The 71,571-nt window shown below is 44.8% G+C and overlaps 2 protein-coding genes across 2 annotated transcripts; both read left to right on the top strand.

The window, feature by feature from the left end:
* The first annotated feature begins 19,026 nt into the window (after positions 1-19,026).
* On the top strand, positions 19,027-22,407 carry RTP2 (receptor transporter protein 2). Its single transcript, XM_047876543.1, has 2 exons — positions 19,027-19,208; positions 21,891-22,407. The coding sequence occupies exons 1-2, from the start codon at positions 19,042-19,044 to the stop codon at positions 22,405-22,407; spliced, it is 684 nt and encodes a 227-aa protein (XP_047732499.1). The 5' UTR covers positions 19,027-19,041.
* A 19,976-nt stretch (positions 22,408-42,383) lies between these two features.
* Positions 42,384-43,762, top strand: SST (somatostatin). Its single transcript, XM_047876554.1, has 2 exons — positions 42,384-42,575; positions 43,465-43,762. Exons 1-2 carry the CDS (start codon positions 42,438-42,440, stop codon positions 43,675-43,677), a joined length of 351 nt encoding a protein of 116 aa, XP_047732510.1. The 5' UTR covers positions 42,384-42,437; the 3' UTR covers positions 43,678-43,762.
* The last annotated feature ends 27,809 nt before the right edge of the window (positions 43,763-71,571 follow it).

Below are 71,571 nucleotides of genomic sequence, written 5' to 3'. Positions count from 1 at the left end.
GCTCTCAGTGCATAGCCTGCTGCAGATCTTCTGTACCCCCCTCTCTCTCTGTCCCTCCCCAGCTTGCACTCTGTCTCTCAAAAATAAGTAAAGCATTACAAAAATTAGATTAAATTTAAAAAATAAACTGATTTTGACCATGGGAAGATATTGGAAGGTTTTGGAAGTACGGGTCTGCTATGACTCTCAAGAAAGAAGGGCATAATTACACAAGTCTGGGACCACTTTGTGCATGTAGGTGGGACAGCTCGTGTAGCCCTGAACTGAGCCACATTCCGGGGGGGGGGGGGGGGGGGGGGGCTTGGGCACACCCTGGCTTTGGGTGTCACACACATCATTTCCTGATAGTGGAACTGTGCCTCATCTGTCACTATTCCGCCCTCTCTTTCGGTCACATGGAGAAATGTGTGATTTCCCAGACATACCAGGCTTCGGTTTTTGTATGCACCATGCCCTTCATTGAGCGTGTCTTTTTCCTAACTTCTATTCTCGCCACCCTCACCCCCCACCCAGGGAATTCCTTCAGGACCAGCCACCCATGAATTTCCTCAGCCTAAAAAAAAGTCACGTGCACCTGTCCGGGTTTGTTAAATGATGGAGTGGGAGAGTGAGGTGTGATTAAGGGTTCCAGTTGGCTTTATAGCTCTTCCAGGGCCTGCATTTCTGAAGCAGTCTAGCGGACAGCCACCAGGTGGCAGAGTACGCCAAGCAGTGACGGCCACAGGTGCCACTTTCTCCGGCTCCCAGGGAGGTGGGAGTGTGTAAACGGGGTTAGAGCTATTTTTTCTACTTGGCTTCCTGTGCTTTGTACCTGCTCCCTTCCTATAACCCTCTTCTTCATCTCTGCAAAGCCATCCAATGGAATTGGCTTGTGGCCCGGGGGATGTGATTTGAGGTCCTCTGGCCCCCAGATCTCTCTTTCAGAGACCTATTTGGGGGTGTGAATTTCCACTCTGAGAGCCATTCCTTTGTTTCGGGTTTGCAGCTCTCCTTGGACGGAAAGAGGTCATGTCTCAGTCCTCAGGCAAAAGCAGGCCATCCCTTACAGAACCCTGGAGGGAGGCAGGGGCTCATGAGATGACACTAACAACACATATAATTGCATTGGCAGGTCCCTGGGGGCTTTCATTTCCAAGAGCTCACTGAACCCTTACCACAATCTTGTCACTTAAGGAAGAAAAAAATCCCCATCTGGCGGATGAAGAAACTGAGGTTCAGGGAGGATGGCGAGTAAGTGGCAAGGCAGAGGATGGAACATTCGCCTTCTGACTAGCGCCGATGGAACTAGTGTGCCGGCTGTTGAATTAACAAAAAGGTGCCCCTTTCTTCATGCACCCTAGTGTGTGGCTTTTCCAACTGCACAACATAGTCTAAGGAGAGGGTGTAGATGCTTAGAACTGGAAACTCTGAATGTTAGAGAGGAGGCCACCAGGGCATGTCATGTAGCTCAATATCTGTGTCACAGTGTTGTGACAGTGTCCTGGGCTCTGGATGCCTGATACTGATACAGATCGGCCATACCCTGAGCACCTGGTCACTGCCCTTTAGTGCCGAGGGGCTGGGGCTTGCCTCTTCAGCTTTCCTCTCCCCATCATACTCAGTGACCATCCGTACATAAGAGGGGAAGGGCATCGTCCAATCCCTGCTGGCCTGGGCCCCCAGCAGTGAGATCTGAGGCAAGCAGCTCTGGCCTTGATTCAAGGTCACTTGCTTGGTCAGTCAGCCCCTTCTCCCTGGCCCTTGGTTCCTGACGGTAAATGAAAACACTGCACAGGATAATCTCCAAGGCTCCTTCTGGAAACCCTGACCCTGACTTGTCCAGCCTAAGGTACACTGGGAGATAGACATTGCTCTTGCTGGGGGTGGCCTGGGAATAGAAATCACTCATGGAGATCATAGAGTTCTAGTTGCCGGAGGCCAGCCCTTTCTCATCCATTGTTCCCAGTGTTTCTGCATTCACTAGACCTGAATTCACAGATCCTGGATTTGGGGCTTCCCTATACGTGCTTTCTGGCATTTTCACAATTCAAAAGGGGCTTTTGAAGGTTGGGGTTGTCATAAAGGCCAACCTACTTAACACTTCACAAGGGGCTCAAAGTTCCTCTGTACTTAACAATTTATCCCTTTGCCAAGGCAAAAATGTTTTCTTTGTAAAAATCGCATTTAATTTCAAAATTAATGTACGTTAAATGCATAAAAACTTGAAAAACTGCTATGACAAAATTAATAACACGAAATAGCATTTCTTGAACATCACGATGTTCCAGGATGTTTAAAAAATATATTTTTTTATTTTTACATTATAAATTCACAAGAAGTTACAAAAGTAGTACAGAGAAGTCTTATGGACCCTTCTCCCAGTCTCCCCCAGTGGTAACACCTTACATAACCACAACACAGTATCAAAGCCGACAAGTTGACGTAGTGGGTACAATCTACAGATCTTAATCAGATTTCATCGGTTTTACATGGACTCGTGTATATATGTGTAGTTCTATGTGATTTTATCTCGTGTGTACATTCATGGATCCGTGCTACCCCTTCACCTCCGTTCTCTTCCCCTCCATGCACCCCCTACCTCTTGGCAACCACTGTGCTTCATCTGTATAATTTTGTCATTTAAGAATGTTCTGGGGCGCCTGAGTGGCTCAGTTAGTTAAGCGTCCGACTTCAGCTCAGGTCATGATCTCGTGGTTTGTGAGTTTGAGCCCCGCGTCGGGCTCTGTGCCGACAGCTTGGAGCCTGGAGCCTGTTTCAGATTCTGTGACTCTCTCTCTCTTTCTCTCTTTCTCACTCTCTCTTCCTCCCCTGCTCACACTCTGTCTCTCTCTTTCTCACAAATAAAGATTAGGGGAGCCTGGGTGGCGCAGTCGGTTAAGCGTCCGACTTCAGCCAGGTCACGATCTCGCGGTCCGTGAGTTCGAGCCCCGCGTCAGGCTCTGGGCTGATGGCTCGGAACCTGGAGCCTGTTTCAGATTCTGTGTCTCCCTCTCTCTCTGTCCCTCCCCCATTCATGCTCTGTCTCTCTCTGTCCCAAAAATAAATAAAAAACGTTGAAAAAAAATTTTTTTTAAATAAAAAAAAATAATAAAGATTAAAAAAGTTTTTTCAAAGGAAGTTGTACACATGGCATATGATAATAGCAATATAATATGGTGGCATAATAATAACAAACAACATGTATTGAGTGTCCAGTATATGTTGGGAATTATTTCTAGCTCTGTACAACTGGGAGCTCATTGGTTCCCCTCAAAAACCCATTACAATGATCTCTATTATTACCCCTCTTCACAGATGTGGAGACTGAGATAATCGCCTAATTTTATTCAGATAGTAACTGGCAGAGCTGAGATTAAAATCTGTATCTTGCTCACGAGTACGAACCTTTATTTATAATATTATGCTATCCTTCTAAATAAGTTCAATATATTTTTTTCAAAACTAAACGCAGAAAACCATCATTCAACGGTAGCTTCAGAAAATGTCCCATGATTCCTACCATATACACCCCATTTTCTCAAGACAATGCAATTAAGGGAAAAATTAATAATAAAAAGGAGCTGGAAAATGTGATTTGTCTGTAAATTACAAACATGATTTTACCTCTAAACAACTTGCGGGTCAGGGAAGAAGAGGACAGGAGTTGACTCTAGCAAGGGAGCAAGGGTTCATGGTCAGGACGTCGGGAGATGCAGGGGCAAATGTCTCAGGGCTGTGAACAAAGGAGATACTGTGCTGCCCCGGACTGAGCCCAGAAGGGCAGGCACAGTGTTTCCGTCATCCCACTAGCCTCAGAGCCTCACCTGACACTCTGCGCTAACAGAGTCAATAACTGTTTAGTAATGGACTAAGATAGACCCCATAGTGGATACTGCGTCCCTTTTCCCAGATCCCAAGTAAAAAACTCGGCAATGTTTACAAAGGCTTTCTGGTTTTTACTGGAGTCACACTGAGAGATCATGACGGGTTGCCGAGCTATGGCCTTGCATCACAAATTAACTGCTTTTCCCATTTTTAAAAGTTTCCGCCTTCTGATGAAGGATGGCTTTCCTGCAGAGGGCGTATTGTGGCGATGTCATCAGGCACTGTCTTGCAGGAGCACAGGTGAGCCCGGATGTGAGGCAGCTGGTGACTTGTGGGGCTGGCCTCAGCTCGGTGCCCAGTACTCACACAGGCTCGCAGTAAGGCTCTGGGGCCCATTCGTCACCATGTACTGAACTGGAAAAGATAGCGATGCGAGGTAGCACTTAAAATGATGCACACCAGGGGTGCCTGAGTGGCTCAGTCGGTTAAGCGACCAACTTCGGCTCAGGTCAGGATCTCGCGGTTTGTGAGTTTGAGCCCTGCATCGGGCGGGCTCTGTGCCCAACAGCTCAAAGCCTGGAGCTGCTTCGGATTCTGCGTCTCCCTATCTCTCTGCCCCTCGCCTGCTCCTCACGTTCTGTCTGTCTCTTAATAACAAATAAACGTTAAAATTTTTTTTTTAAATCAAAATGATACACACCAAAACATTATGATCCATTTTTAATGAAATATGTTCTGTAATCAAACCGATTCTAACTTCTTATCCATAATAACTTGACACAAAAATGAAAGGCAGGGAGAAGTGGGGAAAAGAGAATGTGGAACTTTTGTTTGTTAATATATTTTTTTATCACTTGAAATTTTACAATGAGTTTATTACTTTAAATTTTTTAAAATGTTTGTTTATTTTTGAGAGAGAGAGAGAGAGACAGAGTGTGAGTGGGGGAGGGGCAGAGAGAGAGGGCGACACAGAATCCGAAGCAGGCTCCAGGCTCTGAGCTGTCAGCACAGACCCCGATGCGGGGCTCGAACCCACAAACCTTGAGATCGTACCTGAGCTGAAGTCGGATGCTTAACCGACTGAGTCACCCAGGAGTCCCTCTACTGGGTAACTTTGAACAATATACCCTCTGTGCCTTAGTTTCCTCATCCATAAATTGGGGATTTTATTACTTTTAAAACTGGATATAGGGAAAAGCTTAATGGGTAAATGCATGTAGTCAGTGAGCCACATTGTTTGGGTCCAAATCCAGGCACTGTCACTTAGTAACTATGTGACCACCAGTAAATGACTTAGCCTTTCTGTGTCTCAGTTTCCTGTGAAGGGATAGGAATTACAGTATGGACCTCATAGAGTTCTTGTGTGCATTAATATAGGTAAAGTACTTAGAAATATTTACGAGGCAAAGGCAGCATTCTATCACTATTCACTTTGATTATAAGAAAGCTTTACTACGATTTTCTTCCCAGTTAATTTTTAGGATGAGGAAGTAATCTGCTGTTTCTTTGCCCAGTTTCTGCGGCCTCAAGAAGTGGGTTGTAGCTTCTGCTATTTCTTGCATCATATCGCCTCTGGGAAGAATGGCCTGCACTCCCATGTGGAAACTGCAGCTACCCGTGAGCTTCGTGTTGGACTCTGATCAGTTTCCATCAGTAAGTCCTCTTGGACATTGAAACCACTCTGGACTGAATCTCAGAGTTCCATTGCCCTCTTGGATTTTGCTTAATTGCCTTTGCAAAGAGCAACACAGGTTAAGTAACTGTTATGTCTCTTGCAACTGCATTTTCTACTGTATCATAGAATGTACTCTCTAGTATATCATGTAGTAAGTTCTTTTTAAACTTCCTCTTTCTCCCATCTACTGGCATAAATTCACAGGAAGAGTTTCCTGTCCCTCTGTATCATCTTTTTAAAACTAGGTAGGAGATTCAAGACAATTTGATGGTTATATCCTGAGGGTGTCCCGTGTCCATTTGACAAATACAGACTATTCATTGCTTGTTCATATCAACTTCATTGGGGGAAAATGGTCCATAGAAGCTTTACTGATAATATAAACTCATTAAAAAACATTTAATATTCAAATTCTGAGTATTAGTTGCTTCCTAATATAAGCACTATAAACTACTTATTTCTCCATTTGCTCAACACTTAATCCAGTAGGTCTCAATTAGTTGTACACAACAGAACGCTCTATGGAGTTGTTTTGTGTGATAGAATGAAGGTTCTTCCCATCTTCCTACAGAGAGGTCTGGGTTTGCAAGAAGCTTAGTAGATCAGAACCACCCAAGGCTAGAATGTTAAGAGAACAGCATTGGAAACACTAGCCAGTTTATGGGGAAAAGGGAGCGAGAACATTGGCTTTAAATGGCCCATTACCAATATGCTAATCTGATCACATACCTCAGTCTTAAAACAATTCAGTGATTCCACATCTCCTCTAAGACAAAATCTCAAGTCTTGAATGGTGTTTAAGGATCTTTCCACTAACTGGAAAAGATATCTGCATCCCTATGTTTATAGCAACATTACTTACAATAGCTAAGGCATGGAAATAACCTGTGTTTATCAATGGATGAATGGATAAAGAAGTTGTGAGATAGATATATATATATATATATATATATATATACACATGTATATATATACATATGATACATATGTGTATGTATATGTATATACATGTGTATATGTATATATGTATATGTACATATGTATATATGTATGTGTATATGTACATATGTATATATACATATGTGTGTATACATACACATATATATGTGTGTGTGTATATATATATATATATATATATGGAAATTGTCCCATTTACAACAACTTGGATGGACCTTGAGAGGATTATGCTAAGTGAGGTAAGTCAGACAGAGAAAGACAAATATTGTACGATCTCGCTTATATGTGGATCCCCCAAAAATAAAACAAAAAATCCCCCAACAAATACAACTAATACAGAAAAACAAAGTCGTAGAAAAAGGTATCAGATTTGTGGCTACCAGAGGCAGGGGGTCGGGGGAGGGGGAACTAGGAGGAAAAGGGTCAACAGGTACAAATTTGCAGTGAGAAGATAAACAAGGACTAAGGAGGGAATGTAAAAACTTGACAACTATAGCTAACGCTGCTGTATGATATATAGAAAAGTTGTTAGGAGTGAATCTTAAGGGTTCTCATCACAAGGAAAAAAATGGTCTTTTCTTTTTTTGCTCTCTTTTTTTGTGGTGTCTCCATGAGATGATGGCTGCCAAGTGCAATGACACCAGTAATCATTTCACAATATATGTGAGCCAGATGGTCACACTGCACACCTGGACTTAAACCTGAAAAAAAACTGAGAAACAAATAAAAATAATAAAAATAATAAAATAATAAAAAAAATCCTTCGTAATCCAGCTCCCACATATCTCTCTGGCCTCTTTATCACTGCTCCCTGTGATGCTCATATACTAAATGATACAGAGTTTCCAAAATGATGCTAGATTATTTTGTCCTTGAAATATTTGTTGCTCGTTCCCCCTGCTTACAATACACTTATCCCCCTGATTTGGTTAGCCAGTCAATTGCCGATTCATCAAAGGTCATGCATGCGTCACCCCTTCTGGAAGCCTCTTTTAAATATGTGTGGTACACATATTCATCCGAATACACTCTGTGCTCAGAGGGAAAACTTGGTAGTGCCGCAAAGGAGAAGAGATCAATGTAAAAGCTTTCATATTAAGGCAAGATGAAAAAGGATTTCATAAATCTGAGGTTGAGTTGCATACATCCAAAAAGGGGTGTTTCGAGAACATATATGTCTTGCATTTTAACATTGAGGTCAGTGGGTAGTTTGCCCCAAATTTAAAACCAAGAGCTCTGGGTGCTACATCTGCAAGATTTTCTTATTTTTTAATTTTTTTTAACGTTTATTTATTTTTGAGACAGAGAGAGACAAAGCATGAATGAGGGAGGATCAGAGAGAGAGGGAGACACAGAATCTGAAACAGGCTCCAGGCTCTGAGCTGTCAGCACAGAGCCCGACGCGGGGCTCGAACTCCCGGACCGCGAGATCATGCCCTGAGCCGAAGTTGGACACCCAACCGACTGAGCAACCCAGGTGCCCCCATCTGCAAGATTTTCAATGGCAATACCCGAAATTCTAGGTCCACTATGTACAATGAACCAGGTGGGGTTGATCTAGTAAGGACTCTCATAGATAAAGCTTGGACATGTCAACGTACATCGAGTCACTGCAGACAAGGAGTGTAAAAGGCTCGTACATCACTATGCGGATGGACTGCCTGTATTTTCTAAGCATCTTTCCTTACCCTCCAGTAACCGAATGCTGAATTCTTACTGAGTAAGAAGCAATAACTAGAAGCTGTTGCCATGTAAGAATTACAAGTTAAAATTGTGCAGCTTTTATAGTACAATAACTTAGACAATTAAACTACATGTGGATATCAACTTGACATTTCAGCTTGGATTTCTCAGATTTTAACATCTTCCACACTGTGCTGCTGATCTCCCCACCAGCCTCCTCCTCCTTTTTCTTACCTCTCTGATGGCCACCAAGGTGCTCAGGTCAAACACCCAGGGGGTGCTTTATACTTTTCTGTCTCACACATACTCCACATTCAACTTTTTGGTACATCCTGTCAAAATATGTCTAGCATGGGGGCGCCTGGGTGGCTCAGTGTGTTAAGTGTTAGACTTTCTCTCAGGTCAGGATCTTGTGGTTCGTGGGTTCGAGCCCCACGTCGGGCTCTGACAGCATGGAGCCTGCTTGGGATTCTCTCTCTCCCTGTCTGCCCCTCCCCAACTTGCATTCTCTCTCTCTCTCTCTCTCTCTCTCTCTCAAAATAAACTTTTAAAAAAAATGTATGTATAGAATCTCTGGCCACATCACCAGAGTCTGACCCCATCTGTCTGTCATCTTGCAGTGACACAATCTTCTCTTATGTTGGCAAACCATCCTAACTTCTCCCCTTGCATCCTTGCTTGTCTCCCACAGTGTACTCCTAAATTGGCACGTGAGTGATTCTATTCGAGTTTAAGTTACAGCATGATGCTCTGCTGATCGAAATCTTCTTACCAGCTCACGTGAATGGACGAGCAGACCGTGTGCAGTCTGGCTCTCGTGCAGTGTTCCATCTCCTTTAGTCCTACGCTGGCTTGGGAGAAGCCACTCTGCCATGCTGGCCGGCTCACTATTCCCTGGACACGCAGGTGCACTCCCACTGGAGGGGTTGGGCTGGGCTGAATCATGGCCCCCAAAGATAGTCACATCCTACCCTTGGAACCTGGGAATGTTACCACGCGTAGCAAAAAGGTCTTTGCAGATGTCGTTAAGAACCTTGAAATGGGGAGGTTTTCCTGGATTATCTGGGTGGGCCCTAAATGCAATCACATATATAAGAGGGAGGCAGAAAGAAATTCTACCACACGCAGAGAAGACAATGAATGGGAAGACAGACCAGAGGGAGACCCCAGGATGCTGGCCTTGAAGATCGGAATGATGAGGTCACAGGCCAAGGATTGATTCTTGTCTGGGGCTTCCGGACAGAGTGTGGCCTTGCACTTTGGTTTTGGCTCAGTGATACTGATTTTAGACTTTTGGCCTCCAGAACTGTGTGAGAATACATTTCTGTTATTTTCAGCCACCAAGTCTGCAGTAATTTGTTCCGGTGACCTCAGGAAATGAGCACAGGGACTTTGCACTTGCTGTTTGCCCCACCTGGAATGCTGGTGCTCCCATTGGCAGGACGCCCCTCCTCGTCTCTTTCATGCTTTTCTCAAATATCACTTTCATTTGAGAACTCTTCTCCCCACACTGTCTAAACTGTGACCCTCCCTAACCCTTTCCATCCATCCATTCTCTATCTCCCTCTTCTGTTGATTTAAAACAATACAATACAAAACAAAACTAAACAAAAACCTATGTCCTATTAGCATCCACCACAGCATTATTTTGTTGTTTATCTCTCTCAGTAGAATGTAGCACCATGAAGGAAGGGATTTTTAACTTATTTGCACTATGCTATTCCCAGCACCTCGAAAAGAACCAGACATAACAAGAACTCGAGACATATTTATTGAATGTTGAATGAATAAATACAACTAAAGGATACAATATGTCATATAGGTGATTAAGTCATCAAGGCATCAGTAATGTATTACTCTTCACTTGAAATAAACTAATTTGAGTGTGCATATCCAATGGGACGTACAAAAAATTAATGATTTAATCTAATTATTAATTGTCTAGTGCTTTGACAGGGCTAACAGTAGTATTGTCATTTTGAACTTTGGGATGACAGACAAAACAATTATTGATATTAGTTTAATTCATTTATAACATCATTTTATATGAAGAAAGGCTGAAATTACTGGAGTAAAAATACAGTTGCAATAATGTTAAAGCTCCATTGGAAAATATCAGCATGGACTTATGACTTAATGAAATATGTCTCTTCAGGCTTATCTGCTTAAGCGGTTTATGAATAGCATCACCCCCAGCACACGACTGGTCTGCAGCCCTAGCATACAGATTATGGTCTCTGATATTTCTTAAAATGGTGACCAACGTGTCTGATATGTCCGAGTGAAGTAAGAAGTCTATTTAAAAATTAGGTATTGGGGCGCCTGGGTGGCGCAGTCGGTTAAGCGTCCGACTTCAGCCAGGTCACGATCTCGCGGTCCGTGAGTTCGAGCCCCGCGTCGGGCTCTGGGCTGATGGCTCAGAGCCTGGAGCCTGATTCCGATTCTGTGTCTCCCTCTCTCTCTGCCCCTCCCCCGTTCATGCTCTGTCTCTCTCTGCCCCCAAAATAAATAAACGTTGAAAAAAAAAATTAGGTATCCTCCTTGAGGGTAGGTAGATTTAGGGTCCCCCCCTACTTTTGGATAAATGGCATTGTTAAGATTATAGTGCCAGGAAAAATGATATTCTAGACCTATAACTACAAAAGTCATTCCAAGAAGCTATGAGTATTCGAATTCCCCTTCAATCCCAGCGTTTGAGGGGTACCTTCACGGGCAGGTCATGTATGTATGTGTCCCTCTCTGCACTACTGTTCATCCAAGCACGTCTTGGATATTACATGAGTCTTTGTTGCTATGAACTGAATGAAATTCACACCTATTGTACTTCTATAATGGGCAAATCTATACATGATGGGGTCTGTGGAGATTTATTATATGGTTCTTGTCTTACTGGAATCCACAGTAAGTCTAAATTGTAAAGGATACACACAGTAAAGCCTCGCCGCTATTCATTCATTAAACAAGATAATACTCAGCGCCTACTATGAGTTTGAGGTTTTGTTACTCACTGGAGAAAACATAAAAGATGAAGAAGACAGTCTTGCGGAGGGAATGTAATGACAGCATGGCAGGTGCTATAGAAGATGTGTGTCCAAGGTCCTAGAACATTTACCAAGAGCTTAATATTGCCAGACACTGTCTCCCATACTTTTCTTCCTTCACCTTCTTTGCTCATCTGCCTAATACCTTTCTCAGGGTAGGGGCATGATGGTTTCTCTAGGCTTCTTTCAGTTTATGATCTATGACCATCTTAATGAAAATGTTCAAAAGGCCTATTGCTAGATTTGGTACTTTGGGACAATCTAAGCAATGGGGAAAGGCAGGGATTATACCCATTTTGTTTTACATTGTGTAATAGATCATACACACAGAAGAGTACAGAAAACATACATATACAATTTAAAGAATTATGCAATGCAATGGAAACCTGCATAACACATACCCAGTCAGAAAAATCTTTGCCAGCCCTCCTATCCATAATATGTAATAATCTCCTATCACCTCTCCCCCCTCCCCACAGAGATAACTACTATCTTGACATTAGGACAATCATTTTCTTGGTTTTTAAAAAATATATGTCATGGAGCGCCTGGGTGGTTCAGTCAGTTGGGCAGCCGAGACTCTTGATTTCGGCTCAGGTCGTGATCTCAAGGTCATGAGATTGAGCCCCACAGGGGGCTCTGCACTGACAGCAGTCAGTCTGCTCCCTCTGTCTCTGCCTCTCCTTCTCCCCCACTCGCTCTTTCTCTCTATAAACAAACAAAATATATGTCATATATATAACTACCCTGTACCATAGAAGCTGTTCAGCTCCATTGTTCCAGGCAGTGCCCATTCATTGTCCAGGTGGGTGCTGTGATGGATTTTATTGTTGTTTATAAGAGTCAGTTGTGGGGGATAAGCTTAGGAATCCCCCAGGCTTACACCAATGGGTTAATAAAGCATAAAGAAACACAAAGTCATAAAATGCTCACACCCGAGTTTGGGTAACCAGATTGGCACTCCAAGAATAAGAAGGCACAAAGGTGCCAAGAATAGGGAGGTGCAAAGGCACCCCAAAATAGGGATGGGGTGCTGAAACCCCCAAAATAGAGAGAAGCAAAGGCCTGAAATCAAATTGGCACAAAGGTGCCATATACATAGGAATAACAAGATTAGATATTCAGGGTGAAAGCACCCCAAGTTTAGTACTACAGCAGAAAGCTGCTCTCATAGGAGAATAGGGCCAGGTCAGGTAAATTGGTGAATTGGACATTAGACTGCTGAGCTGCAGGCAAAGCAGCCCGGAGAGGAGATGGTTAACAAAAGAAAAGGTGTCCTGTCAACACTGTGGTTATTCCCCCATCTGTCTCATCCCCTAGGCTGGCAAAGATAAACAGGCACAGCACCTCCTATCTGCCGTTAACGACCATCTACCCATCTGCCCAGTGCCTGGATTTTGTTTTATATTGACCCAAACCCCAAACACTGTATATCTTCAAAACCCCCTTTTCCCCTCTCACATCCACAAGTTAATGTCGCTAGTTTCTTTGTCTCTTTGTACACGCCCATCACGTTTACAAGCCTTCTGATCTGAATAAATACGGGGCAAGGACCCTTATTCGGGGCTCTTGTCTTTTTCCTGGACATTAGCCATCTCTCTTTTTAATCCTGCATCCGCTCTTTTGCTAGACAAAAGAGAACTTTAGACTTAGAGTCTACGACAGTCAGTGCCACTCCCTAAAATGCCCTCCACACTCCACCTTTGCCAAGATATATTTCCCTGCGCCATTGCAGACTTGGCTGTATGATTTGCTTTGGCCAATGGAACGTGAAGGAAAGTGGTGAATGTCATTTTAGAATGGAAGCTTTAAGAGCTGGCATGAGCTCCTCATGCTTCCTTATCACTATGTTGTGATGCATGGGATTGTCCCAGAGAGGAGCTATGGCTGTGTGTGTGTGTGTGTGTGTGTGTGTGTGTGTGTGTGTGTATTGAGCCTCAGCTCATCAGAAACTGCCAGGTTCTCTGAGTATAGCTAAGGAACATTGACAGAGGCCCTCATCTTAGACAGAAGTCAGCATAGGCTTCATCTGCTGAAAGTTATCTCCAGACGCTCTGAATTTGACTGTCTCCTTTCAGCAGAGAATTCTATAGTCTTTCTTCCTGAGCCACTAACTTGCTTACTCAACCCCTATTATCTTTTCTTTTCCTAGCAGGGAGCACTCTCTGCTCCCACCCTACTCTTTTTATGTATGTACTTGACATACATAGTGTGACAATTGTGCATGAAATTCTTGCCTCGGAGAATAAGGCCCTGAAAACAGTGACCGTAGATATGGCCGCCCTTAATACAGACTTTGGGGTGCCTGAAGCTTAGAAGCTGGACCCTTGAATTCCAGCAGGAAAAGGAGCTGGCTTGCCTGCAGTTGTTCTGCATATAAAAGCAGCATGAAATAGTCCCTGGAAGTAGCTTCACTGTATCCCCTGAGAGCTGTGTACCATTCTGACCATGGGAACACCCCCAGACTCAGAGTCAGCCCCCACTCAGAGCGTGGAGTTTGGGCCGTGCTGCCTCCAAGTGCTGCATCCTGGGGATGGGGAGACCTTGCTAACCACTCTTGAAGAAGATTCCCTGGGAACCTTGGATTTGTTCTCTAGCACCTTCCATGGATCTTTGAATTGTGGAGGGATAGGGGAAGACAGGACATAGCTTGCATTTCCTCTGGATTTGTTGCTTAGTTAAGACATATCCTGAACTGCGAACTCGGTTTTATTTAACCTTCTTTTTTTTTCTTTGGCCCTCAAACGCCTCTGGAACATTTTCCCATCAGTAATAATGTCTGGCAATGACAAGGGCTTTTCCTGGGCCTAGAGTGGGTAGAGGGGGTATATCCCCCCCTCAAGACTGTATAGAAATCTCTGGGATGAGGGTTACTTATAGTTAGTTTCCAAAAACCCGCGAGTGAGGTCTACTCCAGGGCAAGCTGAGGGCAAGCTGAGGGCAAGCTGAGGGCAGGCCCAAGCTAGCACAGCCCCCTCCCCCAAGGTGGGTTGGGGTATGTGTGACATTCCTCAGGCACTCCTGGCTGCCCAAGAACAAAGGAAAGGAAAGAAAACAAATGACTAACTGACAGAGATCACAGTCATGCAGGACAGGAGTTTCCATCAGTTTCCAAGGCTTTAGTAAATTACAAGTAAAAGGCAATCTTATCAATAGCCTAATCTCCAGAAGCTCAGTTTCCTGGAGCGCCTCATATCACCCTCTCCTCCATCGTGATGTGGGGAACAAAGGCAAGATGAAAATGGCAGGTAAAATTCAATTTCTTTACAATCTGCAGCCCCTTGACAAATATTTGAGAGTAGAACATTTCTCCAGGAACCCCCTACCGTCCTACTGTTAATGCCTTACTAGAGGGAAGACAACCTTAGCTTGACAACAGCAAAGCCTCAAGTATCTTAGGAGTCCTCTTTAGCATATCAAAGTCCTTCTGGATGCCTCCCTTTTGACTTTACCTCCCCAACTCCAAAATATATAACCTGTCAGTCTTCACAACCCCAGTGCAGCTCTTTCTGCCTGAGGGTCCTATTCCCGTGCTTAATAAAATCACCTTTTCCACCAAAGAGGTCTTCAAGAATTCTTTCTTGGCCGTTGACTCCGGACTCCCACCACTCTAAAACCCCACCATACTCACCTCCCCAACTCTTTATTACTTTTTTTTTTTTTTAACGTTTTTATTTTTGAGACAGAGAGAGACAGAGCATGAATGGGGGAGGGGCAGAGAGAGAGGGAGACACAGAATCGGAAACAGGCTCCAGGCTCTGAGCCATCAGCCCAGAGCCCGACGCGGGGCTCGAACTCACAGACCGTGAGATCGTGACCTGAGCTGAAGTCGGCCGCTTAACCGACTGAGCCACCCAGGCGCCCCTCTTTATTACTTTTATATTTTAGACTCTGCACTGTCATCCCCTGTGTTATTCACATAAGTAACATTTCAGTAATGGACATTTTGCAAAAAGTATTTTTTTTAAGAATTTTTTAAATGTTTATTTACTCTTGAGAGTGAGAGACAGAGTGAAAGTGGGGGAGGAGCAGAGAGAGAGCAAGACACAGAATCCGAAGCAGGCTTCAGGCTCCGAGCTGTCAGCACAGAGCCCAGTGTGGGGCTCGAACTCACGTACCGTGTGATCATGACCTGAGCCGAAGTCAGATGCTCAACCAACTGAGCCACCCAGGCACCTTGCAAAAAGTATTTGTTAATATGTATTGACTCACATTCCAAGTTGAAGAGGAGACTGGTTCTTCTATCCCTCTCCCCTTGGCCAATTTTGTTTGCAGAATACAGGTGCATAGTAATTTATTTTATAAAGGAATAAAAATTCCTTTATAAAACTTATTCTCTAAATTAAAAATACAGCAGTAACGTATAATGAAACTGCCAGTGCGTGATGTGGCCACAGCTGTACACATTTTTACATTAGTGAGCTCTTAATTTGTGGCTTCTGGAGCAAACCAGAGCCATTTGCAGAAAATTGAGGTAATATCTGTGTTCATTGGTTGTATCTCAAGCACGTTTTTTTTTTTTTCTTGAGAGAAAACAGGGCTGTTGTATAGAAAGATGAATTACATTGGTCTCTGCCTAGAGGGCTCCCATTCTAAATTAAACCTGATGCTAGGCCTAAGGGGATTGCATCATTTGGGTAAAAACAAACAGATGAACCCGGACAAGTCTCACCCTCTATCTTTTTGGTTTTCCTTCTTTGTCATTTGTTCTGGCAACAATGGCACAATATTTTTCAGATTCATTCCTGGCAGGTGGCTCCAGGCTGGGCCATAAGCTCCTCAGTTCATTCAATTCCTAGGAACTCACCGGTCCTCTGACCTGTCTCACCTCCGCTGGCAGCTGGTCCTGAGGAGGTGTGAGCGGCCCTACTAAATTTCCCAGGTCATTTCCCATTTCTGAGCTTCAGATGTCTTACTTCAATGTCAAGAGATAAAGAGCTAAATGAAGAAATCAGATTTTTAAGAATAGTCCCTTTGAGGGGTGTGTGGGTGGCTCAGTTGGTTAAGCAGCTGACTTCAGCTCAGGTCATGATATCCCAGTTCATGGATTCGAGCCCCACCTCGGGTTCTGTGCTGACAGCTCGGAGCTTGGAGCCTGCTTTGGATTCTGTGTGTGTGTGTCTCTCTGCCCCTCCCTCACTCATGCTCGCGCATGCGCGCACGCGCTCTCTCTCTCTCAAAAATAAATAAACATTAAAAAAAAAAAAAAAAGAATAGTCTCTTTTAGAGCTCCTGGTCAAGTAATTTTGCCCTTTGTGAGATCTCTGGCACAAAGCTGGTAGAGGGACACTTTCCCATTCCAAGATATGACCCAAGGGTATTGTCCCAGACCTCATCCAATGCAAAAACCGCTTGGAGACAAGTGTCAAGACTGGAACTCAGCACTGAAAAGTCTCTTCCAGTTCCCAGAAATGTTTACAATGCTGTATTCCCGGTCTGTGCCTCTAATGAGGTTTTGGGGTGATGGCGGGGTCCAGAGCCGATGGCCAAGAAGGAATTCTTGAAGACCTCTTTGGTGGAAAATAGGTGCTTTAATAAAAGCACGGGAACAGGACCCTGAGGCAGAAAGAGCTGCACTGGGCTTGTGAAGACTGACAGGTTATATACTTTGGAGTTGGGGAGGTAAAGTCAAAAGGGAGGCTTCCAATAGGACTTTGATATGCAAAAGATACTTGAGGCCTTGCTATTGTCAAGCTAAGGTTGTTTTCCCTCTAGTAAGGCGTTGACAGTAGGACAGTAGGTTCCTAGAGAAATGTTCTACTCTGTATTTGCCTCAAGTGTTTGTCAGCAGGCTGCAGGTTATAAGGAAATTTAATTTCACTTGCCATTGCCTTCTTGCCTTTGTTCCCCGTATCACCATAGAGGCGTGATGTTGGGGTTCCAGGAAACTGAGTCTATGGGTTTCCGGAGATTAGGCTATTGATAAGTTTGTCTTTTTCTTGTAATTTACTAAGACATTTGTAAATTGATGGAGACTCTATGATCCCTATGAGTTAAACATTTGTTTTCTTTCCTTTCTTTGCTTTTGGGCAGCCAGGAGTGCCTGAGGAATATCACACACATCCCACCTGGGGCGGAGGGTGTGTGCTAACTTGCACTTTGTCCTCAGCCTGCCTTCTGCTCTCTCATCACCTCCACATTCCCAGGGATCCGATTTCCAGGTTAAAGAATCATGATGGGGTGCCTGGGTGGCTCAGTAGTCGGTTGAGCATCCGATTTCAGCTCAGGTCATGATCTCACAGTCTGTGAGTTTGAGCCCCGCATCGGGCTCTGTGCTGACAGCTCAGAGCCCGGACCCTGCTTTGGAATCTGTGTCTCCCTCTCTCTCTGCCCCTCCCCAACTCATGCTCTGTCTGTCTCTCTCTCTCTCTCTCTCTCTCTCTGTCAAAAATAAATAAACATTAAAAAAAAAAATCATGAGCTGGGGCACCTGGGTGGCTCAGTTCGTTGAGCGTCTGACCCTTAATTTCAGCTCAGGTCATGATCTCACAGTTGGTGAGTTCGAGCCCCACATCGGGCTCTGTCTGTGCTGATGGCACAGAGACTGCTTGGGATTCTCCGTCTCCCTTTCTCTCTGCCTCTACCCTGCTCGCTCTCTCTCTCTCTCTCTCTCTCTCCCCTCCAAATAAATAAATAAACTTAAACAAATTAAAAATAAAAAGAATGAGCTGATTACTTCTGGAAGAGGCCCTAGATGCTATCTAGCCGGCCTCTCCTGTGCAGGTGGGTAGACAGAAGTCCATTGAGGGAAACTCTTGGATTCTGAGGCCGAGCAGACACAAGGCAGAGCCAGGACAAGCTGCCCAACCACCTGGTCTTTTCCCCGCCAGGGCTGCTTCCCCAGGTGTCTGTGTCTTCATCTGGATTATGCAAATTTGGAGTCAAGTTCCCTCCTAGTCTCTGAAGTGCTTAAATTGGGCCTGAGGGAGCTGTGGGTACCCTATTGCCTGGCCTCTTTCAGTAGCAGCTGATGCAGCAGCAGCTTGCAGCACAGAACAACCTTTTTCCTCCAGAAGCTTCTTAGTGCAGCTTGGGACCGGGAGCCAAATATGTGCTTTAACAATTCTATGACTCTACGCATCTGGACTGTTATTCTTGTGTTTTTTTACGGCGTGCTAAACTGCATTCTATCTCACAGCTGGCTTGAGATCTTTCTGAGCAAAGGGCATCCTACTTCTGTCCCCACCCCTATGCGTCAGGAGCTCAAGAGTACTGCATTGAGCAGTATGCATTTGAGCAAATGAGCTTGGCGTTGGAAAGCCTGGATGTGAACGTAGAATGAGGCCGCTGGGAGCCGTGTAAACCTCGGTTTCTTGATCTGGATGAAGGGGGAACGAATTCCCACCTTGGCCAGCACACAGGTCAAGCAGTTGGTGCTTGGCGCACGGTGAATGATGGTTCCCACACATCAGGGGTGTACGACCTGCAGGCTTTGCACCACCCCATCCCTTGTTTCTCTTTGGCTCCCTAGGGGGTCACAGTTACCATAGCACACGCTGTGCAGAATGCCTGGGAGAGCAGTAGGTGAAGCAGGAGGGTGGAGATCCTGGAAGGCCTGGATAGGTCTGACCCGGGCCTGAGCCTCCCAGCCTGCTCCTTCCACTCGGTGTCACTACCCAGCCCTGCCTCCCAAGCCCAGCTCAGGGCCCTGGAACTCTCTTTTGGGACTTCCCTCCTCCCCAGCCCTGGCTCTTGGCTCCCTGCCCAGCTGCCATGGTAACCGCTTCCAGGGTGACAAAGGAGGTTGCTGGGTCCTGTTTCCTCTGGTCCGGTTGATGAGGATTTTCAGACGGCAGAGACGGAACTGCTCTGCACCTACCTGGGCTCCTTCTGTGTTCTCGCGCAGGCTGAACGGAAACTTCCATCCCTGCCAACAAGACCATGTGTACCACCAGCCTGACCACTTGCGAGTGGAAGAAAGTCTTCTATGAGAAGATGGAGGTGGCCAAGCCGGCCGACAGCTGGGAACTCATCATGGATCCCAACCTCAAGCTCAACGAGCTGGCCCCTGGCTGGAAGCAGTACCTGGAACAGCATGCCTCGGGCAGGTGAGCGGCCCAGGGAGGAGGGGCCTGTAGGCAGCCCTGGGGGCACCTTCCAAGTGGAGATGGAGAGATCAAATGGAGCCTGGTCCTGGGGTCAGCTCAGGTGAGGGGGCAGAGAAGGACTTCCAGGTGGGTCAGAGAGGACTGGGTTCTAATTCCAGCTGTATCATTCCCTCCCTGGGTGACCTTAACAAGTTGTGTTCTGTCTTTGGATTTTGGTTTTCTATAATAAACGAAGAGCTACAATGGCCCTGCAATCTTTGACATTTTAGATGTTTGCACATTTCATAGTCTCTTACAGAATGGTGGGGACTGAGAGAGGAGGCCATGAGGTCCGCTGAGAAAACTTTAGCTTAGGATTGGGGCCTGTGCTCCGGTCCTAAGTCTAGTTAGTCAACTCAGTCCAATTTGATCTGAATACCGGAAGTTGGCCAATCAAGACCTTTCCAGCTCTCTTGTCTATGGGCCAGCAGCCAAAGGACTTAGCTTTGGGCATGATTTCCCTTAAGACCTTAGAGCCCAGCGTCCTATGCTTTATAGGACCCTCATGACTTCCACAGTGCAAGGAGTTCCATAGGCTCAGGGGACATGTCCATCTGAAACGCACATGCCTCTCCTTCTAGGGTGTGATTTGGAATCAGGACCACAGAATGCCCTGCCCAAGCTGCCTCAAGCTCATCTTCAGGGTCTGTGCAGGCCTCTTCCCTGGGTCCACCGATTCAAGGACAGATAATGCCCCTAGACCCCCAGGGAGGCCGACAAGGGGCTGTATTTTGGGGGTGTGGACACACACACCGGGTTGTTCATGCAAGTTTGTATGTGTAACGCCTCAGGTGCAGCATGCCGGTGAAGGTGGAATCAGGAGGCAGGCTGTGGGTAGGGAGCTGTCCGTGGGGAGCTAAGACCTGTAAATATGAGACCAGGTCCTGACTCTGTCTCTGACTAGCTGTGTGCACATGGATGGCTCCCTTTCTCTCTGCTTCTGTTTTCATCTCAATAAAATGAAAGGTTGACTAGATGATCCTTATGGTCCCCTTGCGCTAGGTCTGATATTTTGAAATTTAATGTCTGAGGTGAAGCTTGAGGGAGAGGAAACAGCTCTGGATTGGTTTGATTAACAAGGTAGAGAAGGAGGAGACGGAAAACATGAAGCTCCTGAGGTGGCCGTTGGGAGGAGTGCAAAGGCGTGGAAACTTGGGTCACAGGCCCAGGGGATTAGGGGCTGAGCTGTATGGGCCTGTGGCTCCTCCTTGCCTCAGGTCTCAACTGGTCCTATCCTGGCTGGTGACCTGTGGCTCCCATGTGGCCTCAGGCAGGCCTTCAGAACTGACACTCCTGTGCTTATTATGTGCACAGGCTCACTCTCCCTTAAGCTTTGAGATGCATTAATCCTGGTGCCCCACAACTCTGGCCCAGCAGGATGGGGACCCCCTTCTGGGGGTCAGGCTGCTCTGTGGGCCAATCCTGCCTTGAGCTATGCTGGGTACTATTCTGTGCTTGTGTTGTTGGTGGGCTCCAGGCCTCGGGGGCAGGCTTGGCCTCATCTCTACCCCCCGGCCTGGACTATGTGATGCTTGGCATAAAGTAGGGGCTAGGTGGTATCTGTTGGACTGAATTTGAGTTCCTTGTCAGAGGTCCTTCAGAGCCATTGTACAGGGGACCCAGAGAGGGTCAGCAGTAAGGACAGTCAGGGGTCCATGGGACCCCTGACTACGGGGGTCCACGGGACCCCTGACTACAAAGCTGATGTAACAGGGTCCTCCTGGAAGAGGTTCATCTCAAGGTTGAAAGAAACTGTCCTGGAGGTAATGAGTGTTCCATTACTGAAGGTGTGCAAGCACTGGGTGGGGGCTGAGGGAGTGGGGCTCGGCTAGATGAGTCCCAGACCACTTCCTCCCACAATCTCTGAGGCTGGGACTCTAGGGGGTCCAAGTTTGACGGAGTGGCCTGAATGTAAATGTGCATGTGTGTAGAGGGGGATGCCGACTACAGCCCACTTTTCCAGTGTCTGTTGCAGGGCTGGAGCAGGGTCTAGGGGTTACTCGTCAAGGCGTAAGAGAATGTTCTTTGTGACGGTACAGGGACCAAAGTCTCTCAGTCCTCCCCTGCTGCCCCATCACCCGTCCAGCAGTCCATCTGCTGGATTCTTGGTGGTTTTTCTCCAAAGTATTCTTGGTGGTCTATGGTCGGTAGTTAGAAGCATCTCCTTTTCTCTCCACAGCAGGCGAGAGGCATGAGCGAGACATCTCCGAGTCAGGGGACGTCTGAATGAAAAGAGCCTTATTGGACACCATTACTCTGCAATGCACGCATGAAAAATAAGGCCCAGATTGGGGGGGGGGGGGGGGTGGGTCGGGGTGAGCCCTGTGCAGCGCACAGGTGCATGTCCAGAGTGCACTGGGTTACGCGGAGCTGAGGCCACAGAAGGGCGTGCAGGAGGCAGGCAGGAGAGCCCGCTGGAAGCCAGACAGCTCCAGTGCCAGATTTCTGAAGACACTGCTCCAGGCCCAGCGGGGTTCAGTGGGAAGAGGCAGAGCCTGCCTAGCGCTAAGGAGCCCAGGGGGCAGTGAACAAGCCGCCTCTATCTCTAGGCACAGGCACACAGGGCCCTTCCATTCCGGGCTCCTCCAGGCTGTCACCGGGAGGGAGGCCCACCTTCTGCAACCTTCCCTCCCCTCCCCGCAGGTTCCACTGCTCCTGGTGCTGGCACACCTGGCAGTCGACCCACGTGGTCATCCTCTTCCACATGTACCTGGACCGCGAGCAGCGGGCGGGCTCGGTGCGCATGCGCGTCTTCAAGCAGCTGTGCCACGAGTGCGGCACGGCGCGGCTGGACGAGTCGAGCATGCTGGAGGAGAACATCGAGAGCCTGGTGGACAACCTCATCACCAGCCTGCGCGAGCAGTGCTACGAGGAAGACGGCGGCCAGTACCGCATCCACGTGGCCAGCCGCCCGGACGCGGGTCCGCACCGCCCCGAGTTCTGCGAGGCCTGCCAGGAGGGCGTCGTGCACTGGAAGCCCAGCGAGAAGCTGCTGGAGGAGGAGGCCACCACCTGCACCTTCTCAGGGGCCTCCAAGCCAAGCGCCCAGGAGGGTTCCGGCTACAGCTTCTTCTCCCTTCGCTGGTGCCTCTTCGGGGCCGCCCTCTGCCTGCTCATTGTCTCCCTGCAGTTCTCCTTCCGCAGCTCTGCCTTCCTTTAGTGGAGCTGCGCCCGTGGGGTGGGAAGGTTCTGACTGCAGTTCTTCTGCAGAGTCAACAGGACTCTGGACAGCTCGCCCCGGGCCTCAGTTTATTCCTCCATGGAATGGGAGGTTTGCTCTGGGAGATACTTAATGGTCCTGCCATTAAAATGTATAGCGACGGGGGAGGGGGAGAGGGTCTGGGGAGGATTTAGGCCTGGTGGTAGTAAATAAACCCACAGGGAGGTATCTTCTCCCTCCACTTCCTCCACATCCATCCCGACCCCTCATTTTTTGCTTCATTTCCATATCCCACATCCCATTAGGACCCCATTAGGTCCTGTCTTGCCCGGGCTTCATCTCAAGGCCGTCTTCAGCTGCCTCTGACCATCCTGCCACGGTTCTCCTTGGAGAGGGCAGTGATCCCACCCTATGCGCGAATATTCAGTGCATTTTCATTCAGTCCCTCTCCTGGACAGTCTGCTCCCACTCTTCTGAAAGTTTCAGATTGTTACTTTGGTGCTCGAGCCTGCTTGGCTGGAATCATTTAGAGCTGCACTGTCCAATATGGTGGCCAATATGTGGCTATTTGAATTTAAATGAATTAAGATGAAATGAAATTCAAAATTCAGTTCCTCAGTTGCACCAGCCACGTAGCAAGTGCCCAGTAGCCATATGTGGCTAGTGGCTACCATACTGTGCCGTGCAGATGTAGCACATCATCATAAAAATTTCTAGACTAGAGCTTGAAGTTACTAGTTAAACGTATGTGGACTCATAAAAATAAGACAGGGACACAGGTTTAAAGGTGCAGCAGGAAGCCTTCGGGGGGCAGGGACAGGTAGGCGTGTGGTGTGTTAGAGATACACAAATAAATCTGTAACCTCTGTGTTGCTGTCAGTTGATTGTAATTTGTGGGTCCCGGTGTTGTCTAAGCTTATTTCCTGGGAGGGAGGACCTGTTGAAATTCACTGCAAGGTGATGGGACGCTCTCTTGGTCTCTCTTGCTCTTGCTGTGTGTGTGTGTGTGTGTGTGTGTGTGTGTGTGTGTGTGTCAGTTTGGGGCTTCAAGAATACATTTTTGTGTTTTGAAGGAACGTGTGAGCTATGGCACCAGTAATTACCCATAATGGAGGGAGATGTTCCTCTGTCATCCTGAATGAAAATACCTTTGTAGGCAATTCTATGGTTCTCCCAGTTACTGTGGATGGGGAGAGAAGGGGTGTATTAGGCAGATCTGTGGATGTAGATCATTCAGGTGTTGGTGGGGCTGTGTGTCTCCATTCAGGGGAGGTGACAAGCAAGGGGAAGCATGAGCAGTGGAGGCAGACAGTACCTGCACGGTTATTGGTTGGCAGCCTGCGGACTCCCTGATGAAGAATACAGTAAGATGTGCAAAGGAATGCTATGCCAAGACTTGAGATCTGGGTACCAGTTCGAAGATACAGTGGAATGAGTCAGTAAAAACCCATTACCACCCCTGGGGGAAAAATGGCATGAAGTATATTCTATGGTTAAAAGCTGTATTCTGTCCATTTGCATCCATAAGTCAACATTCATTTACTCTAGCCTATTTGATTAGCCTGTCCTAAGTTCCAGGATCACAAATGTAATCAGGCACAATGCCTGACCTGCAGGGCCCGTGTTGCGTGCTAGTCAATGCTGTGCTAGAAAGGGGACAACCTAATCATACCTCAGGAGTGGTTTCTTGGAAGAGGAGTCGTTCACCCATGATGTCTTGAAGGATATATGGAAGTGGTCGGGAGGTCAAGGTTAGGGCTGGCAGGCAGCTCAGTTCATCCCAGTTGGAGTGAAAATGGAAGTCCCCAGATGCAAAGCTCATTTCACGTTCAGGAAGCAGGAAGCGACCAAGTACCAGAAGCAGCCAGGAGGATGGAGCACGAGAGGAACCTGGGAGCAGGGGCCAGGAATAGGTGGAAAAGCAAAGTAGGCTGGACTTGGGTGAAGGTGGTTTTCTCGGCTCAGGTAAGGAGTGGGGCAGGAGCATTTTGACTTATGGCGAATATTTTATTGTCAGTGTCAAAACTTGTCTTTGAAAGAGAGCAAAAAGGTAATGCTGAACAGCAATCCTACTCCTAGTGCCTTCTAGAAACCTTTGAATGCCTGCAGATGTTGTAGCTCGCAACACCTGTGTAGCAGAGGAAGCGTTCAGTCTTCCCTCACTCTAGTGTTCATCCAGCCTTCTCTCTTGCCTCAGCAGCTGAGAATAGTCTCAGCTTTCACTTCAGGGATCAGAATGGATGATCTCTTCAAGTGTTCCGCGGGCCATGAGAATCTGGGCTGCAAATCACAAAACTATTAACTTCAGTCAAGGAACACAGAAAGCTTTGTTTATTCAATACCGAAATAAGGTCAACTAACTATTTTAATAATCCCTGAAAGTGGGCAACCTGTTTCTGGTCCCAATTGTTCACGTATGTTGAATTCAACTGAGGGCAGTTACAGTGCAAATGATTTTCCTTTTTTGCTTTTTTTTCCTTTTTATTTCTGCAATCAAATACATCACTTCCTTAAAGATTTAAATATACATCTGTCCATATCCATTACATATCGTAGATGCATGAAGTAAGAATAAATGCATCAAATAGAATAAAATACGTAAAACTTTTCATGGTGCGTGTGTGTTCATATATCAAAGTGCTTATATAAAGGATGAGAAAGAGAAGAGCAGTCACGGACATCTGAGGGCTGGTCTGGCTGCCACGGTTACGTTGTGGTGGTCAATTCACATACCAACCTCAGACCAGACCCCTCTGGGACGATGCTGGACCCAGGCAAGCACAGGACCACTCCATAATCGTCTCCGACTACAAATGGAAGCATGAACATTGTCCAAACCACACAACATCACCAAACTGGCCCCTATTGTGACCAATATGAGTGGTTGCTACTTCTTTGCCAGTCATACCTTCTGTCCTTCCAGATAAGACTAAAGGCACTCCATCATAGAATTATCCCCACTTTCTGATAATATCCACTCCAGAGCACAGCCCATTTACGTGAACCTTCCCCTCCCCGCCCTCCCGCGCCCACCCCCCTCCCCGCACATGTCCCAATGCTATAGTGTGTCTTTTCTAATACCCTCTTCCTGAGATTCCTCAGGGTTCCTAAGTGCATCCTCCTTCTTTGCAATGAGTCTAAACACCTAACTTTGTTCAGTAACACGAGTGTTCCCCGTGGTCTTTGGCTGAAGGAAACTGACAAGGAGGTTATATAGCCCGTCTTCCAGTGTCCATGAGGCTTCCAGATGTCTCAGTGAACTACAAAGAAAGAAAGAAAGAAAGAAAGAAAGAAAGAAAGAAAGATTTTCTCTGATTGTGAGATATTTAACTGAGAAAACCAAACAGTTGACCAAGTAAAATAAAAGTCAAGAATTAAGAAATTTTAAAAGGGTGTTTCTAAATCTGAGGATAGAAATGAAATAAACATATTTGCATTTATTTGCAAATTAAGGAATGCAACCCCACGTAAAAATTATTTGTGTTTTAATGCTTTTTAATCCTTTAACGATTTATTTGATAGTATTGCTAGGTTTTTAAAAATCACTTTCCCATGAAAAGTTAAACAACAAATGTCTATTCTAGTACTCATTATCTTTGCGGTTTTAGAAAATATATTTTTACCCATATTCTTACATCTATTTCAGGGAAGTTACATAAGCCATTAATTCCTTTGGTAGAATGGGGAGAAATTTCACATACCCTCTTCCCTGCCAACTTGGATTTTCAGTTTTGTTAGAATGAGCTAGTATTTTATAACTAAATTAAGAAAATGCTTTATGGCTTACATGGTTTCTTTAGAGAATTATATTAGACACATGCATTATGTTTCATAATATTAATTTAGGAATTGACTTTTACATTTTACAAATTTATTTCTCCCACCATCTCCATACCAGCCCACTCCACTTTAGAGGTCTTTATTTTGGTTTATTTTCTTCCTTTCATTTGAAGTGCTTTTGTGAGTAATATTTTCAGAGAAGGTCTGTGCTTGGTTTGGCTGTCTGAGATTTCTGTTGTTCTTATTTCCCTAAAATAGCTTGGCCAAATACTGTATTCTGTGATCACAATCCTTTTATTTTATTTTATTTTATTTTATTTTATTTTATTTTATTTCCCCTCTCAAAACTTGGTAGGCATTACTGCAATGTCTTCTGGAATTTATTGAGACAAAAAAAAATTGTTATCAGCCTAATATTTCTTTTCTTTTAAATTTTGCCTGATATAATGTAAATGTGTATGTGTGTATATAGGCACAATAGTTTCACAATTCTGGTAAAAATACAATCTAGAGAGTTTCTAAGGTTTTGCTTGTTCCATTTTGTCTACTTTTTAAAAAAAATTTAAACATTTTTATTTATTTTTGAAAGACAGAGACAGAGCACAAGTGGGGGAGGGGCAGAGAGAGAGGGAGACACAGAATCCGAAGCAGGCTCCAGGCTCCGAGCTGTCAGCACAGAGCCCGATGTGGGGCTCGAACCCAGAAACTGTGAGATCATGACCTGAGCTGAAGTCAGACGCTCAACCGACTGAGCCGCCCAGGTACCCCCATTTTGTCTACTTTTTTTTACAAAAATGTTTTTAATGCTTATTTATTTTTGAGAGACGCAGGGTGCGAGCAGGCGAAGGGCAGCGAGAGGGAGACACAGAATCTGAGGCGCACTCCAGGCTGTGAGCTGTCAGCACAGAGCCTGACTCAGGGCTTGAACCCATGAACTGCGAGATATTACCTGAGCCAAAGTCAGACGCGTAACTGACTGAGCCACCTAGGCGCCCCTCTTTTGTTTTATTTCTTGCAGTAACATCGTCCACAGAGGAGAGGGAGGCTTTATTCTAATTCTTTAGATCGTCTTCATGTGTTTGAACTACAATTTTTCATACCCGTAATGACTTCTCTGCTGACGTTTACAGCGGGGGGATGGGGAGTGTTCTGTTAGAGATCGTGCCATGTCTCTTTGAATTATTTGGTCTCAGACAAAGGGAGAAGAAAAATGCCTTATTCCACGCAAGTTTTGTTTACTAGAAGAGAGGTCTTGTTGCCCATCGGGTGGTGGGAGGGAGCCTCCCTCAGACGCAGCCTCCCTGCATGGCCCTAGGAGCATAGCAAAACAATTCTCTGCATTTTGCCGTAGATCAAGTCACAGGATCATTCTCTCTCTGGCTGGCATGAATAGCTTGTTAGCAGTTGACTTTATTAGGCAGCGTCCCCTTGCTTTACATTTCTGCAAATTCAGTACAAAATGAGTGCAGTGACCAGATGTTCCTGCGAAGGGAGCTGGTGTGGTTCCAGAGGTCGGGTGGAGATTTGCCCCCATCGACTGTCATCACATGCCTTCATCTCTAGCCTTGCCTTCTCCAAGCCTGGCGGGATGAGTTCATGCTCTTCTCCTAAGGGAGGTGGTCTTTTCCTCTCATTCCTGCGGTGAACTTTTGTTTGCATATGGAGATCCAGACTGGTCTACCTTCGGTCTCATTGGGCTTGCCACCATAACATACATAACATACATAACATACATTCTCAGCATGCTGGGAATGCAACATTTGTGGTTCCCAATAAACGCAGCTCTCTCCCTTCTTTGCATTAGATCATGCCAACAAGGAATTTGGAAAGTTAGGAAGGTTTGGAAAGTAGGTGCGTTGGCTAAAGCACACCACCTTGAACCTAAAGCTACTACTTCTAACTTGCATGTTAAAATCTACTCCTGTAAATTAACTTGAATCTTCACTAGATCACGATAGTTGCAAATAAAGAACCTATATAGATTTGGATACATATTAGGTGATATTTCAGGAATTATCATTTTTTTAATCAGTACATTGTATTCATGTGTCTCCAGTCCTTCAAAGAGTTCCTTTCTTAGCTGTGGCCATAGTTCTGTCCTAAAATCCTCTGTCCTCTTTTCCGCAGTAATAGGATCTTAGCGGGGCACACGTCTCACAGAGTACAGAGTGCTCACCCGAGACCCCTTTGCAGGTAAGTATGACTATGTGACTGAGTCCTGGTCAATTGGCTATAAGTTACATGGAAGTTACAGGCGAAAAGCTTTGCGGAAACTTCCTTAAAAGACAGTGTTTAGGTTCCTTCTGGCTACTTAACAGAAACTTTGTGGCATAAAACCACAGTAACCATTTTGTTGTCTTTCACCGGCGGCTGAGGGTCAGAAAGGACTCAACTGAGGACTTCGGATTCCCTGTTTTGTGTCTCCTGCAGTTGCAGTCGGTTGCTGGAGCTGAAGCATGTAGGTCTGGCTGGGTAACTTCTTTTTATATAGTCCTGGGTCTCTTCCATGCGGGCTATTGGGCTTTCTCGAAGCAGGGTCACCTCAGAAAGGGCCAGAGCAGACTGCCCTGATAGCTGAAGGCATCGAGAATGAGTATCCCAGGGGCGCCTGGGTGGTTCAGTCTATTAAGCACGTGACTCTTGATTTCAGCTCGGGTCATGGTCTCACGGTTTGCGAGATCGAGCCCCACGTCTGGCTCAGAGCCTGCTTGGTACTCTCTCTCTCTCTCTCTGTCTCTCTCTGCCCCTCCCTCCCCCCACTTGCACTCACTCTTTCTCTCGAAATAAATAAATAAACTTAAAAACAAAAAGAATGGGTATCCCAGTGAAGAAGGCAAAAGTTAGAACTTCTTTTATGACTTCGCTTGGCAATCGCACAGTATCAGTGTACTATATTCTAATCTGAACATTCACAAAATCTGCCCAGTTACAAAGAGATGGGGCAGGGACCTCACCTTTCAACAGGAGTTTGTCAAAGGCACATCTTAAAACATACAGAGAGGGAGCTACTGTTGGAGCCATCTTTGAGAACTGCAGTCTTTCACAGGTAATAACCGTGTGTCTCCTTTGCTCTCCTCATTTTATCCTTGTTTCAATCCTGCCGCCTCGACTCAGGTGCTGCCATCTTTGGTCATGAAGCTCAAACCACACACGGCACAGGAACAGGTAGAAGTTACCCAGTGGCTAATATCACCAAGTGCCTTATCAGCCATGGATCATCAACCTGGAATTTTATGCAAGAGAAAAAATAGATGTCTTAATTCTTAAAGCCACCAGCTGCCATCTTGAGTGTTTGGTCACTGGAGCTGAGCCTGTCCACCATGAACACATCAGGCTTGCCTCCCGATTCATTGGTCGGTACATTGGAGCCTCAGTCACGTAGCACTAGGGACTGTTCCCCAAACACACCGTGTATTTCTGCTGTCCCTGGTCTCCAGCACACTGATCTCCAAGACTTCAATTCTCTGGTGCTTATTCGTCCCCAATGGCTGGCTTATTCCCTTCAAGTCCAACAACAAGTGCCATCTCTGAAGACGCTGTCTCAGATGCCTAGAGACAAAATTAAGGACACCATCCAGCACATTCCCACAATGTGTTTCTTTTTTTTTTTTCTTTTAGAGAGAGAGAGAGAGTGTGTGAGAGAAAACAGGGGCAAGGGACAGAGGGAGAAAGAGAACGAATCCCAAGCAGGTTCGATGTGAGCCTGGAGTCCGGCAATGCAGGGCTCGATCCCACAACCCTGGGATCATGACCTGAGCCAAAATCAAGAGCGGGATACTGAACTGGCTGAGCCACCCAGGCACCCCCCCAACCTGTTTCTTGAACCTATGCATAACAAATCCATACTATCTTGGATGACGGCTATTAGCATATCTCTGAATCACCTGCTGCACTGTGAATTTCTTGAGCTTGAGAAGCGTTTTACCTTTATCTTTCTTGGTCCTCCTGTTTGGCCATTTTCCAGGGCACCAACCTCAGTGTCTCATTAAGTTTCGATAGTTTTGTTCTATGAATCCCTATTTACTATCTCCATGATGTTAGGAAAGAATTTTGCATTCATAATTTTGTGTTTATTTTTTAAAGAGGCCTCTCCCTCTGGATTCACTTCTTTCTGTGAAATAAGAAGTTGGAAATGTTCTCTGAGGAGTGAGTAGACTGATAGAAGGAGATGTGCCCACATGTACTGCAGACACATGGGACAGAATCAGCAGTCTGAGAGAGACTAAAGAGTGTGGCCATCTTAGGGACTGGTAGGCACATGCATTTTCTGGAGGGTGAAGCATTCATGGGAACCAGACCTGAAGAAGTTGAAACCACATTCCCGAGAACCTCAAAACCATGCATAAGGAGTGTGGACTTTTTTCAGAAGGCAGTGATTTGCATTTGGAGTTTTGAAGGGAGAAAGTTATATCATCAGATGTGTCTTTAGAAGTTGAATCCAGGTGAAGTGTGTAGAATATATGTGAAGGAACTGGGTTGGGGTTTGGGAGAGAGAGTCAACAATGGAAGACCAGTCAGGAAGTTGTTAAAATAGTTCACAAGAGGCGTAATATGGTCTTGAATTAGAGTGATGGCCCATTATGACAGCAGTGGTGAGAAACAGAAAAGAAAAACATATTAAAGATTTCACAAGCTGTGATTAGTTAAATACATGCTATCAAAAAAGAAAGGGAGATGGGGTCCCTGTGTGGCTCAGTCAGTTGAGAGTCTGACTCTTGGTCTTGGCTCAGGTGGTGATCTCACAGTTTGTGGGTTCAAGCCCTGTGTCGGGCTTTGCGATGACAGCATGGGGCCTGCTTGGGATTTTCTCTCCCTCTCTCTCTGGACGCCCCCTCAACTCATCCTCTCTCTCTCTTTCTCTTTCTCTCTCAATAAATAAATAAACTCTAAAAAAAATCAATCAATCAATCAATAAAGGAAAAGGAGAGAAATATGGTAAGAGAAGAAGTAAATTTAGACGTCATTAGTGTAAATATGATCATTGAAGACATTGATCGACACTCGGGTCAGCATTCATTCAATATCAGCTTTCTGTCAGCATTTCATGTGTTCCAGACAATCTTCTAGGCAGACCAAGATGGGAGGGCATTGACTCTGCTGTTGAGGAGAACCCTTTGCAAGGAGCCAGACATGCAAACAAAGCATTGCTAGACAATGAGGTAATTGCTACAGTGAAACAAAACAAAACAACACACAGATAGTTGTCTTGCCTCAGAATTATTTAGATGTAGGGGTCTGCCCCTTTGGGTTATGGGTTCTAGAAGGACCAGGGCATATGTGGTTTGCATCGGTCCCCTGGAACTGCCAAGAGTAAATCTGTGCAGAAATGCCCAATCTCTTTTAAAGAAGAAAACTGGACTTTGGAAGGATCTGGAAGACACAGTTTTAGATGGGCATGGAATCTGAAGACTTAAGGGGACGAGAAGGTTAAGGTGTGCACTTGTTGCTGGCTGCAGGAAGCTATCCCTACCAGAACTCATCCCATCTCTCCTTGGATCTAAGAACACAGCTTTCCTGCTATGCTAGTCTTCTTGTTAGGAACCCAAAGCTGACTGTGTTCCTCTGTGACCCCTGCTGTCACATGTTGCTCAGCCAAAGGGTTTATTTTTCGCCAAGGCATGGCCTTGGCTCCTCAGTGTACCAGGAAGTTTTTATGACTAGGAAGTGCCGAGCCAGGGTAAGAGGGAGACAGCAAATGAAACAGATGGTGGTATAAACAGGTTGCAAGCTAAGTGGATTTCCCATAATGCTGTTGGAAGAAGGAAACCCTAAGACTCTTCACATTTATGTTTCAGCGTTCCGATAAATACCCACCTGCCACCAGTTCACTGTGTGGTTTGGCCAGATCGTTGCACTCCTCTGGGCTCCCATCAACACACACACCTACCATGGCCTACCGCCATCCTAGGCCTGGTTTCCAGTCTTGCCAACTGATACATGTGTGGGCATCGAGGAACTTACCAGGGAAAAAAATTCCACTGTGTACGTAAGTGGGATTTAGTTGATCAAGATGTGTCTGTCTGAAGGGGTCTTGCAGTAGCAACCAAATTTTAAGAGGGGATGCTACAGCCCCTTGGTAGAATCCACCCTTTGGAAGAAAATGTCTGGAAAGACAAGGCTGACTCTGTAATGCAGCCTGCGGTTTGGAGGGGGAGGGGCGGTCCAGATCCAGAGAGTGGCTGTGAGTTGAATCCTGTTCTGTCTGGTTCCCTCAGAGCTGTGGGAAAGGAGAGCCTTGGTTAGTCTCTTAGTTCCCTGTGGCTGCTGGATCAAATTGCCACAAGCTGGTGGCCTCAAATAGCAGAAACACCATTCTGGAGGGCAGAGGTCTGGAAGCAAAGGGTCAGGCCACGATTCCTCCATAAGCTTGAGGGTCCCGTTCTTTCTTGCCTCTTCCAGCTTCTGGTAGCTGAAGGCACTCCTGACCTCGTGGCCCCATCCCTCCAGTCTACGCCTCTCTTTCACATGGCCTTCTTCCCTGTGTCTCCTCCTTTGTCTCTCGCTGGCTTTGGATCTAGGGCCAGCCAGATAATCCAGGATGATCTTACATCGACATCCTTAATTACATCTGCAGAGATCCCTCCCCCCCCCTTTTTTTTTTCAAATAAGGTCACATTCACAGGTTTGGGGGCTTAGGATGTGGACATATTCTTGTAAGGGCTACCATTCAACCCCCTATGAACACTGCTATTTCTACAGCCGGGGGCCAAGTTGTTTAATAGCGTCGACTCCTGGCTGCTAAAACAGCAGCGAGACACTCTGAGAGGACGGAATACAGAGGAGAGAAAGGAGATGAGAGGGGAGCATTGGCTCCCTCGGGCAGCAACGCCTGCTGTCTGGTGCTCCATGAGGCTGCGTGGCAGTGGGAGAGCAGCAACCTGGAATTCCCAGGGGTCCAGGCGGAGTGCAACGCACGTGGGCCATGGTCCAAGGTAGCGCGTCTCAGACCGAGGTTTATGACTCAGAGTGGACTCATCACACAGTTTTAATGGGTCGTGACGAGCATCAAAGACAAAAGAGATAGAAAAGAAGGGAAAATGCCCGAGTTTATTACAAGTATTAAAGGGAAGTATTGTTTGGAGAAATGTGTGCGGGGGTATATGTATGCACCGGATTATGATGTAAAATGTTTTCCTTATGTTGGTTGCAGTCAAAAGTTTGAACGCCACTGGTGTAAGAGCCCTGGGCATGGCAGTTTGGGGCATCATGGAGGGAGCAGTGGTCCAGGGAAGTGTCCTTGGCTCTGGGCGTAACGTTGGGAATGACGGGTCTTGCCAGGCACCGCAGTGAGTGATGGTGTGGATAGCCGCAAGAGGAAGCATTCAACACGTGTGAGATATCCCTGGGGGCCTCCCCCTTCTGGAGGGACCTTGCAAAGGAACTCACAAGCGGGTGAAAAAGGCGATCATGAGACGGGCTATAACTGGGACATTAACTGCGAGGACAGTTCATGCGGCTGGAGGGCATTCAGATGACATATGGGAGGACGGTTGGTATTAGATCTGCGGTTTCCAAACTTCGTTTTGCCTTCAAGCCTTGTGTTGCTATAAAACTTTGTGGCCGAATCGTGTGCAATGGCACAGAATCCCCGCGACACGCCGTTCCCCTGTCCCGGCAGTCCCCAAGGCCCATGGACAGCCAGCCCTTGGCCTAATTTGGAAAGCTTGTAATGACTAACACTGGCTTGGAAGGCGCTTCTGGCCCCTTCTAGTGCGAATTCTTTGATTCTATGGCTCGGACAAAATTCTGTATCATTTACCAGATCGTGACTTCTTTTTGAAGCCAAGGCTTGAATGTTGGTCATCTCTGAATTCCCCCCACAGTGCCTGGCACAAAGTGTTCAATTATAGAGTGTTTGAAGAAAGTGGTTCTTTTTTGCCTCCTACTTTGCAATTCTGGGACCCACACACAGTGCTCTCTGCAAAGTGGGTGCTCTTAAAACGTTGGGAGGACTAAATAAATAAAGGAATGAATAAAATCCTGCCCTGAAACTTGTAGAGAAAGCTGTCATGTACCAGTGGAGCCAGCAGAGAGCAGAAGAGCTCAGTTTAACGACAGCTTCCTCCCCCGGAGAGCTGAAGCAGCCAGGCGCAGCCAGGGCAGGGAGAAGCAGATCGGTTTGTTTTATGGGGATTAGGAAATGCACAACCAGAAAAGGATAGAGACACAAAGCGTGAAGGCCTGATGCATTAATCTCCAAAGCTTTCTCTATAGGGTAACAGTCTTATCAGGAAATGGGGTTTTCCTTCAGGCTAACTGCGGGTACGTGGAGAACAGGGCAGGAGTTGCCAATGCTTATAATATGACTTCAACCACATAGGTGGAAGAGATTCAAGGAACTTTGCAGTGCACTTGTATCATGGCAAGGAGACGGAACTAAGAATCAGGGGTTGTGACTCTGATACCACTTATGTGACCTTGAGAGAGACCCTTCTCCTGACTTCAGTTTTTCCATATGTCAGTGGAGGGGTAGGAGTGGATGATTTTGAGGGCCCTGGTCTGTGGATGGGTTCAGTTCTGGCTCCAGTTCTGCTCCTGCCCTCAACTCTCGGGGTGATGTCCGGGGAAGCCAATGAAGCAGGTGCTTTAGCCCTGGGCAAGCCAAAGCCACACCCCCACGCCCAATGTGCTCAGGAGCTGCCCAGTCAAAGTGGGGTGGGGGGCAGTTGAAAAGGAGAGGTGGAGTTGACTGAGTAGAGAGGGTACGAGCCAGAGAATAAATGAGAAGATGCGAGAGAAGGTACACAGGGGCGAGAGCAAGGAGAGGAGAAGAGAAAGGGAAGAAAACAGAGAAGGGACAGAGTGGAGTGAGATAAGGGAGGGACAAGTGGTGGGCAGTGGTTTACGATTCCATCACTTAATGGAATGAAGCTCTTAAAAGGCATAAGCCTATGCATCAGAACCTTTGCAGTTGGGACCCCCGCACCTGTGCTTTTAAAATAAGTCCTAGGCAGTCGTGATGTGAATCCAGAGTTAAGAATCATCAGTCTCTACGAATACTTGTAATTTTGAATGTGAGGAAGCGGGAGCAGCTGTCCGCAGGGCCCCTACCACTCCGTTTCAAAGGTCTTAGGATCAACCTGCAGAGGAGCTTCTGTCTGTTCCGCTCTATTCCAGGGGACAGACAGGGCTCCTGGCTTCTCGCCTCACTCCTCAGACCAGGTCCTCTGCTGCTGATGGCACTGGGAAGGCTCACGGAAGATCCCAGACTTAACACCTTGCTTTTAGGAGGCAAGTAGGTAAAGAGAACTGAGAGATGTCCCCTGGGCGGCACAGTGGGGCAGAGCTCAGTTCCATTTCATTTCAGTGGGGAGCCCAGAGCAGAAGTCATAGATCAACAAGTGGGATGCTTCTGGAGAGACCGATGGACCCACAAAGAGAAAGGGAAATTGAGAGGAGAATTAGGGGCCACGTTTCCTTATTTGTCTCTAGTGGGAGAGGCAATGCTAGAGTGGCAGAAAGAGTTCTGACATCAGCCCAGCTCCACACTCCATAACCTGGGCCCTCCGTTCCCTTGTCCAGTTGATACTAACGCACTCAATCAAACGTGGAACGCCACACAGACAGGAGCCAGCATTGTTATTCGCTTCTATTGTTGTACCACGGACATATGCCCACTTCGGTGGTTATGGATGTGTCCTCCCTAGGCCTTCCAAAAGAGGTAAAAGCTCTTAAATTCTCAGTGACCATATTAGCACTTTCACGTTATGACTTGAGTTAGTTCTTAGCATGTAGGAACAATCACACTGAGTGGTGTTTAAAGGTTTTCCTTTCTGAAGCTCCGAGATGACTGAGGGATCAATGGATGTGTGTCCTTGAGAGTACCCGCAGTCTACGGTTGGGGGGGGGGGTCATATGATACTGTCATCAGTTACGGGAGGTTCATGATGTTTGTCCTACCTGCAGAATCCACACAGACCTCACACGGAAGGAGAGAGAAATTTGTCTTCAACCCAGCCATCATTTTTTATGGATTTCTCTGTGCTTCGCATTTTTATGATCTCCGAGGAGGATACAAATGCAGCTGAGACAAAGTTTCTGCTCTCCTTATGGACTTCCAAGGAACAGAAACATAAAGTGACCTGTGAAGGTCTCTTCCAGGAGCACAAAAGACACGGTTTGGGGCACAGGAGAAGGTGATATTGATTCTAAACGACTCTCTTTAAAAAAATTTTTTTTTAAGTTTATTCGTTTTTGAGCGAGAGACAGAGTGCGAGCAGGGAGAGGGGCAGAGAGAGAGACACACACACACACAGAATCCAAAGCAGGCTCCAGGCTCTGAGCTGTCAGCTCAGAGCCTGACATGGGGCTCCAACTCACGAGCCGCTAGATCATGACCTGAACTGAAGTTGAACGCTTAACCGACTGAGCCACCCTAAAGAGCCCCTAAAAGACTCTTTTAACCATCTTAGAATAAGCTGTCTGATCTTAACCGTTAGAGATGAATCAAAGGTGTTCCAGGAGGGTCATGCACATAAAAATGGGTGCAGGAAGGAGCACCTGGGTGGCTCGGTCCGTTAAGTGTCTGACTTCGGCTCAGGTCATGATCTCCGATGCATGAGTTTGAAGCCCGCATCAGGCTTTCTGCAGTCATTTGGCAAGAAGTCTACATACTCACCATAGCCTCAAAACCATCCCCAAAATCATACACCAAGTCTGCCCTCTATTGGGTGCATCACTTACTCCAAATTGATCTCCTCCCAACTTAAGTCAAACCTTTAGCCTAAAAGACAATTTGATAAACGAATTCACACTAAAGTGTTAATAGCTACTGAGTTTTAATGTCTGTGTCTCCAAGGAAAAGCATACAAAAGAAAAGAGACTACTTTCTTTCTTTTTTTTTTTTAATATATATATATATTTTTAACATTGGTTCATTTTTGAAAGACAGAGAGTGCGAATGGGGAAGGGGCAGAGAGAGAGAGGGAGACACAGAATTCGAAGCAGGCTCCAGGCTCCGAGATGTCAGCACGGGGCCCCATGCAGGGCTCAAACTCACAAACCGCAAGATCGTGATCTGAGCCCAAGTCGGCCGCCCAACCGACTGAGCCACCCAGGCGCCCCCAAAACGAGACTACTTTCTGACAGATGGATTTCAGCACCCACCTACCTCATTTTTGTGGAAGAGATCTTCCAGGACCTTCCAATCACACATCCCCAGTGTGAGGAAGGCCTCTCTCCTTTGTCAGATCAGAGGATCAGCAGGGATACTCGGGTCCCAAAGCCTGACTCCTTAATATCACCTCTTGGCGTAGGACTGGCTGTGTTCATCTGAGCGACAACAGCAAAAACAGGTCTTTATTTTTTATCATGTTTTATGGGTCACCAAGCACCTTCACTTACATTGTGTGAGCCGGTTCTCAGATCATATTTTAGCAAAAGCATGGATTATCAGGCCCATTTGAAGCAGGAGAAAACTGGGCACTTAAAGTCTAGGGCCTCAGACATCTAAGCCAGCACTCTTTCTGCTATTCCATGTTGCTTCCTCCACTGCCTGAAATTCTCACTGTCTTCTGACTGGTAAATCGAATGGTTTCCATTTGCAAAATGTCCCAGAAGTCTTTGTCAGAAATCCACTTCCTGTAGTCTCAGGAATTTTGGGATTTTAAGGCATTTTAGGGAATGTCTGCATCAGTCTTTTGGAGTTACCAATTGTTCTTCCCGTATCCTTAACTCGATATCCAAACAAACCATCAGCTCTACTTCAGGATAGACTTCACACCTAATCAGTTCCCACTTCATGGCTACTCCCAGCCCAGCCCCAAACCCTGTCTTCTCTGGCTTGACTTAGTCTAGGGAATAAGGTCCCCAATAACAAACACAAACCACCTTCTCTTCCATGGAGTAGTGGCTGGGTGTTGGCTCTAGGAGGCCTGGGAGGAATGAAATGCCTTTATGCTAAGCCAGCCAGTTGGGCCACTGGTGTTTAAGGGACAATGTGTCTCTTTCCTTCTGGCTCCTCTTTTTCTCTTAACTGGTTCTTAGACTCCTCACTTGCCTCTCTGCTTTCACTCTTGCCCTCCTACTGTTAATTTGCCACTTAGCAGAAGGCATTACTTTTAAAATATCAAATCAGGCCAGTCCCTTAGTCAACCGCCCCCTTCCTCATCCCAGTGGTTTCTTTAATAGAGCCTTTAAGGCTGTAAGTGATCTGGGTCCTGCATGCCTTGCTGGCCTCATCTAGTCCTCTCTGGTTCACCTGCTCTGTTCTTGTTCCCTTGCCTTGTTGCTCACGTTTGAATGTACTAAGCATGCTTCTACCCCAGGGCCTTTCCACTGACTGTCCTTGACAAGGAAATGTCTTTATGCAAATATTTGCATCTCCTGCAGTAGGACTTAGTCTATCTAGTTCACTGCTGAATCATTGGCCTCTCAAGCGGTGCAGATTCTCAGTACTTACTCGTAAAAAGAATCTGAGTGAATCAATTTTACAGGTGGAGAAACTGAGGTCCGGCGTGGGAAGGGCTGGTCAGTAGCAGAAGCTCGACTCAAGAGCAATTTTTCTCTAACAGGCCTGTGAAATATCCATTGCACTGGCCTCCTTCTTCATATTACAAAAAAAGCCCAATTCTTTTCCCGTATAAAGTCCTCATTTTCAGAAGGAAATAGCATTTTCATATTACAAGTGTAGTCTAGTTTGCCCCTTTACTTCCTCAAACTTAAACTCTTTGATTATCAGGGCTGGGTGGGAACCACAAAAGTTACCTATCAAGCCTTTTATCTTGCAGAAGAGAAAAGCCAAGACCAGAGAGGAAGCTGGATCTTGGTCGAAGGGGAATTAGAACCTAGGTCTCTCAACTGCCAGTACAGACGCTTTCTAATTCCCTCCAGTGCTCAGTGTTGAACATCTGTATCTGCTCACAATTTTACTTGTTCTCATTAAGATGAGTCTCTATGCCTCATTTTGGCAGGTAATCACCCTCAAATGTACATTTCACAGGGTGGTGGGAATCCGTGTACCTAGCTCGTGAACGAGGCCCGGATGCCTTCTACAGACACCTGTATCCTGGCTGCAGGCTGCTCAACCAGATATTTCTGGCATCGTAAGGATGGGGGGCGGGAGAGTGAAAATTTCTAACATGGAATAGCACCATCCCTCCGACCTTGCCACTTCCTGGCTGTGTGCCTTTGTGCAAGGCGCTTATGCTCTCAGGACTTCAGTATTCTTCCTTGGGAGATGAGGCTAGCCGGCCCTCAAGTGCAGATGAGGAAGTACTTTGTAAACCACAGAAGGCTGCATACGGATGAGGGAGAGGAGATTCCTGGCGACCAAGGTCTGAAATAGCTCCCCATTGTAACCACAAACCTCTCCCGCTCCCTGCCTTTGGAACTTGGGAGAGAAGCCCTGGGGGGTTAGCTGCAGAGAACTTAGGTTGGGGAGGTGTGAGGTACCTTTGTGCTAAATCAACCTTTATGCTAACCTTAGCCATGGGGGGTTTAAGGAAGAATTCCTCTGCCCTTTGGTCCGGCCTTGGCTTCTCCAGTGGTTCTTAGATGCCTAACAATGCAAGGATTATAAAAACAAAACAAAACAAAAAGAAACCCCAGAAGTCACCTCATTCACAGCCCCAGTACTTCAGGAGAGGTGTGAAGGAAGCAACCCAGACCTCACTATTCCCAAGTAAAGTACTTAAATAGCTAGAGATCTTGATAATTTGTCCTGAGAAGCAGCTAAGAAGGAGGGAGCCGCGCAGGGAAGGAAAGACTAGAGCAGAGGCTGGGATAGAAGTTCCGCCAGGCCAGGTGGGGTAGGAAGGGAGGAAGTGCCACAAAAGAGAAAAGGAGCCAGATCAAACCAGGCTGAAGTCAGAAAACAACTGAGGAGAGGGAGGAACAACAAAGAGGAATGAAGAGAGGGGGTGCAGAGAGAAGGCAAAAAGATAGAATGAGAAAGATCCTGGAGGGAAATTCAGAGAAAAGTTAGGCAAAAGGAGAAGAAGAATGAGGAGTGTGGGTAAAGGAAGAGAATAAGGATAGGGGAGGGGAGGGGAGGAGGAGGGGCCTGGGGAGGGGAGGTCCAAGAAGCCCCAGAGCACAGAGCCAGGGAGTGGGACTGCTATTTGTTCTTGGGCTGGCTGTTCTTACAGGACAACTCTCCTTCTCTACTCAGTGGGGCCACCAAGGGTCAAGTCTTGGCTGGGGGAGATGCCAGGTTCTTTCCTGAGAATGCCTGTGGATAGTTGAGCGGGTATAATTAGATTCTGAGTCTCTTGTCAGGGACCAAGGAGGTTCCAGGATATATAGAGAAAATAACATGTAGTACTTAGGTTGGGTTCCTCTGGCCCAGATTCATTGCTCTCCCAGACTATTCCAACAAATGTGAGTGACTTTGTAATGCCCCATTTATGGTCAGCCTTGCCTGGACATGCCAAACCCGGAAGCCCTAACACTCTTTGCTGTGCATTCTCTCATAGCTTTGGTTAACAGACACAAAAGGAAATGGTGACAGTTCTCCAAGACATTCAGGACAACTCTCGACCCCTCCTGCCTCTCAACATTGTGGTTATGGCCTAAGCATTGAGAATATATTCAAGATGCATGGCTGGTGACAGGATTGGCCAAGTTCTCTGCTTCACTTGGTTTCTGGAGACATGCAATATCTTTTAAGCTTTTTGTGAGCTTGAAGGCCATAAAGTGCCAGTCCTTAAAGAGCCTGCAGAGATCATCTGGTCCATGCCAAGGTTTTAGCTTATCCTTCCTTGATAACACGTTATTTTATTTTATTTTATTTTATTTAATATTTATGTATTTTTGAAAGAGAGAGAGAGAGAGACAGAGTTTGAGTGCGGGAGGAGCAGAGAGAGAGGGAGACACAGAATCCGAAGCGGGCTCCAGGCTCTGAGCTGGCGGCACAGAGCCAGACGCGGGGCTAGCTCATGAACTAAAAGATCATGACCTGAGCAGAAGTAGGACACTTGACCGACAGAACCACATAGGCACCCTGATAACACATTATTTTAGAAAAAAAAAAAAAACTGTTGAGACTCTGATTTGGACACCAAACATCTAACCAGACAACAGAATGCTGTCTAGGACAGCATTTCTTAACCTTCCTTTTTGTGTGTGGGGAGCAGGGGAGCACTGGATCTAACCAAGGGTCTGTTGATTCTTTGCTCACATAGACAAACAATAATGGTAACATTTGTTCAGGTGGTTCTTGGACTTTTGCATGTCCAGACTGGGGGGTTCCTGACCTAAAACTGCTCCTACTGGCCAGGAATCCGACAGGTAATTTAGAGTTGAGTGAAAAGAACCTCAGTCTTGAAATGTGGAGGTCTTGCCCTGATATAGCTGTGAAGTATATGGGCCAGAGCATTTTACTACCCATTATTAGACTCAGTGGCTCAAGCTCTGAGCTTTAGTAGATGGTTTCTGAAATCACCTTCCAGCTCCAAGTTTCTAGGCACCAAGATGAAATCAGTTTCAGGTTTTTTTTTTTAATTTTTGGTACTTTTTGTCACAGTAGAAAGGCAAGTAGACCGGAAATCTCTCAGCTACTGAGAAAGAGGGACATGGAGGGTGAGGCGAAGGTATCTATCCTCCTCTAGTACAGGGATAAGTGAAGTGCTGCTAGAACCCATCTCACCTTGACGGACAAGACTTTTTACAGAGATAATGGAGAAAGAAATGATTGACTCCTAATATCCACATTCCATTTGCAAATCTGCTTTTGGAAGAATGATTCTGAATCCCCACTTCTCACACACACACACTTTTGCATTTTTCTGGCCCTCTTAAAATGTTTGAGTATGGTGAGAGAGCTGTCTGGGTACATTCTGCAGCTGTGCATGATGGAGCATTTGTCTCCTCCAAGGCTGAGTATTTGAGTGTGTGTGTGATTTAGTGTATACATGGGCATGTGTATGAGTGAAATCATGGAATGTGTATGTGAGCAGCAGTGACTGAACATAAAAGGTGGTATAGATAGTGTGGCAAGTGTAAAATCATGTGGGCCTGTGGGTGTGCAGGATTATTATTATTATTTTTTTTTAAGTAAGCCACTTTGGATTGTGTAGCCTCCTCTTACTTCTGTGATTGATTTCACGAGGGTAATGGTGCGTAAAAGCGCTGGTGAGATCTGGGGGCGCCTCCTAGTCTGACGTCAGAGAGAGAGTTTAAAAGGGGGGGAGCCGGTGGAGAGAACACAAGCCGCTTTAGGAGTCTCGGGTTTCAGAGCCATCGCTGCTGCCTGCGGATCCGCTCCTAGAGTTTGACCAACCGTCTGGCTCGGCTTCCCCAGCGCCGCTGAGATGCTGTCCTGCCGCCTCCAGTGCGCGCTGGCCGCGCTGTCCATCGTCCTGGCTCTGGGCGGTGTCACCGGCGCGCCCTCCGATCCTCGACTCCGTCAGTTTCTGCAGAAGTCCCTGGCTGCTGCCGCGGGGAAGCAGGTAAGGAGACTTCCTCGACGTCTTTTTTCCCCCTCTTCTGAATCCCCCAGTCTTCTCTCAGGCTTTGCCTTTCCCCCCTGGGGTGGATTTAAGAGGTAGCCCTGCAGAGTGTCAGTGCTTTTCTGGGTCCCTCCGCTCTCAAATCTCTCAGGAAAACTTTCAAAGTCCAGAATCTCCTCTTACCTCTTTTTTCCCCTCTGATCAGCGCAGTTGGCCACAGTTCAGGTAAGTTCTTTGGCATTAAAGAAAATTTCAAGACCTGGGTAGCTGAGCACTAGAGGAAGAGGCATCCCCCAGTGTTAAACACGGAGGTGCTGGCCCAGGTGCTGAAAGCGCGGACCTCTGAAGCTACTACCTTCCTCAGCAGTGCCTCCTTCCCATGCTCCTAAAGGGCAGTCTACAGACGGAACACAGTATGTTTAAGATTCTGAAAGGTCTCCTTCCCCACAGTTAACTTAACAAAAACGGTAAGAACAATTCCAGTTTGTAGCTCCTGAGCTGGAAATTGAAATTGAATTAAACAAACTGTTGGCACATGTTTTATCTTTGCAAAACTGTATTAACAATCTACCATTTCTGTGTGTGTGTGTGTGTGTGTGTGTGTGTGTGTGTTAAAGCTATAAAGGCAGAAAACTTGCAGAAACATTTGAGCTTTTCAAGCCTGTCTATGTAACTTGATGATTATAACATCTACCCTTATTTTTATATCCTTAGCTGATTTTAAGTGTGACAAAGGTGCACAGCTGTGAACATTGGGTTTTGGGTGTAGCTGAATCTGCTTTCCAAATTAGGTTTTTTTCCATTTCTTTTTCTCCATCACCATCATCTTAATCCCTTATCTCTCCCTCTCTCTCTCTTTCTTTCTCTCTCTGTCTCTTACCCTATATAGGAACTGGCCAAGTACTTCTTGGCGGAGCTGCTGTCTGAACCCAACCAGACAGAGAACGATGCCCTGGAACCTGAAGACTTGTCCCAGGCGGCTGAGCAGGATGAAATGAGGCTGGAACTGCAGAGATCCACTAACTCAAACCCTGCCATGGCACCCCGAGAACGCAAAGCTGGCTGCAAGAATTTCTTCTGGAAGACTTTCACTTCCTGTTAGCTTTATTAATTATTGTTGTCCATATAAGACCTGGTTCCTTTCCTCCAAACCTCATCCCTCTTCCCTAACTCCCCAATCCTCAGCAAGACCCTTGCATTAGAAATTGGAGACTGTAAATACAAAATAAAATTATGATGACATTATGAAACACAAGAATTTGCTTCTCATTGTGTATCTTTCTGCTCAATAATATGTGATTAGCAGTTGTGATTTCAGTCAAGTTACTTGAGGTATGCATGCCAAATCTCACAGACACATGATTTAAAATTTCCTGTGGTAATAAAGATTCTGTCCTAAATGGAAACTCTCATAGTTTGGGTCATTTCAAACAGAAATAATTTCAGATAACTCTATGAATTCTAACTTTAATCCAGTGGACGTTACTGGGAAAGGCTGCCACAAATATCAATTACACATTACATACACTTAAAATTATATATTGATATGAGTATTTATGGGTAAGAAGACTGGAGTGTCCAACTATCCACCAGGCTATTCTGTAAAATATATGAAAAGTGGAAAGGAAAAATCACTTGGGAGTGAAAGGAAAGAAGCTGGCTTAAAAGCTAAAATGAAATTCTGAGCCTTTAAAACGTGTTTCTTGTTTGTGGACATTTATCTACAGAACTACTTTTGCTTTTCTATCTTCTTTGACAACCCTCTCTGTAACTGTGGCCAAAAGAGTGCCTATGTTTTAAAAGCAAGCTCCTAATTTTTTGTTTCTCAGGGGAAAAATATTACTCATACCATAAGTTTCCGGTGAGAGTAGTATGGGTTGCAAATAACATATGTCGGTTCGCCTCAGTGAATACTATCCAAATGAAGATATCACAGCACGATTTCGTAATTGCAGAATCAATGAAGGTGAGATCTCAAGCCTTCTTTTGATTTGATTAAAGCAGGCACCAGATAAAAATGCAAACTATAATAAAAACCCTCAATACATGTTACTGTTATTATTAGTATTATAATACATACTAAATAGTACCATTCAAGATAGAGATAAGAACGTTGCTGATGTAACTCAGAGACTCTAAATATATGCCCCGTTGGGGATGTATGTTCTAACTATCACCGGTATTTTTGAAGAGCTGCTAGAACAATAAACCCAATAAGTACAAAAACTCGGTGCAAATCCCCACAGTGTGAGCTTACTGATAGCAGTATATAAAACATCTAACAGGAACTTCATCTTTTATAGAAAATATTTGCGTTAGATAATATACCTTTTAATCTGAACGTGGCTGAGTAGAATTTAATTCCTGAACAGCTGATCAAACAAGAGAAAATCCAAGCCACTTTACCAATCTCTGTGAAAACAGAAGATCCTTCGAGGTTCTGGTGCACCTTTTATTTACAAGACCTTTATGAGGGAATTAATGTGTGTCCACTTAGGGGATCTGTCAGTGTTAAATGCCTTGTGGACATCTGGTAACCAATCAACTCAGTGAAGTAATAGAATCACATTATTATGATTAAAGTACAGAAGAGAACATAACTTAATTGTTTTCTGTGCGGTGCATAGATTGTACGAGTGCCTGGGGATCTTACCTTTTTAGTATCATCTTCAGTTGTCAGTCCCCAATAGCAGTATGAAAATAATTGGCAAGAATTATGTAGTCATGACTCCACATATATATTTATTCTTTACTTACAGCCTAAATTGAATGGAGCATTTGGTCAAGGTTAATTATCCTTCAGCCTCAGTTTGCCCACCTTCATCAGTAGGGGGTTGTACTGGGAGGGAGAGCGATATCCCTTTCAGATCTGACTGACAATTTGCACTTCAACACTGACAAAGGTGACAGAGGAATGTTGATTTTTCACATTTTTATAAACGTGTGGAGCATAGCTCTTTTCTAATGTATGGAAGGTATTATTTTTTACTTCCTGGTTAGTTCATCTGCGTTCTTCCTAAGTTTGATTCACTGAGTGTAGCATTCTAGCCTGTTTATCATCTAGCCAAAATTAACCGTGTAGATTATGTTTTCCTTCCTCCTTGCCACAACCACAGACCTCAGCAATCCTGAACAACCTGCTACTTCTTTTAATGGGAGGGCTTGAACAAGGAACTCCTCTTTTCTAGGCCTTAGTTTCCCCATCTAAGAATAGGCATACTAGGGCGCCTGGGTGGCTCAGCCGGTTAAGTGTCTGACTTCCGTTCAGATCCTGATTTCACGGTTCTTGGGTTTGAGCCCCGCGTCGGGCTCTGAGCTGACAGCTCAGAGCTTGAAGCCTTCTTTGGATTCTGTCTGTCTCTCTGTGTCTCTGCCCCTTCCCTACTCATGCTCAGTCTCTCTCTCTCTCTCTCTCTCTCTCTCTCTCAAACATAAATAAACATTAAAAAATAAGATAAAATAAAATAATAAAATAAAAATAGGCACACTAATGGAACCAAGCCCTTAATATTACGAGGCTTCAACAGACCATGTTTTGCAAGTTTTTAGTACGTGGTAAGTAGTTGGTAAGCTTTGAATGTTAGTGGTACTAATTTTCTTGTCACATATGCTGTGCTTTCTAGCCTCTCTTTCTTTTTTAAAAATGTATATTTATTTATTTTTCAGAGGGAGAGAGAGAGAGAGAGAAAGAGAGAGATAGCATGAGCAGGGGAGGGGCAGAGAGAGAGAGGGAGAGAAATAATCCCAAGCAGGCTCTGCCCTGCCAACACAGAGCCCGACATGGGGCTCGATCTCACAAACCATGATATCATGACCTAAGCTGAAATCAAGAGTTGGATGTTTAACAGACTGAGCCACTCAGGTGCCCTTCTAGCCTCTCTTTCTTTGCCTTTGCTATGTCTTGTCACTTCCACAGGCCCAAATCTAAACCAGCCTTCAAGAATTATTTTACATTCTTCTTGCTTCATAAAATTCTTTCTTTACACCCTCAATGGGAAGAGCTGTCTTCTCTGAGTACCTACTCTGCATTTTCTCCACGGAGCTTATTTACCCCTCCCTAACATTTATTATAGCTATATAAATGTATGTAAGAGAGTATTTGTGTGTAAACTTCCAATGAGTAAATGTACGTCCGATTCATAGGTATAGTTCACTCAGCATGTCACGCAGCAGAGTAGGTTCTCAGTGCTCACTGAAGAATAAACGAATGGTCTGTGAGTAGTCTCAAATGGCACAAATCTCGATTTACTTGGTGACCACATTCTTTCTTAATGCCGCAGTTGACAGGGGAAAATGACATCAGTGGCCATTCTATGTTAGGCGTAGGTGACACCAGAAAGATACAGCACACGGTTTGGATTTTAATTGCCACGGCAGCATGTGATGATCAGACTCACTTATACTGGAAGCTTCGATCATTCCAGCTTTCTTTATCCATCTTATGAAGTAAGCCCCAGTAGGGCTTGCTTTGCTACCCACCAACCACGGGGCTCACACTTACAGAGAAAAAGATTCACTAAGACTTCTTTCACATTTGTTTATTTCAAGATCATGCAAATTCACTCTTGATCCTAGTGCAGGACCATTGTTCTTGGCCTTGGCTCACGCTATTCTCAATACACAGACAATTCTGTTTTACGGTGACGTAAAATATACCTTTAATTCCAGATATCAGACATGGAAGAGGGCTCAAAAATCATCTGGTCCTCATTATTCATTTTACTGAAGGCTGACATATGGAGAGGTGAAGCCATCTGCCCAAGACACCAAGTGAGTAGCAAAGATGCAGAGATGGGGCAGAGATGGGGCAAAGCCTAACTCCCCTCTCTTACCTCTTATTCTATGACACTGCCCCAAGGAATCTGCTCTTCTAGATAACTGGTGTGTTTCATTAACCTGATGTGAATGTTAATTTTGTCCCTGAAATTTCTTCATGTTCCACTACACAACAGGTCTGCATCCGAGAGAGAACAAGACAATTGATACAAAATAGCTTCCCATAATTATAGAAAGACAGGAAGAAGCAGTTAGCGGTATTGATTATGAGGAAGAAAAAAAAAAACTCAGTGGAGATAGTCTTTCACTTAATTAGACCCAAGAAACAAAGAATGATTCAGTCTTGGAATGGAGGTGCTGGGGCTGTCCCAGCAAGCAGAGGGACTTTCACGCCAAGGAGATGGAACAGTAGTATCTGGAGAGATCGTTTTCAGAGAAATCAGGATACATACCCACAGGACAAGGCAGCAAATACATCAATGACCACCTGGAATTCTTTAGAAGTGAAAATGAGTGCTTTCATTTGAGGAGTTCAGTTTTTCATTACCTAGAATGTGCTTCAGTGTCAAGGACTTGCTGGAGACTGGGAGAGAATTTGTATGACGAGGTTCCTGCTTTCAGGGAACTGAGTCTAGCAGATAAGACATATTCATTAAAAATCATCAAATGCTCTAACGGAGGTTTTTATAGACTACTAGGAAAGAAGACAGGTGTCAGTAATTCCCTCTTTTTTTTCTTTTCTTCTTTTCATTAGTATTTAAATTTGGCTTGTAAGCCTAAGTTATTTTATTCTGGGTAGAACAAATAAATTATAGGTATAATGACGTAGGATACATTTTTGCAACATAATCTCAGTTAGCTTTGAAAGTGTTAATATCCTTTTACATATGAAGAGGCTGAGAATCAGAGAGATTAAATAACTCGCCCAAAGATGTCACCAGCCGGTGTGGTGTTGGAAACAGGCCGTCTGATTTCCAATCTAGTGCTCTCCCCACTGTATCTTAGGGAAAAGAAGTGAATTAGAGGGAAATTGTGACTTGCTGGAAAATTAAGAGCAGATCAGCTCCAGACCATCTTAATTTAGCTCTTCTGTATAGAACACACATGGGTATTACTTCTCTGTTATTGTCAGAGGAGAATTGGATTTAGGCTCTGGGGTTGAGATTTGGTTTTGTGACCTGATTAGGGGTACTATTTCCAAAGAACTGTTTGTAATCTTTCCTTTCACGTACTTAATATAATCGTTTCAGTTTTGCTACGTAAACGAATAAACAAACAAATAGAATTCATAACCTCCGCTTTAAGCACCCCTTTCCCTGCTTAATCTCTCACACCCAGGTTTCAGTACGACCCAGGCTTGGGCATTTTTAGCCTGAAGCAAATACAAGCTATTAGTCTCAGTCTTTATTCTACAGGCCATGGAATCTGCCTCACTTATGACTGGATAGTGGCCATATCTTCCCTCTCTCTGCTCTTATATGTATATCCTATGAAAAGTGGTCTTGAGGCTGGGATTTTCAGAACTGAGAAATTTCATTGAAAAGTATAAATGAGGTCAATTTGTGCTAAGTAGGCTTTTATGCCACCGAAGCTGATAGAGCTCTCAAGGTCTCAGGTAAATATTCTAGGTCACATAAGTAGTTCTCTTCTTCCCATGTTTCAGATGTCTCTGGAATAGCATCCATTAAGATGGTAAAATTGTTCTCCAGATATGAAACAGTTCTATTAAAATAAGAAATATTTCAAAGAAATTCAAGCTTTCAAAGTAGAGTTCAAATAGTTAAGGAAGATAATGCATTCTCAGTTAATTGCTGGTTAATTATATCTTTCTTGTATAAAAAATATAAAAGTACATTTTCAACTCTAACGCTACATTAAGGTCAAATGGCACACTTTAGGAAGGAATACATTAAGCTACTCTAGAATTGCTATCCCTGGTAACAATTTATTTGACTATAAAATACCCATTATGAAAGTCAAGATTTACTAATTTAACTAGAACATAGCTCTTTATTCCTTATTTTCCATCAAAATTCTCCCACTTACTCCCCAAACATAAGGACAGAAGGCAATGATTTTACCAGACTTCTCCCCAACATCTTCTTCATCACCATTTGTTTGTTATTATACACAGATTAACATGATGTACTCATAAGACCACTCAAGTCAACACCACCACGGTGTTTTCTGGAACCTCCTGGCTTTCATGCTTTTCTTCTCAGGTGATTTACCTATTTGTCACTGCCGTGGACAGATTTCTAATATTTTTCTGTGTCCTTCTCCTCCTTTCTCCTTTCTGCTCCCAGTCCTTCTCTGATACCTGTTACCTCCCTGACTGTGGCATTCTGAACTGTTTTGGTAAATCGCCTCCCCCCCCCCCCCCCCCCCGCCCCCCGTTCATTTTCAGCCGTGTCGTTGGACAAGATCAACTCACTTCCAGTCTGGTATTGATGCTAGAATGGATTAAGTCATTTGGAATGTACCATCCCTTGATCCTAGGCATTGGTCCGTGGCTGGGCACAACCAATCACGGTAAACCCTAAGACTTTTTGGGGGCACTGCTGGGACATCTCTTTCTTGCTGATTATGGATAAAGAAGCATGAGAGCTTTTGTCAATCATATTGTGACTGGCAATGCAGTCTGAAGTCCTGTGCTGCAGAAGGCACAGTGGAGGCACGTGAGGACACTGGGTTATTGGTGGCTTTGTTGAACTGTAGTATTTAAACTTATCCCCAACAGCAATAAAAAACAACATTTTTACTTTGCTTTTCATATGTATGACCTAACACATTCTCTTAATTTTTAAAAAGTAGTTTCGGGCACCTGGGTGGCTTAGTTGGTTAAGGGTCTCACTTTGGCTCAGGTCATGATCTCGCGGTTGGTGAGTTCGAGCCCTGCGCTGGGCTCTGTGCTGACAGCTGGGAGTCTAGAGCCTGCTTCTGTGTCTCCTTCTCTCGCTGCCCCTCCCTCGCTCGTACTCTGTCTCTCTCTCTGTCTCAAAAATAAATAAAACTTTAAAAAAATTTTAAAACACTAATTTGGTTCTCCTGTACTTTAGCTAAAAGCTTTCTTATACATATATTAGGGCTACCTCGTACGTATTTATGTTTATCTTAACTTTCCAATTGAGATAAAAGTTCTGAGAAGAAAAAAAGTTAGACTTTACCGAACTGTGTCTTCTTGACACGTCATTATGTCACAGACTTATACCAGCTTCTTTATAAATACTGCTGATAATAAAGATGACAATTGCTTACATTTGTTTAATACTTTCTAATTTATTAAAAATACTCTACAAATGTTATCTTATTAAATATTCACTCATTTTATAATTCATAAACTTGGCATTAGGATGAAAACTTATACCTCTGCTTTTTTACAAATATAAAAACCGATGTTCAAAGTATTTGAGTAACTTGCCCAAAGCCACAGAGAGTTCACATGACAGAGCTTAATATTAAGCCTCGCTCCTCGGAAGAATCAAGTAAAGCTGCCCGTCCATTTCAGTTTTAGGGACACTCTGATCAATTAAACAATGCTGAAAGTCTCTGTAGGTCAAACCCTCTTGACTTCTGCTTTCACGCTGCTGCTTGTTATGGTAAGCACATCCAACTCATCTCTGGTGATTAAGTCCCACCGCTTGGCCTCTGACATCCCAGGATCCCATCCTACCCACTGGATCCAAGGAGTCCATTTTTATGGTCAGAGTCCTCACTGTCATTCCTGGCCTACAGAGAAGAGCCCTCATAAGCTTCCCAGAGCTCTTTGTGAAGCTTCCCAGATCTTTGTGGATCTTCTCGGGGTGGGGCGGGGGGTGGGGGGAGGGAGTGAATGAGTAGGTATTCCATGATGAAATCAATCTAGTGTCTCTGTTTTTGTCCACTCTCTTGACTCTGGGCTTCCCTAGGAACTCCTCAAGTCCTCTGACTTGAGAGGTACATCTTGATGGGGATGAGAATACTGTTGACCATATATATCTTGAAGCCATCCCTCCTAAGTAACATTTTATTTGCTTTTCTAAAATTGCCAAGTTATTAACCATTAATGTATTATTTATTTTGCATACTCTTTTTTTTTTTAATTTTTTTTTCCAACGTTTATTTATTTTTGGGACAGAGAGAGACAGAGCATGAACGGGGGAGGGGCAGAGAGAGAGAGGGAGACACAGAATCGGAAACAGGCTCCAGGCTCCAAGCCATCAGCCCAGAGCCTGACGCGAGGCTCGAACTCCCGGACCGCGAGATCATGACCTGGCTGAAGTCGGATGTTTAACCGACTGCGCCACCCAGGCACCCCGATTTTGCATACTCTTGAGTGGCTATCATACTGCAGAATGTATGTGTGTGTGTGTGTGTGTGTGTGTAGTTTTTGAAATGATGAGTTCTTTCAATTTACAAATAGGAATTGATGGTCTATTTGCTAGATGGAAGCTATAAAGATTCAGCTAAAATCTCCATCCTTAGGCAGTTCAAAGTTTGAACGCATAGTCACTAGTGAGTAACTATATTGCAAGACATTGGTTCTCAACATGTGACCCAACAACATTAAAACTACTTGGTAACTACTTGGTTAGAAACACAAACTCTTGGGCTCAACCCTAGAATGACTGAGTCAGAAATTTGGGGAGTGGGTCCAAAAATCTGTGTTTAAGCAAGCCCTTCAAGTGATTCTGAAGCACACTAAATTTTGAGAACCAATAAAGCAAAAGGGACTTGACTGTATCAGGGAAGTCACCATGCTGAAGATATTTAATTTTTTAAAAAATTTCATTCCAAAATTTTTATCAAATAAATTCATAAACAAAGTTGAATCTCCCCAGTTATGTTCCCTTTCCCCTCTCTCCTTGTGGAACTAAATACTATCATCAATTCAGTGTTTACTCTTCTTGTCCAAGGTTTTATGTTTTTACTATATATGTAGGCAATTATAAATAATATGTTATATTGCTTTGTGCTTTAGAAATCTTTATGAATAGTAGCTTACACATTTTTTTTTTTTTTTTTTTTAATTTTTTTTTCAACGTTTATTTATTTTTGGGACAGAGAGAGACAGAGCATGAACGGGGGAGGGGCAGAGAGAGAGGGAGACACAGAATTGGAAACAGGCTCCAGGCTCTGAGCCATCAGCCCAGAGCCTGACGCGGGGCTCGAACTCCCGGACCGCGAGATCGTGACCTGGCTGAAGTCGGACGCCTAACCGACTGCGCCACCCAGGCGCCCCTTACACATTTTTAAAGTATCGCCACTTACATTTTTCAATCATTTTAATTTCTGCATAGAATTTCATTGTACAAATACATAAGAATTATGCATTTCTCTATTGCTAAAGATTTAGGTGTTTTCCAACATTTACAGGAGAGGGAAGCTGTCTTTAGAGCTTCCTCAGTGCTATGATACTCAATGATTTCTCTTTACCAAAGGCAAAAGTCAGAAGCAAAATAATTCTGCCGGTCTCCTAGTCCCTTTCATTTAGCTATAGGAATTCCATGCTTCCAGGCAACTTTTACATTATGAGTTGCTACATTTAAAAATTTGTATTATAATGAAGTCCATCAACTTATTGCCTCTCTGTTCTTACGCATCCCATCAAGATTTGGCCTCACTGAAATTGCTTCTTCGGAAATTGTCTATAAAGAGAATACGCTGCTGCATCTCAGCAGGTGTTTTAAACTCCCTTGATTCCTACTAGTGTAAGTTCCCATCAGGTAGTCTTAGGGAGACGGACAACTGAACAAATCAGACACTAGTTTTAAAAAACTGAAATATGCTATTTAATATTCCACCTGGAAGGAGCTGAATCAAGAGATTGACCTAGGGGATTAAATAGCAAAGGCTTTACCTGCCTGAGTATATCCAGTCACAAAGAAAATCCATTGCTCACTGGGGCTAGGCCACGGCCATTACAGCCCAAGGCTGTTTTATCTGCTCTCCCTCCTTAAGGGTCTATAAACTCACATCTGGTGTATTTCATGACTGTAACAATCCTGACTGCCTCCCAGTGGTTCAGCAATGCCCTCTGATTCCGGCCTGAGGGCTGCCCCAGAGCCACATGTGGTTGGGACCTAAGGGAGAGAATCTTAGCATTCCCTGGCTGTGTGCTAATCCATTATTCAGAACTTGAACCTGTGCTAGAGGCTGTGTTTTAACCCATCATTCTATACTTGAACTTGTTCTACCATACCTCTCCAAGAGTCATCCATACTCTGCTTAAGTTCTTCTAGCGATGAAGGACTTATTGCCTCCCAAGGAACTTTGGGGCTAGAACAGAGCAAGTCTAATCACTGCTTCAAAGAAAGCCCTCTACGGTTTTGCAGAGAAACCCATGCTTTGGCCCCCTATAGCACCCACATACTCTCTTTTCCCTCTAGCTATCTCATTTCTTCCTCCCACTTTTTTTTTTCACATGACACATATTCCAATTTTTTTACTCAGCTGTGCTTCTCTGCACAAACTTGAATGCGGTCTATTTTTTGTTTTTGTTTTCTGAAAGTAAGAAATTATTCTAACTTTCTTAGGATTTTAACTACAGGGATAAATGTATCAATTTCTTTTGCTTTTTTTTTTAAATTTTTTTTTCAACGTTTATTTATTTTTGGGACAGAGAGAGACAGAGCATGAACGGGCGAGGGGCAGAGAGAGAGGGAGACACAGAATCGGAAGCAGGCTCCAGGCTCCCAGCCATCAGCCCAGAGCCTGACGCGGGGCTCGAACTCCCGGACCGCGAGATCGTGACCTGGCTGAAGTCGGACGCTCAACCGACTGCGCCACCCAGGCGCCCCTCTTTTGCTTTTTGAATGGACTCTGCCTCATGGCACATTGCCTACATTGATTAGCTGTTGGTTGAAATAAAGGGTAATCTACACTGGGTTTTTGGTTCTGTTTCTGTCACCAAGCCATGGAAGACAATTCCTCAAATACTGAGGACTCTTTTTTTTTTTTCATAAGTGACAAAAGTGAGGTTTAGGAAGGAAAAGTGTCTTATCCAATGTTACATTCAGTATTAAAGCTTAGTTCTCCTGATTTTCTTACCAGTACTTGTTGCATCATCCTTCCAAAAATATTTGTAGGTATCATTCAGACATTAGTTACCTGTAGAACTAATTTAAGGAGCTGAGCTTTTCATAGGTGGTAGAGAGGAAAGGCACAGGAATGCTATTCTAAGTTGAAGGGCTAGACAACAAAATCACAGAGGCGGAAAACTGCGGACTGTGTTTTGAGAATGATGAATCTGTTCCAAGATGCATTATTCTGATCTAGAATTTTCCTTGGGCCTCAAAGTACAGTTCAGGCTACTGCTTGTTCATACTTTTTTGGGGTGGTATCTGTAGGGAGACAAGTCTTTCTCTTAGATGGATGGAGGGTGAATTAGTTCTGTTTTGAGATGGCACATGAGAATTTTTCAATTTCTTTCTGAAACTAAGAAGCATTTTTAGGGGTGGAAACAAAGTGGTTTTTTTTTTGGTTTTTTTGTTTTTTGGTTTTTTTTTTTTTTTTTGCCATACCTGATAACTCTAAAGTGAAAATAAAATGTTGAAGTAGGCTGTCAAAATATTTTGTGACAATTCAACCTTAAAGTGACCTCAAATAAAAGGCAGAGTGCTGTTTGGAAGGCTGATCTATTAGCATGTAGCCTTTTATTTCTCTAAATTGCTAGGTATATCAGTCTCCTTCCTCTCGCATTTGTCTTAATTTGTATGGAATGTTGATCATTTAATAATATATGAATATAAAATTCAGGACAAAGCATTAATCAGAATGTTAGGACTGAAGGGATGACCTATGGGATCATCTAGTGATTAGATCAGAAGGAAGACCTTGGTTTTATTCAAGAAGAAAATAGCTGTCGTTTGAAATTTCCATCTAATAGTTGCAGAGACCTTAATCATTTTTTTTATGTTTATTTATTTTTGAGACAGGGAGAGACAGCGTGAACGGGGGAGGGTCAGAGAGAGAGGGAGACACAGAATTCGAAACAGGCTCCAGACTCTAAGCTGTCAGCACAGAGCCTGATGCGGGGCTTGAACTCACGGACCTCGAGATGATGACCTGAGCCGGAGTCGGATGCCTAACCGACTGAGCCACCCAGGTGCGCCGAGACCTTAATCGTTTACAGGTACTTTTCATAAGTATCAGTTCACTCATTTAAGATAAATGTAGGAGTGTCTTCCATGTGTGAAGGCTCTCGCCTAGTGCCAGAGATATAAATATGAATATGACATAGTCCCTACCAGCAGAAACTCGTGATTGTATGCGCAAGACAGTCTTAAAAACTTAGAAATGACTAGGTGTGATAGCCAATACAGGGACAGTTCACAGGCAGGAGTACATAAATTTGTCTGTAAGAGAGGGAGTATCGAAGACTTTGCAAAGGAGGCAATAGTTGAGCTAGGTCTTGAGGATGAGTGAAAACTCATAAGATGAAAAGAGTTGGAGAATGATTCAGTCAGAGGAAAAGTAGACGTTCCACACATTGATGAATGACCGACTCATTTGGTAGCAAGTAAAAGAAACCCATTTCATCTTGCTAAGACAAAAGTGGACATGGCTGATGGGCATCCCGCTTTGCCAAGGCAGGTTACTGCCACGCCACATGAGGGAGTTGAATAAGAACAGAAAAGAAACCTGCTAAACCACAGGTATCTAATTTATAGCTCTGAGTCTAGATTTTCAATTCTTGGTGGGGAATACAAACCCAGCCAAGCTTCAGAATCGACGCCAGCCCTACCAACATGATCAGAGGGGAAAGATCAAGTGGCACACTAATGGCTTCTGAGGCTCTCCACTATGGGTGAAAGCATCAAAGAAACGGGCTTGAAGAGTACAAAGATAATGCAGAAGGGGTCCGCTATATGCAGATCTGAGACCTCTAATGAGAATTAAGAACTTTGGTATAGTGCCAAAGAGTGGTATAGGGTCGTGGTGAGTATGTTTGTGTGTGTGTGTGTGTGTGTGTGTGTGTGTGCATGTGTGTGTGTGTGTGTGTGTGTGTGTGTGTATTAATGGGGAGATAAAGGAGCTTGGAGAGTTGGCATGAGGAACATTGTGAAAGAGTTTTTACCCTTTTTTGGGTTTTTTTTAGATGATAAAGGACTTTTAAGCATTTGAGAGTATGGTCAGATTTGTGTTTGGGGTAGTTAAGCGTAGAGCAGGCGCCGAAGATGAACTGGAAAGGGATAAACCGAGAGAAGAAAAGACAAGTTAAAGGTAGTGGAAATCGTCTGGGTCTGAGACAATCAGATCCTTGACTAGGCAATGACGATGGATAAAATGGTATGAAATGGAAAGAAATTCAGGAGAAGGAAATCAGAGAGTATCGCAGCCCATTCAAGGTGGCTGGGGATTTAGGGGGAAACTAACAGGATTTCCACTTTTTTGATGGGAGCAACAGAGTAGCAGAGGGTGCCATTCACCAAGACAAGCAATAGAGGAAGAGAGATTTAGGGGATGCATAATAGGTTGTGGTAGGCATATTGAGTTAAGGCACTGGGGACCACTCAAGGGGGAATAGTGATAAGAAGATAGACATTCCCCTCAGGAGTGAGCTCTGGGTTGGAGATAAGATCTGGGAATCATAACTCATGGATGATAATTGACTTAGAGCAAGGGGTGAAATTTCCAGGAAAAGTGTGCAGAGCCGGCAGAGAAGTAGGGCCAGCCTAGCCAGGCTTCTGAGGGGAGCCCATATGAGGTGGTGTGTGAAAGGAAATAGCCTCAGAGGGGAGGTTGAAAGGAATGACCATGGAGGTGAAGGAAACCAGAAACGATGAGCGTCTGGGAAGCAAGAATAAAGAATTTCAAGAGAGGGAATTTATCACCATCCTGTGCTACAGACCAGGTAGGTTTGTTTGTTCGTTTGTTTAGTATAGTTGACACAATGCTGCATTAATTTCAGACGTGCAACTTAGTGATTTGACAAGTTCCTACATGATGCTACGTTCACCCCAAGTGTAGCTACAAGCCGTCCCGTTATGTTGCCATCACAATGTCATTGACTCTATTCCTTATGCTGTTGGGCCAGGTAGATTTCATTTCCATTTCACAAAGAGTAAACAGAAATTTGGAGACTGAAATGACTCATCAAAATTTGTACGGCTGATCAGCGTCAAAGATCAGACTAGAACCTGGTAACTTCTTTTTCATTTTCATTCTGTCCTTTTTCAGCTGCAGAACCCCGCAGCTGTGCTCTGGCAGAGAAATTCCAGAGCAGCCACTAAGCTTCCAGGGGAGGAGAGGTGGGAGCCCAGGGGATGACCCACACTGCAGAACAGGTGTGGGACTGCAGTCAGAGGTAGCCTCAGAGCCCTGGGTGGCTGGGTGGCCACAGTGCTGGCCTCTCAGGGCAACCCCCGCCCCCCCCTCCCCGCCTGCCAGAGACCAGCTCGGACTTCAAGTGTGCCTGTGGCATCAGCCAGGCTGAGCCTCAGTTTCCTCCCCTGTAAAATTGCAGAGAGGTTAAAATGTTTAGTCTTCCACCTCTAATTTCATAATTGTCTTTTATAATATAGCATAATGGGGTTCTCCCCATTGCAGGAAAGGCATCCTTGTAAACTTTCGATTCTGTTCCTAAGCATGAGGAGGAGAGGTGATGAGAGGCACTGAGGAAAAACCGGAGACCTTATCTTTATAGACACAGATAATGCAGCGTTTTACTAGCTTCTATAAAACCATGGATATGACAGGGAGATAGATGAATTACGTGGGGGGGGGGTGCTGTGGAGCATGGATATGGAACACAAATCAACTAGAGTGATAACAGAAGAAAAGAAAGAAAGAAAGAAAGAAAGAGAAAGAAGAAAGAAAGAGACAAAAGACAAAAGACAAGGAAGCCTCACTAATTAAAAATAGCTGAAGCCCTGGAGATGCGTTTAAAAGCAATCACGTTGGAATGTTCAAATTAAGAACAACAAAGAAATGGCAATGCAGCCTCACTCCATATTCTGAGTGCCTTTTATAAAAGAAAAATAAACTGATATTAGGAAAAAGCTTTTCTGTTTGCAAATTCTCCCCTTGTTGCAGAAAAAGAGAAACAGGCAACTTTCATACCATTTTCCTCTAGTCTTTGGGTGCTAGAATAAAAGGAGAATGAAATTAAATTCACTTTAAATGTTTTCCTTCCGGGCTGACATCATTTATCCCAGCCCTGGCACTTACATAATCTGGGTGCCACGGGAGCCCTTGGAAGTCATTAAATAAAAAGAAGGCATCAAATAATAGAAAAGGAAGGCAATGAAAATGCTAGACCCAATAAGGTAGTCAGAAGTTGTGATTTAAATATAACCCCAGGACTCCGAATATTAGACGTTCAGGAATGAGAAGATTCAACTGGGAAGGATAAAGGGAGTTTAAAAAAAATGCCTTTAGGATTGGGGAAGGGACCACGGTTCCCCAGGGGCAGAGTCGTCCTTCTTTGTAGAGAGGAGGAATGCCACCCTCAACCACAGACTCTGGGAATTCTTGGGCTCCCTGAGCTCTGGAGGGAACATGGGTATTGGGTAGGGTGAATCCAGAGGGTACAGATCTCAAAGTAGACAGCCTGCAGAAATGGGAACTGCTATGCAAGAAGACATCTTAGCCTGGGGGATGAGACTTCAGGGCATGCCTTCTTTTGCCTTTCCTTTGCGTCTGGTGTGTCTGATTCTGGGAGTGAGCTCGGGAGGTCTTGTGGCTCTGTGTCCATTGGAAATGGCACCAGCTCAGACAGGTGATGACTCTTGTATGTACCGCAGGTTCCAACATCCCAAACGCGGGCCCATCTCAGTCCAGACAGGGTCTGAAGTTACCCTGAGAAACACAGGACCCTCCAATCACGTTCCAGAAGGTCATCTTCGTGGTTCCAGCACTGAGACACTGTCCACCTGCGTCAGGATCTCATGGAGTCCCTCGAACTCCTCACCACCCCTTGCATCTGCCCTTGGTTGTCCTTGGGACACTGGCCCAAAACCAGGGACAGGAGCAGAGGGTCTAGCATGTTGTAGAACTACACATGCTATTTTCCACTCTTTCCAGGGTAGGTTCAGAAGCAGGAAAGCCCAGAAAGAGTCACTGGGTTTAGAAGGGGACTCTAATGGGCTTTCCTGAAAGGGCACAAACTCTCAAATATGGGAGTGAGAGGTCCCACTGCACAGACATTCAGGGTGCTGCCACTTGCTCATTGCCATGGTCCGAGGAATGTGTCTGTTTACAACTGGCTGTGCCCGATCTCCCTAAGAGTCTTACCGCCTACTGGAATAACCTTTGGGGATGCTCCAGGAAAGAGGGCCTGCCAGCTTTCTGACCTTCCATCACATTGATGAGCCCTCAGATTTATTTTACTTTGGAAGGAGTCAGATTCACCACCCTCTCCTACTCCTAGGATATCCCCCAAAGAAATCTAGGTCCTAATCCTTGGAATCTGTGAATGTTTCCTTGCATAGCAAAAAGGACTTTACAGATATAATCAAGCTAAGGGTACTGAAATGGGCATCCTGAATTGTCTGGGTGGGCCCTGAATGTAATCATAAGTGTCGTTATAAGAGGGAGGCACAGGGATGCCTGAGTGACTCAGTTGGTTAAGCATCTGACTTCAGCCCAGGTGATAGTCTCATGTTCTGTGAGTTTGAGCCCTGAGTTGGGCTCTATGCTGACAGTGCAGAACCTAGGTGGGTTTCTCTCTCTCTCTCCCTCGCTTGTGCTGTCTCTCTCAAAATAAATAAATAAACTTTTTTTGTTTAAAGAAGAAGGAGGCAGAGAGAGATTTGACACAGAGGAAGGCAAGGTGATGCTGAAGCAAAATCCCATCGAAGCTGCTGGCTTTGCAGAGGAAGGAAGGAGCCATGAGCTAAGGAATGCAGGCTAAGACACAGATTATAGCTTCTGGAAGGAACTCTATCTTTCTGAGTGATTGACCCAGTGAAACTGATTTTGGACTTCTCACTTCCAGAACTATGAGAACAAACATGTGTTTTCCTAAACCTCCAAGTTCACGGTAATTTGTTTATCAGGCACAGGAAACTAATACAGAACACTCCATCACAGCTGGTACTTTTTTAGGCTGAAAGAGGAAAAGAAAAAAAAATATTTTCAACCCTGGGTGATAGGCACTCAAGTTCAAATTCACAATTTCCTTTTGCTTAAATACAAGTAGGGCTGCCATTCTTTCTGGATGAATGGCAGAAAAGACTGGAAAAGAGGCAACTTGCCGGGGGATTGGGAACTCTGCTGAGCTCCTCTTTTGTGGGACATAAATACCCAGGTTGGTCACAAGGTGTCTTAAATCCTTAGGCTTCACTGGAGAAGGACTTGACACACTGGAGAAGGACTTCACTGGAGATGCCTGACACAAATTTGCTCTTCTGCTTGTCCCTTGCTCCCGTTCTCCAGGCCTGCCCACATGGGGCTTAGTCTCCTTGGCTGACCATGCCTGATGCTGGAGAGGAATTTGGTTCTGGAGGCCCAGTACCAAGAACTAAGGGTTAGTTTCTAGCTTAGACTTTAAGGGATGGATTTCAAAGGTTCTCATGTCATCAGGCACATCTTGCCATCAAGGAAAGAAGGTGGATATTGAAGGGAAGAACAAGGTCTGGACAAGAAGCAAGTCTTCAGTCTGTGTGTTCCCTGTGCCTTGGATAGGAAATGGTTCCAGCAAAACTAGGCTAAAAATCTGACAACCTCAGGCTATTTCTTCGAGTAGAGACCTTGGCCTCCCTCAGGTGTTTTGACTCAGGGGAGCACAAGGCTCCTTCTTCTAGCTTCTAGCAATTGTGGAGGCTGTAGGTTCAGCTTTGGTTCCTACCCTTTTGATTCAGGCAGGTAGACTGGCTCAAGGTTGGAGCCAGGGACCCTGCCTGGAGTGTCATGTTTTGACATAAGGAAGATATCCTAGAGCTTGGCATTTTCCAGGGTTAGTACCTCTCTCGTGAGGCATCCCCAAAGTGTGTGATGACTGAATCTTATGAGGTTAGTGAGCACGAGAGACAGAAGTCATGGTTGAAAGTCTTGATGTAAACCAACTCTAAGATGACCGGGAAGATTGTTTTGCACGTGTCATTGCTATCCTCACCTAATGAAATAAGCTTTAGCCTTCAATTCAATTTTGTACATAGTTTTTTATCTCTAAGCCAACCTATCTCTCTCTTCCCTTTTCTCCCTCTTCCTCTCTCTTGTTCCTTCTTTTTCTCTCTCATAGTTCTTGCAGCATTGGAAGCCTGAAGAAGCTTCCATTGGACAGAGGGCCTTGTCTTCTACCCTTCAGATCTTGAAACTAAGGCCAAAGATTAGCTGGTGACAGAGTTAATTACTTGGATTTTAGTATAAGATAATCTTTCTTTTGCATTAGGTGATAACATACTGCAGAGACTATCATTAAAGTGACTTTCATTTTAATATCAAAATGACCCTTTTATGCTCCAAGAATTTGTTGGTATAAAAATCTCTGACTGCCCTTTTTTGCTGTCATTAAACTCACAGGATAGCCGCCTATCCTTGGGTTCTATTTATTCTAGCACTGTATGGGCTGCAGATGGGATATCTTCTCATTGACTCTGCAGAGTCAATAGGGAACCAATAAGGGATGGAGGGAAAGGAACCAATAAGAAATTAACATTCTCCGAATCTAAGAGGTTCTTCAGTCTCAGCAGCTTGGGTAAGTTTCAGAATCATGAGAGTTTTTGTTGCTGTTGTTTGTTTGTTTTTCCTTTTCTATTTAAGAATCCACAGGATGTGGGGCGCCTGGGTGGCTCAGTCGGTTAAGCGTCCGACTTCGCCTCAGGTCGTGATATCGCGGTCCGTGGGTTCGAGCCCCGCGTCGGGTTCTGTGCTGACAGCTCAGAGCCTGGAGCCTGTTTCAGATTCTGTGTCTCCCTCTTTCTCTGACCCTCCCCTGTTCATGCTCTCTCTCTCTCTCTCTCTCTTCCTCTCTGTCTCAAAAATAAATAAACGTTAAAAAAAATTAAAAAAAAAAAAAGAATCCACAGGATGTAGTTTAAAAAGCACTGGACTTTAAACAATAGCATAGATTCTCTCACTTAATCCTTTCAACCTTATGAAATAAGTATTATTATCATCCCTAGTTTACACTGAAGCTCAGGGTGGTGACGACAGAGCTGGGGCTAGAATTCAGCTGTGCTTGACCTCAGAGCAATACTTTGCCATCAGCTCTATATTCGATAAGAGTTATTACCCCCAGGCATCTCCTCCAGTGAAATTGACAGAGGTAAAGGAGTGACTTCCAGCACAGGCAAATTTCTAGGGGGTCTTGTTGGATAGGATGCGTAGGAAAGCAATCTGATTGGCCTAAGGATTAAGTAAATAATGGGAGATACAGTTTGAGAGGTAGAGAACCAATTGGAAACCAGTTGGATAAGTTGGATTTGGTGTGAAATCGGTGTCAACCCTGAAAGGATTGTGCGAGTGAGTGCGCAAGCCTGGGTCCAGGCAAAGGTCAGAGTCGATGGAGAGGCCACTTCCAAAGCCCATCCCAGCATTCACTGGTCGAATCCAGGATGACCTGGTGGAAGGGAGATCCAAAGTGATTGTTGGATTGGGTAAGAGGTGCAGGCCTGAGAATAAATCATGAGACATTTTGGAGGAAAAAAAAAGAAGACAAAATTTGATGACAACTGAAACATAAGACCTTAAGGAGAGGAATTAGTCAAGGGTGACTCTGAGATTCCTTACGGAAGAAAGCGTGTGCACACAGATTTCTTTTATATCTCAAAACTGTACTAAGACAAGGGCTCCACAGGGACCAAGTAGGGCATAACCCAAGGATTTGGGGAGAACGTCAGAAAATATTGCTCTCTGGAACAGAATTTAGAAGAAATGTATGACATTCGCTGTACATGGAGTATTTCCAGGACATAATCAAGTGGAATGACTGATGAGTGTTGCTAGCGAAACTAGAGCTTTTTTTCTATACTTCTCTAAGATATTTCAAAGATCCCAACTTGAAACAAAAGTAATGTAAGATGTGCGGTAGCCCTGAAGCTTCTAATTGGCCCTGTCTATCAAGACGTGTTTAGGTGTGACCCTGACGGACGCAAGGTGAGAGGTGTTTTTGTGACTAATTAGGCCGAATAATAAAGGAAAAGTGGAGAAGGAAAATTGGCTGCTGATTATAGTACTTTCTAAGCAAGAAAGAATCAGTACTGCAGACCTGAACAGTAAGAGTATTAAGACAAGACAGAAAGGGGCACCTGGGTGGCTCAGTAGGTTAAGCGTCTGACTTCGGCTCAGGTCATGATCTTACAGTGTGTGAGTTCAAGCCCCACGTCGGGCTCTGTGCTGACAGCTCAGAGCCTGGAGCCTGCTTCGGAGTCTGTGTCTCCCTCTCTCTCTGCTCCTCCCCCACTTGCACTCTCTCTCTCTCTCTGAAAACTAAATAAACATTAAGAAAAATTAAAAAAAAAAAAAGGCCAGAGAGAATTTATTAGATTTTGCCATACTAGAAAAAATACTTGAAAAGATAATCTAATTTCCTCTGTTCTGATTCTTCCATCACTAGACAATCTTCTGGTAAACGGTTCCATTTTCAATATCCTGATCCTAGAAATGGGGTGTTTTGGGTGAAATAATGTGAATACATCACAATTAATAAAATTAGTTTCAGGTTGTATTCTCAGACTCTTGTGAATTTGGATAGCTTGAGTCAGTTCCCCAGAACATGATCCACCCCTAGATGAACTCATCCAATTAAGGCATAAGTTGATTTAATCATTATTAGTGTGTTAGTTTCCTATTGCTGCTATAACAAATTACCACAATTTATCAGTTAAAAATAACACAAATTTATTATCTTACAGTTTTGGAGGTCAGAAGTCCAAAATCAGTCCACAGTGTCAATAGGGCCATGTTCCTTCTAGAAGTTCTAGGAGAGAATCCATTTCTTTGACTTTTTCCAGCTTGTAGAGACTTCTCCTACTGATTTATTCATAGCCCCACATCACTCTAATTTCCCCTTGCTTTGTCATATCTTCTTCTATGACCCTGACCTTCCTGTCTCCTTCTTATAAGAACTTTGTCCTTTGTATCTGTCTAAATAATCCAAGATAATTTCCTCATACCAAGATTCTTAACACAATCATATCTGCAAAACCCCTTTTGCCATGTAAGATAACATATTCACAACTTCCAGGAATTAGGACATAAACATCTTTGAAGAGAGCAGTTATTCTGCCTACCAAAACCAATATTGTTACATTTTGCCAAACAGGCTAAGGACCACTCCTTGGTTTTTTAATGTTCATAACTAAGGCACAGGTGCATTCTCGAGGTCCTCCTCTCTGAGACTGGGCTTGACCCAAGCAGGTCAATGGCAGCCTTAAGATGGGTCATAGGAAAAACATTGTTCATAGCTAACTGGGAACCGTGAAGACAAATAGGACTGTTCCCAAATGAGGGGAAGCAGAATGGGGACATCTCGGATATTTGTCACATGATGAACACTTGAAAGAAGTTGGCTTCCAGCCTTTGGATCTGTTCAAGCAGAGGCGAGACTACAACTTGGTAGGAATGTTAAAAGGACATTCAGATGATGGCAGGACTCAATGACCTTTGTGATCCTTCTATTCATGAACATCTATTAGTTTATTAAATGAATTGGATGGAGAAGTCCATTTTGTTCGGGAGCCGCTGTCCCTTAGTGGTCATTACCCAATGTATATTTATAATGATGAGTTCGATAAAGCTCCAAAACTTACCATCAAGAAGCAAAAGTCCCAGACAACTAAATGGACTTCACCCTTTACAGCTTCCATTAAACTTAATGAGAAGTTAATCATGTCAATAGAAGTGACATACTCACATCTTGAGAAACTTGGGGGAACGCAAGGACTCTAAATGGTTTTGGTGGAATACTAATTCAAATAGCTCAACTTCACATGGAGGGGGCAGGATAAAAGACAGTGAGAGGTTGTGTTAATGCTTCGCAGAACACTCCAATTCTAGCTGCAGCCACATTACCTCTTAGCCTAAAGTGTTTGTCCAAAGAACCACTTCATTAAAAAAGAGTGGTTTGAGCTACTTAATAGCTTTACTATCAAGTCATGAAGGCCCTGAAAAGATGGCCTTGCCATAAAATTGTTCCCATCCTGTGTGCAGAAACGCCTGGTCTTCGACCTCAATTCCACCTCCGCTTTTCATATTTTTAACTCTTTGCTGATAGTTTCACTTTGGGATTTCTTATTGGCATGTTATTATTTTAATCCTATCTGCCTGTGTATAAATGAAGGAATTGAAGGGTCAGGAAAGATAGGTGAAGGGGCAACAAGGCAGGGAAGGGAGGCAGGCACTCAGCTCTTGGAAAAATTGCAGAGTCCTAGAATACCAAAGCTGGAAAGGTTTTTGGAGATTATCCAACCCCATATATTTTATTATAGTTGTGGTGATTGGGGTCCAGAGGAGCATAGGGAATTGCCCAAGGTCTCACCAGGACTAGTAAGAGGAAGAGAAGGGAATAGATTTCATTTCCTTTAGCCATCAGGTAATGTGTGCTTTGTGCTGTCTTCTGGTGGCCCTCTATGGCTTTCCTACCCACTTTGGTCTTATAGACCAAAGGTCTACATTAGTGTCTATTTATCTCTATACCTACCTATATATCTATAACTAAAAAAGCTCTAGTGAGTGGTATTCACTCAGATGACCTCTCAACCTAATTAATTACAGCTTGCATTTTTATTATGAACCAAAGTAGTGAGATTGTAGGTTATCGAAGCATCAAAGCAGGTTGAGAACAGTCCAGGAGCAAAAGTAGAATCTCTCTCTCTAAATTGTCTCAACTAAGAAATATCCTGGATTTTCTAGGAAGTGAAAACGAGGAGCGTATTTTGTTCTTAATTATCTTTAAATGCTCTCGGTTATCCTATTTACCTGGGGAGAATCAAGACAAACACCCAAAGGTGTAGGTACATGGAAGCGATAACCAGGCTGTGTTTCCACAAGAGCAAATAGTAACGTTATTTGGTTTTCTTGTTGCCCCATCAAGATAGTTCCAGAAGCTTTAATAATTAATCAAATTAAGACTTAAAAATCAGTCCCCTTTGAGGAAGTTTGTATCAGTTAGCTATCAATTAACACTGATGACTTCAGTTCCCTTCTCAGCGTGCTCGGAAAAATGCGGGATGGAAAAGTGCCACAGTGTGTTAATGGAGCCATAATACACATTGCCTAATGAAGCATGAAGGCCTTGTTTACTCTGAATGCTGTAATTATTTAAGAGCTTTTAAAACCCAATGTCAAACCTTGACTCTCACCTACCTCTTTCTCGCGACTGGAATGATGCACTTAATGTTTTATCTCAACTCATGGAGGTGAACTGAAAATAAATAGCTAATTATACAATTCCATTTGCCAGATTCTTTCATTGCCATGAAAAGCTTTTGCCAGCCTGGGCTCTGTCGCTGAGAGATGCTTTGCAGCAACGTTCAGAGCTACCGTTTACTGAAGGAGAGCAGGGCCTCGCATGGGGTGTCCTACGTCATTTACCCCACAAATCCTCACCACCACCCCATGCCCCGCAGGTGAGGTATGTGGGACCCAGGTGTGGTGGAGGAAACACAGGAAGCAGAAACCAGGATCCTCGTCTTTCGAGCAGAGTACGGTCTGTGCATTCATGGGTCTTTGAGTCTGACTCTCTGTGTTTAAACCCTGATTCCGCCACTTTGTGACTGTGTGACCTCAGACAAGTTATTGAACCTCTCCGTGACTCATCTCCGAGGTATAAAACAGGGGTGATGATAAAAATGGACCTCACTTCAAAGAGTTGTTGCTTGGATTCAACGATAAGCTTGTGGAGTGTTCATAACAATACCTGTCACACCGCAAGAGCCCAGCAATGGCAGTTCCTGCCATTACTTAACTCCTTGCGCCTGATTGCGTGGCCTCTGAAGAATGTCACCACGCACTCACTGCATGCCCGGAAGAGGCCAGGGGCCAAACACTGGTGGAGAAGAAAGGTCAGGAGACAAGAGAGCCGGAGGGGCTGGGATCAGCAGGAGAGGCTTCTTGAAGGAGGTCACACTAGGGTTAGACCTCAAAGGGTGGAAGACATCTAGACATGTATAGAGTAAGGACAGGGCATGCCAGGGGAAGGCGAAAGCACCAATAAAGGCATAGAAGAGGTGACCAACTAGGCATGCCCATTCGAAGGTTCAAAGCCAGGGACTAACTCGAAGGGAAAGCAGTCACCTAATGCAAAAGATTTGGCTTTGGTTTGAATCTCAGATCTACTTTAATAATGCGAAATTCACAGACAAGTCATTGGCCTTTCTCAAACTCATTCTCCACGCCCATAAACTGGAAGTCATAGTCACACACAAATCACGTTTACAAGGCTTCGTGAAGTGATGTATGGAAAGCATTAAGAGAGAGGGGAGCCAAATGTCAAGAGAGAAGAGTGATGTGATGTGATCATTCGTTGTTCACGTGCTGTATTTCTCCCGAGTAGATTCCATATTGTGGGAGTCAGAGTGGCCCCTGGTGGTTGGTCAACGGATACTACCTGGTGTTGCTTATCACTACGACACAGGAAGTAAAAGTAAATTGGGGTCAATTTGAGAAGGACTCGGTCTTTTCAAATAAGAAGCGTGGACTTCGTCCTGTAAGTGTCAGGGAGCCCCAGAAAATTCATAAGCAGGTCAATGAGATGATGTCCACTCCGAGGCAGGGAAGCTATCCTCAAAAGCGGCCTACAAGATGACCAGGTATAGGAGCTCAAAGGCTGAGTGAGCCTGGCTTTAATAGGTGAGGTTATCAGCTTGTAGAATCTCAGGTGGCATCTCACATTGTGAGATGAAGAAGAGAGGCATCATTTCCACTGCACATATGAGGAAACAACGCCCTAGAGAATCCAATTTGCCTAAATTTGTATCGTCCATTCACAGCAGACGTGTTTGGACTTCTGATCTAGTACTTTATCCTACAGATAAATCCATGAGCGTGGGACAATTCAGGGGAGGAGGGATCACAGAGAAGGTCTCTGGGACCTGTCATTAATGCCAAAATGAGCTATGACTCCCAGGCATTGGGTCCTTGTCCACATGCAAATACCAGTGTATGTAGCGGGGGGAGGGTATTGGGGGGCATAGTAAGGGACCACTCATTTTAGCCATTTATTTATTTATTTATTTATTTATTTATTAAAAATTTTTTTAACATTTTATTTATTTTTGAGACAGGGAGAGACAGAGCATGAACGGGGGAGGGTCAGAGAGAGAGGGAGACACAGAATCCGAAACAGACTCCAGGCTCTGAGCTGTCAGCACAGAGCCCGACGCGGGGCTCAAACTCATGGACCGCGAGACGGTGACCTGAGCCGAAGTCGGCCGCTTAACCGACTGACCCACCCAGGCGCCCCTCATTTTAGCCCTTTAGACCCCAGTGTCGGCAGAATCCTTGGGTGAGGAAAGAGCTTGAGGTTTCTAGCACTCCACAGGGTATGAAGTAGCCAGTGGGCAGGGCACACTTAGAGAGAAAGCCAACTGTGTCAGATTTGCTCAGTGTCACCTGCCCTTTGCAGGCCTTGGCCAGTGTCATGTCTCACCTTCCTGTTGTCATCGGGACAACATATTTCTGGGCAGGATCTCTGAGTTAGTGTTCTTTCTGTCCTCCTCCACCGCAGGTCACGGGCAGACGACATCGTCGTGGGTTTTAAAAGTCTGGCGTGGCCAGTGCCCGCTGCCCAAGGCGAGGGCTGAGGTGTGAGGGAGAATCTGGTACCGGACGTTCCCTACAGACAGATCCCTTTTGCTGCCTTACCATTTTCCACCCCCAAGGGTGCTCAGGGAGCGGAGGGTCATGGCAGTGCTCCGGGCGTGCTGACAGTCACAGGCTCACACAGTGTCTGTATAGTGAGTATTGGAAGTTATGTTGACGCAGGGCCCCTCGAGGCCTGTTGGGACAACAAAATGCCACCAGGCCATGTTCCTGTCTTGGAAACAGCTGCTCGAGAATCTATCACAGAGACGAGGAGGTTTACACGAGTCCTTCCTGACAAGGCCCCCAGGACTCTTCAGCGCTAGAGGTTCACAGGGCTCCCTTCGGAGAGAGCAACGTGATAGCTTTTTGGAAAATGTTTTATTTTGCCCTGCGTTGTATCATTCTCGTCGTTTCCTTCAGCTGAAACTAGAGGCTGATGGTGAGAATTTCTGGCTAGACGCCAGCGTCCAGAGTGAATTCTGCGATCTATTTGTGACGATCTGGAGTCACTGCCTCCCTCTCTGCCCAGCCCAGGTTAAATTTCACCCTCTCAGGCATGACCTCTGATTTCTCTTGCCCCCAAGGAGGAGTCCCAACATCTACCCTCTTCCATCAAAGGCCTCAGTCTCCCTGCTACTGAATTCCCTATTGATTTCCCCATATGCCTTAAGCTTCATACACTTCCTCAGTCTCACTTCCCCAAAGCCCCCAGCTCTGTCCACCTCCTTGTCTTTCTCACGCACTTCTCTACTGGAAAGCTGTTTGCCAACATTGACTACGTATGAAAACCCCCCCTTACCAAAAGTTTTAGTCTCTTTGAAACCTTCTCATGTCACTTTCTTAATTACAATGCTACCTTCAGTGCTCCCAGCGCTCACTGCTTGCACTAGGTTATTGCCTTCTTTTTATTCATTTATTTTATATTTTTTTAACGTTTGTTTATTATGTTTGAGAGAAAGAGAGATAGAGCGTGAGTGGGGGGAGGGACAGAGAGAGGGAGGGAGACACAGAATCCGAAGCAGGCTCTAGGCTCCGAGCTGTCAGCACAGAGCCCCGACGCAGGGCTCGAACTCACCAACCGTGAGATCGTGATCGGAGCCGAAGTCAGACGCTTAACCGACTGAGCCACCCAGGTGCCTCTTTATTCATTTATTTATTCAACCATTCAATATCTATTTTCTCAAAAGCTACTCTTATTTATGGTCCATTGTTGCAACTTGTGCAGTGGTACGGAGGTGAGTAACAAGAGAGAAGGAAGACAAATGTCTAGAAAGAAGAGTGATGGGATGGGATGTGATAATTAATTGCTCACATGCCATATTTTCCCTGAGTAGGCCATATATTTGTGGGAGACGGGCAGGGTTGTATAAAGAAAAAGTGCTTGGTTGTTGTAGTCAAATCAGCCTGGGTACCATTCACATTAACTAGCTATGAAACTGGACTTCAAGTTCCTATTCTGTAAATGGAGATAGTAATATCTCCTTGGGGATATGCTGTGAGATTCAATTGAACAATAAATATAACGTGCCTAGCTCATGACACGAGCAATACGAATACAACTTCGTGCCCAATTTTACTACACAGTAGATGTTTGAGTAATTGAAATTTAGTCTACAGAAAAAAAAAAAATCAGATGTCTGTGTACCTGAAATGAAGATGCTAGAGACTCTACCCATAATAAGGAGTCCCAGGGTGGTTCAGTCAGTTAAGCATCCAACTTCGGCTCAGGTCATGATCTCACGGTTTGTGAGTTCGAGCCTCGCGTCGGGCTCTGTGCTGACAGCTCAGAGAGCCTGGAGCCTGCCTCAGATTCTGTGTCTCCCTCTCTGCCTGCTCCTCCCCTACTCACTCTGTCTTTCTCTCTCTTAAAAATAAATAGATATTAAAGAAAACCCCAACTACCCATAATAAGAATACATGAAGGCAAGAAAAGTGTCGTGTTGAAGGTGAATTTTCAGGGCGTATTATTGATTATTCCTGTTTACTACAATCTAAAATACGTTAACCCACCAGTATTTACTAACCTATCATGTACCTAAACTGGGCAAGAATAAAAAACAAATAAAATTGATATCATCCGGAAGGAAGAATCATTGACCCAAAAAGAAGATTCCGAGAATAGAAGAACACTGGATTTCTAAGGAGAAAGAAGCAAGTGTTTATGGATTGGGTAGGAAAACGATTAAAGAAAAGAGTAGATGAATTTTTATGGTTAAAAATACAACAGGGGTGCGTGGGTGGCTCATTTGGTTGAGGGTCCGACTCTTGATTTCAGCTCAGGTCATCATTCCAGGGTTTTGGGATGGGGCCCTGTGTCAGACTCCATTCTGAGCGTGGAGCCTGCTTAAGATTCTCTTCCCCTCTTCCTCTGCCTTTCTCCCCTGCTCATGCGTGCTCTCTCTCTCTCTGTCTCTCTCTCAAATAAAAAAAAAAAGATACAAAACTTAAGCCCAACAGAGGAAGACAAATACTGTATCACTCACATGTAGAATCTAAAATAAATAAATAAAAGGTCAAATTCAGAGAAACAGAATGTGGGGTGCCTGGGTAG

Source organism: Prionailurus viverrinus, chromosome C2 (assembly GCF_022837055.1).
Source record: "Prionailurus viverrinus isolate Anna chromosome C2, UM_Priviv_1.0, whole genome shotgun sequence".
In the NCBI taxonomy this organism is placed as follows: domain Eukaryota; kingdom Metazoa; phylum Chordata; class Mammalia; order Carnivora; family Felidae; genus Prionailurus; species Prionailurus viverrinus.
This window is presented reverse-complemented; position numbering and strand designations above follow the sequence as displayed.

Excerpts from the sequence above, each read along its gene's own strand:
- RTP2 (XM_047876543.1), top strand. The coding sequence starts at position 19,042 with ATGTGTACCACCAGCCTGACCACTTGCGAGTGGAAGAAAGTCTTCTAT. Across the intron at positions 19,209-21,890 it reads GAACAGCATGCCTCGGGCAG|GTTCCACTGCTCCTGGTGCT; the intron begins GTGAGCGGCCCA and ends CCCTCCCCGCAG.
- SST (XM_047876554.1), top strand. The coding sequence starts at position 42,438 with ATGCTGTCCTGCCGCCTCCAGTGCGCGCTGGCCGCGCTGTCCATCGTC. Across the intron at positions 42,576-43,464 it reads CTGCTGCCGCGGGGAAGCAG|GAACTGGCCAAGTACTTCTT; the intron begins GTAAGGAGACTT and ends TACCCTATATAG.